Source organism: Trichogramma pretiosum, unplaced genomic scaffold (assembly GCF_000599845.2).
Source record: "Trichogramma pretiosum strain Unisexual culture from Peru unplaced genomic scaffold, Tpre_2.0 scaffold6, whole genome shotgun sequence".
Classification (NCBI taxonomy): Eukaryota; Metazoa; Arthropoda; class Insecta; order Hymenoptera; family Trichogrammatidae; genus Trichogramma; species Trichogramma pretiosum.
The window spans coordinates 1,473,169-1,541,575 of NW_019641678.1; the positions used below are offsets into that span (position 1 = coordinate 1,473,169).

The window sequence follows — 68,407 nt, forward strand, 5'->3', positions numbered from 1 at the left end:
TTAAAATCTGGGTACAGAAGGTACACGGCTGCTTGACGTAAAATCGTCTGCTTATGTGTTTATAAACTGATGCTTACGTTGACACACTTATCCCTAGTGTTTACGTTGAAATACATCTGAGCAGAGCTAAATTGTTCATAAATGTTTATAACATTGAACGATATATACACTTGGGCTGGTAGTAATGAAGCCCAGAATAAGTTTCAAATGGGGGAAAGTGTTTTAGCCTCTAAAAATTTAATTTTGTGTGGTTATACAAGATTGAATAACGCGTTTGGCCGATCCATTCGACTAAAAATATTTTCTATGTAATTTAAGTCGGACGATTTTGGGGGGTGGGGCAATCTTTGCAACCTCGGATGGGCCGCGTACCACTCTCTAACGGGACGACTGCTATGGATCGCACTATTGTCCTCTATAATGTAAATTACTTCTTCGTCAGAGTAGCGTTCTATAACCCCTGGGAGAAGTAAATTTTCCAACAGAAACACATAATCTGGGCCTCTCAGTCTTCGATCAATGTTGCAAATTTGCCCAGGTCCATCGCCAGACACCCAGCACCAGTACGATAAAGTTATCCTGCCACTATACCGCATAGGAAGAACATATCTCTTGTTGTACTTAGCGCGTGGAGGTCGCCAAACATGACGTCTCCCTAAAAAGAATAAAAAAAATATATCAATAATTTTTTAGTTTGAGATCTTAAGGGGACACATACACCTTAAACTCGAAAAATATTTTATTGCATTATTGAGTAGGATTTTTCCGTCCCTTTCCATTGCATTTTTCGAAATTCCAAAATTTTGATTTTGCCCTGAGATAACGCTGTTTCCATAAACCCTTTTCCTATACTTTACGTGTTAAATTTTTTCTTCTTTTGCGTTTTCTGGCGAGTAGTGTTTTTGGTCATCTATAGTAACTTTCATAGGGTACTGATTGAGTTTCAGCACCAGGGTCGCGTACACTTCTTCAGAACATCAATGGTTATTGATGGATGAGACGATCGAACGGGCAGATTGCTCTGCATGAACAGTTAAGCACACATTTTTTTCCATTTTTCGTTTTTACTGAAATTTAAGTCATAAAAGTACTGTTTGAGAGTGACCTATTGGTTCGACCGTCTCATGCGAGGTAGCGACCGTAACCATTGATGTTCTGAAGAAGTGTACGCGACCCAGGTGCTGAAGCTCAATCAGTACCCTCTGAAAGTTACTATAGATGACCAAAAACCCTGAACGCCAGAAAACGCAAAAGAAGAAAAAATTTAACACGTAAAGTATTGGAAAAGGGTTCACGGAAACAGCTGTATCTCATGTAATGCCGGAACTGGCATTATCTGTGGGCTGCCCTGACGAACCATCGTCGACTTGCTGAGTGTATAGTTAGTTATAAGAATCGTTATTAATAATTGTATTTTGAATATGATTTCATGTGAGCGCCAAGTGTGAAAGAATAGAACGTAAACACGCGTATACGTTGAGATACGAGAGCGTACATATGAAAAGAAGAGAGAGTCGAAGATTTACTTTGAGAGCGAACGGAGCTCGAGTGTGAGAGTTGAGCGCGATATCCTGGGGGATGTCTACGTCGGATTGACGAGTACCGCGCGGGCTAGTAAGATCCTACGTCGCCCGAGTAAAGAGTGCGAGTGTCGGTACGAGTCGATCCGAGTGCGCGAGAGAGAACCAGCGGATCCAACGGCCGAGCAGACCACAAGGACAACCAAGGGTGGATCTGGACCAGGAGAAGATCTCGACATCGTGTGGTGAGTCGGGCGGCCCAGCTCTCAGTCGTTGTATTTGTGAGTCGTACGCGCCGACGCGCCCACCAGGGCTACGATCGTCGCGTCTGCCGTCGACCGGGTATTCGGGTACTCTCTGAGGCCTTGTATATTGTTTGTTTAATACGAATAAACCTGGTAGTTGTTATTGTTATATGGAGTGTTTGATTCTTGATGGATGTGTGAGTGTAAAGAGCTTTCCTTTCCCGTATAGCATGAATCTTACAGGTAGACCCCGGACGTGTAGAACGGATCCACAGAGCCAAGGGACACACGTAACCGACAAGGTACGTCGGGGGTAAGATACGAGGTTACACTCAGGGCAAAATCAAAATTTTGGAATTTCGAAAAATGCAATGGAAAGGGACGGAAAAATCCTACTCAATAATGCAATAAAAATTTTTTTGAGTTTAAGGTGTCTATAAGGATGTATGAGTGTATGTTTATTATTCCTTAGCGGTGACGGGCTAAAAAAATCGAAAAATTGATTTTTTGCACAAATTTTTTATGTTTTTTTTTATTCAAGTAGCTATAACATCGAGGACCGCGCTCGCGCTCGCTCTGGCAAGTATGGCAGAAAGAGCTGCGGCGTACACGTTCCTCATATACATCGCACTGGCGTTTTTTGCTGCCCGCGAAAACTCTTTTTCACTCTCATTTTAATTTGATAACAGATATCTTAATTCTATAAAGTGCTATGGAATCCTGGATAAAAATGTAATTCAACGATGTATATAACATACCGAAAAAAGTTTATTTTCAACGAAATATGAGCAATTGAAAGAAAAATCCACTTCGCAAAAAACGTTCTTACCAAAAAGTGGTCAGACCAAAATGAGTTTCAGACCATTTGATGTGTTCACGTCATGCGCTTATACGTTGTTATTACGCCGTCGATGTATATGATGTTGTATATATACACATACACATCAGGTTTTTTTTCTCGTGGAGTATTATCGACTCGATCGATTATCTCCGGTATACCCCGGTAGCTCACGCGAAGCTCTTGGTATGAATACCGACCCGGCAACGACTTTCTTCGAGGAAGTCGAACTGTTATTGCTACTTCGCCCACGCGGGTGGCTGACTCAGTGCACCTATTTATTACTTAAAAAATCAAAATTTAGAGCTCAGCTTCTGAAAGGGCATACAAATTTTACTTCGTTATAGGTCCGTGCGAAATTTTATTAAGGCTTAAAACTGCAAAAAAAATAGCTGCGAAAACCAACAAAAAAATCAAGCATTTGTGTCGTTAATGGGTTAAATGAGTTATGAAATTCATTTCCAAATGAAATGAAAATAAGAATTTTGTGATACTTATATCATTTCATTGGTTAAAGGTGCCAATAACCACTGGAGGGGCACACCAATGTCAATCTACGTTTTCAACATAAAATTGACATCTTTGAGCCCTAAATCATTTGAAAAAAGTTGCAAAAGACTATTATTTAAGCCCTCAAAAAAATAACTTACCGCCCGTACTCATTGAAAAAACCTTCTCATCCACGGCAATAGTCCTTCACCACTGCTCGGCTGTCCAGCCTTGAAACCGCATGGCATATTGCAGCCTGGCAAATTCGTGATAAACGTTGATTTCAGCCTTGACTGATGGATTGCAGCATTTAAAACCCGCGCGTCTTCGTAAACGCTCTCTTATTGTGCGTTCATTCGCATTAAATTCATAGACCTGGGGAAGGTTTCGAACTGCTTGAAATGGATTTTCAGTCATTTCCTCAGCAATCTCTAGCAATTGTGGATCACTCAACTTTCATGGATGACTATTATTGACTCGACGATCCGTGTGCACGACATCGCGTTCGAGCTCGTCCATGAATTTCGCACCCCATCTTCTCACTGTTCTTACACTGCAATTCATGCGATTCGCGATTTCCTCATTGCTGAAATTATTATCCCACATGAATAGCATGAGTTCGATATTGATCTTGTTTGGCGTGTAATTAGGCATGATATTATATTAATATAAAATGAATAATCAATTAAAAATCGATAAAACACGAAAAAACTTGTGGACGCACTGGTAAATGACTATTTTTTCACGAGAGCAAGATAGACAATGAGTATATCGAAGTAAACGCAAGTCAAATTTTATAGAAACGGCTAGAATAAGAGTCCGCGTTACGACGCGTCTTAACGAACATGAGCGTCGTAACGTGCATATGGCTAAACAAAAGCATGTAGATTTAACAAAAACGACTAGCCCGGTCGAATACGCAGAACTACTTCGTTTTACGCGACACGATAAGACGACGTCGGCTAGCTATATTGTTGCAGCGCACGATCGGCATTGTCTGCACAGACGCACATCAGTTCAGACGCAGATGTATATCGGACGTACTAACACAAAAAATATATTTTTTAAAAATGAACTGCAAAACAATAGAATTCATCGCTTTGTTTAAGCGAAATCACTTGTTATATTGTTTCCATCACGAGTTTCGGAAAAATCGTGCGGAAGGAGCCAAGGCAATTAAAAAAATAGCTGCCGCAATGAACCTCTGGATGGATAATCAAGATCGACCATACGAGCCCATGACTGGTAAGTACTCAATATAAACATAATTTATTGATACTACTTGTAATTACATCTTATTGAAATTTGTAAATACTAATCGTTTGTTTTTATAATATTAATTGTTTCAGAACATGAGGCAAAAACATTGTGGACCAAACTTCGCCGAAAGTACGTTTCTCTACAGCTTCATCTTGGGCATAGAAGAAAGTCATATGGTCTGCTTTGGCCCAGCACCAAAGAGTTTATTAAAAATATGGATTTTCTTCGCTTTTATTGCCATCACAAATATCAGAAATGACACAACAAATATCAGAAGTTTCGGCGGCTTGTATTCAATCAAGTCAGATGTATTCAATCAAGGCTGTATTGATTTTAATGGATCGATAAAAAGTTTTACCTGTGAGTGTTTTGTGGGCGATTCTTCTCAATGTGAACATGTAATGGCTACATTGTTACATTTATATAGGTTAGAAAAATTAAACAATCAAACTAAACCTAAGTTATCCTTTTACACTAAAATTAATAATTTTTTTCTCAGACAAGACACATTGCCAGAATTGTCCAGCACAGATGTAGAATGCCAGTGGAAATTGAAGCAAAAAAAATTTTCGGAAGAATACAAACCAGCTCCTTTGGTGAAACATGAGTTTTTTGCCAAAATAAGAAGCGAGGACTGTGATGAGCTAGATAATTTCCAAAAAAAAATAACAACACAGATGCTTTGCAGACTCTTACCAAATTCTGGATTGAGCAAGCACAGGTAAGGTTTTTCCACTTTCCTCATAAACACTTTAATATAAAAAATACTTAAATATTATAATAATTTAGTCAGGGCAGGCATGCAGCTTTTAAGCCACCACAGGTAGAACCAGACTCGCCAGAGATTTTACAAGCAATCCAGGTGATTTTTGATAATCAAAATTCTACCTTGATGCAAACTATAAAGGACAGTGAAAAGGAAAAAAATTTCATCTGCTTGACGAGTGCTGCAAAAATATGTTTGAGAAGATGAAGGGAGATTATTTCAACATCTGTGTTGAAATCAAACACTTTTTTGATGCCTGGATTCGACAAAGGCTGCCAAGAATCACTGCTAGCACATGCTACAAGTTGTTCACCTACATGAGCAACAGTAAACCCAACTGAGATAAGAAATTTGAAGACACTTTTTAAGGACTTCAAAAGTGAATATTGTGAATTTGGCAAACAAATGGAGTCAAAAGCAAGAGAACGCTTCATTCAAAGTTTCAATGTTGATGTGATAACCTGTGGACTGGTCATTTCGGCATCGAATCCTTGGCTGGCGTACTCTCCAGATGGTGTTATTTTTGAAAATGGTAGGCCAGCCTCTTCGTTCAAAATGTTTGGTCATTCAAAAGTTATGTTCTACACATAACCATATGCACCAGGTAGGGAAATAAGTTTTTAAATTTTTTTTTTAATTATTATAACTCGTTTTAATGTTAAAAGTCGGGTAATAAATTATTGACTTTTTTTTGTTCTACCACAGGCACCTTAAAATTCAAGTTTAAATGAAGGAGATACGGATAATGAAGAAAGGGAGAGTGAAGAATTAAATTCTACCCATGACGAAACTGAAACCGATCAAGGTAGAGATGCATACAGAGAGGTACGTAGATTTAAGCTCGTAGCCCGAGTTCGCAAAAGTACATGGATTTAAACTTGGTGATACAGCTACCTTAAGTACGTTGAGTTAAGCTTGGTGATACAGCTTTCCAAAGTACGTGGAATTATGCTACGTAATATGTAGATTAAAGCTACGATTTAGCTACATTTAAGCCCGTATCTTGTTATCCCCACCAACGCCGAGACCCCTGCGTGCGTCCCCACACAAACGACATGCACTGCTGCACTCGTCCCCACCTCGCGGCATCAGCCAATCAGCGCGCACTCACTTCCTATATAAGCGAGGCGCCCCGCCACGCAAAGGGAAGTCGTCTCTCGGCAGTCAGCCAGAGCGAATCGACTCTCGTCTTCGTGTTCGCGTCGACGAGCACTCGAGAGTTTTGACCTAGGGCCACTTCTCAATAGTGAACTTGGTTAAATTACAAAATACTCTCCTCATTATTTCAACACTTTTCCCCACCTTTTGACTTTTCAAACTTACGACTCGGCTGCCAGGTGGCGCGTCGCCATTGAAAAGTCATGCCTGCAAGAGATAAGGTCGAGTTCGGGGTACTAGTATAAGTGCCTCTCGACTCAATTCAATCAGCTTTTGACTGTTCGACTTGTTACAAGTGAGAATAGAAAAGCGATTGGACTTTTGTCTATTGACTTTTGACTGTTCAATTTTACAAGTTGGACAGAAAAGTGATCGGCATTTGTGTCACTCCACTCTCACGAGTCATGTGACAACCAAGCAGCCCGAGCCGACAACGACGTCATCGTCCATTCGACCATCACCTCCGTGAAGGTCAACATCGGTCACAGCTGGTCACCGCTGGTCGCAGCCAGTTCTTCTGCACAAATTAACAGCCTGCATCAAAACTAGTCTTTCTCAGGGCTAAACGTAGAGTTTGGAAAAACTGTAAACTAAGAGGCAACGAATAACATCGACCCTCCTCAGGGTCACTTGTCATACATCAGTCTGGTGACTGTCAAGCGTATTTCCGCTCTGACTGAGTAAACGTGTACGATGTCGGTGAAACTCTGCAAAAACTCGCAAACTCGTTCAAATTCGTTCCCTCCACAACCCATTTTACAACAATCTTGAGCTCGCAAAAGTACGTGGATATAAGTCAGCCTCAGCAGTTCGCCGAAGTATGCGGATTTTAGCTTGGATAAATGCCAAGAAAACAATGGATTAGGTTTAAAGAATCATTTTTTTTTTTATAATCTTTTTTATCCGCATACATGCGTACGTTACAACAAAATGTGTGAAAAATTTGTATAAAAATTCTATAGACATTGTTCAAAGGGTCCTCCTTCCATTTCAATACATTTTTCCATGCGTCACACAATTCCTCTTGTAGAGCGCTGAATCAATTCTGGTGGGATCGCGTCGGCATACGCTTCTATACGTCTACCTAGCTCTTCTAAAGAATCCGGTGCTCCATAATGATAGACTCGATCTTTTGACGGACCCCAGTGAGAGTAATCGAGGGGATTCAGGTCTGGGCTTCTCGGAAGCCAAGCTACATGTCCAAAACGGCCAATCCAACGCTGCGTCCAGTGCTGAAAATTATAAAATTTTATGCAACGGGTGTAATATTTTTCGCACAAAAAGAGAAGTTATAATATGAGCCGAAGGTGAACTGTAACGAGTTTTATTGTAAAAGCTTTTTCACAATTTTTCATGTATACAATATTTAATAACACGAGAGCTTAAAACTTAGCGTAAATGTTACGATTTTGACGTTATTGTGACATAAAATGATATTATTACAATTTAATTATTCTCGATTGGTAATTAATAATTCATTATTATGTACCTCGTCTAAATAATCTAATACAGGAGCGGCCCAATGAGCTGGAGCTCCGTCGTGCATCAACACAAGCTCTCCTTGTTGTTCACGTGTAAAATTCTCGTCAAGCATTTCGGTGAAATCAATATGGAGGAATTCGAGGTATGAATCACCGTCGAATGCAGCGTCGCAGAAAACAGGGCCGAGAAGACGATTACCTACTATACCTGCCCATACGTGCTGGTTGAAGCGACGTTGGAATTTATCTGTTAAGATATATAATTAAAGGATTATATTTTCGTTGGTTTCATATTTACGAAGTTTCGATCGGATATTCATGAGTCCCCAGGTCACCGAGCCAAGCATGACTTGAGCATGCGCTGTCAAGGAGGTCTGACCTGGTAAGCCTTTTTTAAGATCCTCGTGTATGCAGCCGCCTGAACTGATACTCTTTCTCGTAAGTCGCGTTTTCTTATCCGTATACACCTTGATCTGAAAGTAGTCGAAAAAATTGAACAGGCGTGTTCTTCGGAAAATATGGGATCGAAAACCTCTTAAGCGTTTTTCTCAAAACCCAATGGTTTCCGAGAAAAACGACGTAGTAAAGTCATTATTTTGATAAATGAAAAGTCCTGTCCGAGTCCTGCGCGTTGGTTGGCATGACAATGACAAAGCATGACTCGATCTCTACTTATAAAAAAGAGATGGACCTCAAAGTGAAGCATCGAAAAACGACGTCTGATTGGCTGACACTGACGACGACACCTGACGTGAGCCGACTCGATACGAGCGCCTGCGTTGCTAACTGTCTTAACTTTGACGCGGGCGAAGCGCGTTTGAAACTTACTATTTCTGAACTATTTCTGAATCTTTAACTAACCTCAAAACACGACTGAAACTTATTACTATTTGTGAATCTTAAATTAACCTCAAAACCCGAATAAAAAGTTGATACGCGCGAAGCGCGTTTAAAACATCTAGTAAAATAAACTTAATGAAATTGAAAAAAAATACAGCCGAGAACTTGCAAACGCTGTCGATTGATGTATAAACTCTGGAGCACATAGCTAGAGATAATGTAGGAATGTAATTTGGCCTCGGCGATAATTAGGCTACTGAGCATCAGGCTAGGTCGACTCGACGACGAGCGAAAACCACAAAAATTCGCAAAAATTAATTCTAATGCTCGCAAAAGCTGTCGATTGATCTAAAAAGTCGGTAGCTCGAGCGAAGTCTTCCAGCGCGCGGTGAACGACTTGCCGTCCAAGGCCGGCCTCGTGGACGTCGAGAATTCTTCCAGCGCTCGGTGAACGACTCGCCGTCCAAGGCCGGCCTCATGGACGTCGAGAATTCTTCCAGCGCTCGGTGAACGACTCGTCGTCCAGAGGCTGGCCTCGTGGACGATGAGAAGCCTTCCAGCAATCGGTGAACTCTCGTCGCTTTCCAGGCAGGCCTTGCCTTTGACAACAGTAATCGTGAAGGCGCTACAGCATCTTGTGTCTTCAAGGAGCTATTATTTTTTATTTTTGCATTTTTTAATTTTTTCAAATATTTTCTATATTTTTAAGAATATTTTTTCTTATACATTTTTATTTAGTTTTTAAACGAAGTTTGTTTGAACATTTTTAAAGTTATTATACATTGTTAATTATTATATTTATTAGGCACGTAGGTTTGGATAAATTGGTTTTCTCCCAGCTTTTCGTAGATGATCCTTTTTAACCCCGGATGTCCCTCATGTTCGTTGTCGATTTTGGCTTTCATCTCCCAGAAAGCTCTGCATACATTTTTTCCTGTAACATAAACAATAAATTTCGCGCTCCCGAAGATGTCAACATTAACATAGATAGTATGTACTTCGATGCATTGTTACTTCATGCGCGATGTGTCAGGCAAGAAGATAAACTGCCGATGTGGAACGAAATAAACCAGATTGTGAATAAATATGCATATCATTCGCAACCAAAAGAAGCAGCAGCCAATATTTTCCTGGATAATTTTTTTCAAGGGGCATTCATACCCAACCCACAATTTTTTACTCCAATAAAACGCGAGCCTGAACCACCGAAAAAAAAGAGAGAAAAGGCCGAGAAGTAAGCCAGATAAGCCAGAGAGTACTAGTGATAGCAGTGGTGAGTTATGAATAATTATTTGTATTTTTGTAATATTTTTGATGAGCTGAGGTTTAATGGATTTGTATTTATTGTTAGATTGTTATATCGTAGAAGATGAGCAAAAAGTTCCTCCACCCCAACCAAAAATCAAAGTGAAAAAAGAAAAAATGAGAAAGCTCCTGCAGTGCCTCTAAACCATCGTCGCCGATAGCGTACGGCCGTGAGTTATGCCTGCGTTGATCGACAGCTTGTCGGCCAGCGCCTTCGGCATCAAATTTTGCTTTCCAACGTCTGACGGTTCTGTTCGAACATCGGAAATATGCAGCTATTACGTTCCGATTTATATCTTGATCAATTGAAAATCGCAATACAGTGAGATTTGCGTCGGTAGGCTCAAACGGCATCGTTAAAATAAAAAAATTTGAACAAATCACGAAACTGAAATCAACACAAATCACTGAACACGAAGCGCAATCGATGCAGACTGTCTTAGTCTTTATCGGCCGTTATACAAGCGAATTTCGAGTTTCTTAAGTCAGCGCCTACCTGCCTGCCACCGATCCTTGGCTGTGGCGGCGGCAGGCGTGCGAAAATGCTGAAAACTATAACTGTGGGCAATAGCCGTGCAAATAGTGCTAAGGAGGGGGGCGCTCATTGCGATGACCAGCGGCTCATTTTCGACGCACGCCGAACGTTATAACTTCGGCAATGGACAATCGCTCTTTTCACTGCGAACCACCGTCGAGCTAACATCTCTTACTGCGATCCCCATGAGGACCCTTCAACGAAAAATTTGCCAAACAATCCAGACATATGTATTGTTATAAGACAGTCGTCAACCTGATTATCGCAACAGTAATCAAAAAGCGAATGCATACATCATCATTGCTAAAAGATTAAATATCTTAAGCCGTAAGTGATTTTTTAATTTTCAATCTTGTCTTTTCTGTCCATCTCTCTCTCTATCTTGTTTGCTTTATATGATATACTATAACGCCTTTTTTTCTCTTTTTTTTTTGTTAAGCCACTGTAAAGTGGATAAAAATATGTGCAGTGCAGGTAAGATTGTTAAATACTCAGTTCTGGTTTATTTTGATATTTGCTTAACTGCTAATGTTCTGCTTCTTCTTTAGCTTCTTCTACTCCTAAACAAGAAAATACGCTCAGCCCGCATGATTTACAAGAGCAAATCAACCTTTTGCAATCACAACTGTTCAAAATACAACGAAATTTCCTAGGGATGCAGTTGGAGCCAGAACCAGATGATTTTTCATTGCTGCAGCCGCTGCAGGAAATAGCTCCACTGCAGATGTATTTAGATGATCAGGATGGAATGCGCGAAACGGATGCGTTGGAATCGAATGAATTTCTGCCGCAACAAATTGCCATGCATCAGCAAACAAAGAAAGTGTAAAAAAAGCTATGGTATTTTTTTGCTCGGTAAGAATGGACTCTACCAAAAAATATAATATATAATATAAACAAAAAGTGCAAAGAATTGATCATGAAACATGCGTGAATTTTTTCAGAAATTTTTGAATGATTTTGGATATTTTTGGATATGGCCATTTTATAAACTGGGAATGTTTCAAAGCATTAATGATTATTTATTGACAATGAGAGATGAAACAATTTTTATATCTAACGTCATTTAAACAAAATCGTGGAAGAATATTGTTCGTGACTGCAATGAAATAATTTTACCGCTATATATTAACTTCGATGAAGTGGAAGATGGTAATCCCCTAGGATCCCACGCTGGAAGTAATGAATACGGATGCGCGTATGCACCGATTGCGTGTCTACCTCCGAGAATAACCTCTAAATTAGATGCAATATTTTTCTCTTTTCTAATTCGTAATGAAGATTTGAAACGATACAGTAATTCTGATAGGAAGTTCTTTAAAGATGATTTTGAATTAAAATTTATCAAAATGAACAAACGAGCCAATTTGTACAAGCTTAGGCTTGATGTTCGGGACAAATACGGCTTGAGCTTGCTGCAAAAGGCCGTTGCGAAAATTAGACCAGACCTAGTCAAAATTCTGCTAGACAATGACGCTGATTTGTCTAGCTTCGTTTTCCCGGAAATCGATTATTTCTGCAATTATTTCGACGAGAAAACTTATGAAGTTTCTAACAATTTGTTATTGTATCAAGTGTCAGGAATTCTAACGATTGTTGATCATCTGGATAAAATAGGATACAAACCGAAGATAGTCGACACTCAAAATATCGTGAAACTTTTTGTAAAATACGGATCGTTGAACAATAGAGAAAAACTTGAAAAATCGTTAAATGATATGATAAGCAAGAAACTGACTTTTTTTGAATAATCCTATATTCAAAAAACTCATCGAAGAGCTGAATGTTTTGAAACATGAAGGTATAATCATCAATGTTGGAAATGGGAAAACAAAAGTTGTGAAATTTCAAGTTGTTCAGATAATAGGGGATAATTTAGGGCTTAATACAATTTTGGGATTTAGGATTTGTAGAAGTAGCTTCTACTAATACCCTGAAGAATTGTTTATCTTTTTCGGGTACAGGTTTTTTATGTCGCTGCGCCACCTAGCCGTCGGATTTGAAGCTTCAGGTGATAGAAGGTGATGAGTTTCACTTGACAAAAGTGATAATCTTAATTCTCTTGTAAAAGTTCAATTACTGCAGTTGCTAAAAATCGCAACGTGAGAACAAGTCGTTCTTCTGGGTATATCGGTCTCGAGTGACAGTTGAAATAATTCTTTTCCAGACGCACATAAATCTTTTTCAAAATATAATGAAACGTTGGGACAGCCATGCGTAAATACTCCTTGAATATTTTTTTATCCCTTTTAATTTTAGGAAAAATCGCCTGTTTTTCCGCGACGATCTTCATTTTTAACAAATTTTCCTATAAAAGATGAAAGTAGATGTTGAAGAACGACCTGTAACAGAAAGAGAAGCGAGTTCATTAAATTGAGGCTTCGCCTGTTCGAAAAAAGGCATGTATCGCGAATTTCTAGCTAGGGTTGCTGCGGCATAACGATTATTATTATATATAACTCCTATAGAGTTTGTGATCGAAAAGGGAATGAATGCCAGGCAATTCGGACGTGCAGCATAATGGGTTTTGCGTTTTGCCGTTTGAAGTTGGGCCTCGCTGCTGTGTAATGATGATAATTAAATTGAAAGAGTTTAGAAGATTAGCTTATTGAAAGTGGCGGAATACGTTTGCACGCGGTTTTTGACGTATTTACAGAAACGCGACGACATTCGGCTCCTATATAAACATGGAACGAGGTGTGTGTGCACACGGGCTGTGGGTGTTTGTGTGCATTAAAATGGGATGCGAATACTACATATGGATGTGCTTACCGATCAAAGTAGCGCCTTCCGTGAAAGGTACCGCCGGAATTGCCAGCTCCTTTCGGCAACTGTACGCCGACGCGCACTTCGTTGCGTCTTGTAATCGCCCGGCGTAGCAAATACGACCTTGCAGTATGCGGCCGTCTGGTGATATCACCTTTACAAGATGGTCCGGTTTGAAATTTATTGATATCTGTGAAACGTAAGAGATTAAACTCTAAAAGTTATTATTATTATATTAAAGTATAAAACTAAATATTTAAAAACAAGCTTACTTACTCTGAAGCGTGAAAATAGCGAGAACGTTTTACCTCGCTCAACACTGATTCAGGGCAGCGACCATGACTGCAATACAAATGATATTCATCTATTTTTTTTTATTTTAACCTTTTATTTTTTATTATTTAATAATTCGATCGATCAGTCATGAAGTTCACGTCTTGAGCGCCTCGAGCCGATACCAGATATCGGTCGAACGAACTCTGCCATTAGACTGATTTCAGGGACCAGCAAATTTTAGACTATTCAAGCTCCTTTTTGTAATAATGATAATTTATCATTACAATGAATGAAGCATTGGTATAAAATTGTTGAAAAATAAATAGAGTAAAGCTCGTTAGTCGAGCCTTCTACGCTCTTGATAGTGCTTTCATAGATAGTATAGATGATAGTTTATGAAATTACAAGATTTTTGGTAAAAAAAAAATTTGCGGTTTCCATGCAAACTTTTTCTAGGCAAATAAAAAGTTAGGATTTTTCGAAAATTGTTACCGGAACCATACTGAGTCACACGACGCAAACAGTATGGCTCTGCAAATAATAGTGCAGACGCTGCTGTCTACAGTGTGCCGCGCAACGAAAGTGTATCTTAAATCGCTGCAGCCTCCTTCACTCGCTTGACTCATTAAATACTCGCTCTACTTGTCCACTTGAAGTTGCGCTTCCGAGTAAAACGAATTCAAATCTAACCTTGTTTTAACATTTGTTGTTTTTCAGCATAAGCTATGTGAGCGTTCAATAAATAATTTGTTGTACGTACTAATTTTACAAATTGTGACTGAACGATGAATAATTTCGACCTAGAGTTAATTCGCGAAGTAAAAAAAAGAACATTTATATACGATAAACGTCATTGGTATTATTTATTTGCAAAAAATAAAAGCCGAGCATGGGAGGAGATAGCTTATCTACTTAATTTACCAAGTAAGTAAATTTACATACATAATTTTGCCTAATTTTATCAACACATAATTTTATAAAAATATATTTCTATCAACGTTTATATTTATTTACGTATTGTATGCACAAGCTAACCAATAAATGTGATTTTTTATTGAATTTTCAGAATCATCTTTGATAAAGAGATGGAAATCCTTGGTGGCTAAATTTTATCGAGAATTTAAAGAAATTCGAGACAACCATGTACATCAAAGCAGCTGGGAACTCTACTATTCTCTATTATTTTTAATAGAGACTATGGCTAATTAATCCATAGCGCGGTACTCTATCAGCAACTACAACTCATAACCGTCTACCACTCGCCCTGACATCGCCCTGGTACCTCTGCTACTCCAACCACATCAATCCATGTTCATCTGAGCGCCACCCAGAAGAATCTAGAACGATTAAATTCTCTTACGCCATTGCATATTGAAAATGAATTAGTGAAAAATATAAATTTTGATTAATAATTTTGTTTCGGTATAATGTAGGCGTAAACATTAGGAGTTAATAATTTTTTTTTTTTTTTATTAATACTGTGTAAAAATAATTATTATATTCTCTTTAAGTTATTTTTTTTTGTACATTTTTCAAAAATGACGGCAATTTTCATCTAGCCGAGGACGGCAAAATTTTTAATCCGCTTCTGGGCTCTAAGAAATAAAAAGGACCTTAAGTCCTTCTTATTTCGTTCAAAATTGTTATTATTTGATTCTAACCAGCAAATGTTTTCTGTGTGTTTCAGATAAATAACGTAATGGAGACTGTTCCCTTCGTCAGACACCTACCAAGGTATCCAGTAGCTCCCACCGGAACTCCCGAGGACCCCTACGTTCGAGACGTATTCGAGACAGAACTTGACCCCGACACACTTCGTAGTCTTAACGAGTGGACACGCGGCATGTACTCAGAGTCGTTGCACTATGAGTCTTTCTTTCATTATAAAAGACCCTTAGCACTAGATGCCCTTCATGGGCTGTGCATTGTCACTTGTGACTTGTGACGATGTCACTGGCGACGATCGCGCGTCGTGTAGTGTGAATGCAGCGTGTATGCACTTGTGAGAGTTGCGACCGACCGACCGTATAGGGTGAAGGAGGAGCTAAGCGCTCCTAACCTCCACGCGCCGCGGCAGAGTAGGGTCGATGTTATTTGTTGCCTCTTAGCTTACAAGTTTTGCAAACTCTACGTTTAGTCCTGAGAAGGACTAGTTTTGATGCAGGCTGTTGATTTGGGCAGAAGGACTGGCTGTGACCAGCGGTGACCAGCTATGACCGATGATGACCGGCTGTGACCGATGTTGACCGTCATGGAGGGGATGGTCGGATGGACGATGACGTCGTTGTCGGCTCGGGCTGCTTGGCTGTCACATGACTCGTGAGAGTGGAGTGACACGAATGCCGATCACTTTTTTGTCCAACTTGCAAAGTGGAACAGTCAAAAGTCAAAAGAAAAAAGTCTAATCACTTTTCTATTCCCACTTATAACAAGTCAAACAGTCAAAAGCTGATTCAATTAATGTCGAAAGGCACTTATACTAGTACTCTGAACTCGACCTTTCCTCTTGCAGGCACGACTTTTCAATGGCGACGCGCCACCTGGCGGCCGAGTCGGAAGTTTGATCGCTTATATAGGAAGCGAGTGCGTGCTGATTGGCTGATTCCGCGAGGTGGAGACGAGTGCAGCAGTGCACGACGTTTGAGTGGGGACGCACGCAGGGGTCTCGGCGTTAGTGGGGATAACAAAGTGCGCGGCACGAGATCGGGATTCGAACCGAGAGCGTATTGTGACTCGACAGTTTCCCCTTGGACTTCGTCACGTGAGTACCCTTACGGTCATTGGACGTCACTTTGCGGCGATTGTTGATATTGTCTTGGCAATTAAACTCGATTGAGTAGTAATTTAAGAATCTTTGCAAATTAATAGAAGAATAATGAACTTGGACATTAATTGAATAAATGAGTGACTTCGATTTAACCTAACTTCCTCTTGTGGTCATTTCGCGAACCTTTCCAACCTTTTCAGCACGGATTCGTCGACGCTCGAGGTGCACTTGGTGGAAGGCTCGACCCCCTTTTGAGGTAAGACGACCTAATAGGCTATCCGGAGCCTCAGTAACAAATAATTAGACTGCAGGGCGAGCACAAGCTACGGCCCAGACCCTCGCACGTCACAATAGTTATAATTATGTAAATGAAGTGTACATAAAGAGTATATGAATTTCGATTCGAGATTTTCGATTTCTGCGATATATTCGATAAGCTTGATTTTCACAGTACATTCGATAACCTCGATGATCGTGGTTATGTTTGTTATTCACGATGTTCACGGTGTTTTTGGGTTCTACGATTCATCAGCCATGCGGGAAATTTTCAATTTCGACGTTAGATAATCATATACCATATACCATAGTATATTTTGCACCTAGGGAGTGAAAAACTGGAAAGTCTCAGAGCACGTGTAATTTATCATCCGAGGCGAAGCCGAGGCTGATAATCACGTGCTCTAAGACTTTCTTTTTTCGCTACATAGGTGCAAATACAATTTTTTGTGAGTCCCCCGGCCTAAAGTAACATTTTCATTTTGCTCAGCGGGAGTAAAATGTTACTTTATGTTGGGGTGGCACAAAAAAGGTATTTGATGAATCTTTGAATTTCAATTACCTACTTTACATTGAGAAAAAAAGCATGTTTGATAAAGATAGCCAAAAACCAGCTCAATTAATTTTTGAAATTTTGGTATCAGGCATCATGGGTGCTCGGAAATAGTAGATTACGCAACGAGTGCGACGTTTGCCGCCCAAGTGCAGCGAGGGTAGCAGGAGCAAAAGTTGGAACACCTACTCCGCACGAGTTGAGTATACTATTTTTTGATACAGCTGTGGAAAGTTCGTTATTCCTCACGTTGTAGGCACAGCACCGGGTTCTTTTACTTCCGAAACATTCTACTGACTGCAAAAAACGAACTTTCCGCACGCTGTATCAAAAAGTTCATTTTACACTCGAAGAAAGAACTTTTTAAAACTTGTCTCCTCAAACACTACTATTTTTATTAGCATTTTTGTGACATTGATTGCTTCAAATTAATACTGATAGTTAGAATAACCAAGTTTCAGGTTTAAAAAAACATATCGATAGGAAAAACCCATCTTCTGTACCGCAGTTGAAGGGTCAATCACCAAAAAATTTAATCTTAAAATTTTGTCAACTCATCCGCCATGTGAAGCTTGTAAACAACATAGTTTTCACTTGATAAAAAAATGATAAGATTTTTAAAGCGTTGTCGAAAATTTCGACTAATCAGTATTTACGAAAAATCAAAATGTGAACAAAGCAAAATAATTGAAAATTAAATTGAAGGTATTTATTACAATATTGATAAATTTTATGCTTTAAAAAATAAATATACTCAAAAAGATTACCGTCGAAGAAAGAACTGAAATTGAAACGATAACTTAAGTTGCTCATTTTGTACAAAAAATCACATTAATCTAAATTTGAAAACCTTTAATTTAATAATATCGAATATACGACATGTATAATGGAGTGAAAGGTATTTGAAAATTTCATAAATAAATATTGATTTGTGCATTTTACTACTCTTATATTAATCATTATATAGGGCATACATCGATGGTGCAATAGCATTTACATACACACATGAAATAATGATATAGCGAGAATCCGAGATATTTTTGATCGAGTTATGAGTACAAGTATGAGTATTTTATACAAATAATAGATGTTCAGTAGGTCTGGTAACAAGAAGCAAATGAAGAAGACAAAAAAAGCGGCGAGACAACGAAATGCCATGTATACTTTGTAAGTTGCGCGCGCCTCAAGTGGCTTGGCTGCTGGCCGGCGAACAAGCGCGTGTCCAAGGCATGACAGAAGCTTGAGAAAAAGCCGCTTCGAGATTGATCTCACGTGATTAGCACGCGTATAGCGCCGTTACATATGTTTCCAACACTAGTCAGCTACTCTCAATATACAGTAAGATATATAGAATCAGAACGAAAATTTATAGCTCTGATATTAACCTTCTGCAAAAGAGATGCTGATTACTTGTATGTGCACTAGCCACACACATACCGATTCTTTTCTTGATCGAGACCTTTTTTATGTTTTACGCCAGATAAATGGGAAGCAACAATTAAAGGCTTATATTGTTCGTCTCAAATTCAGCTTTATTCGACACGCAGTGTATACATTTTCGAATTTGAAGTTATAACACGGCACTGACAAAGTGGCGAAATTCTTAATGTAAATGTACAGTACGCCTGCACTAATATAAACTTGGACGTTGCAGTTGCTGAATTGGACTAAACACTCACACATAGACACGTTTATAGAAAGAGGTAGAGATACCGTAAGCAAGTTGGAAAATGTATAAAGTTTAAGTCGTTGAATAAACTATATGTCGTTAACATACGGAGTTATGGATTACTAACTGGTAAAGGCCACTTTGGTATAAAGTGAGAAAAAAAAGATTAGAGCTACTGTTGGCGTGTCGCAAAGGTTTATTTACTTTTATTATCTTCTGTCAACGTAGACGTTATATTTTCAAGTGTACTATCTTTAATAATTGCAGTTAGCTGGAATTATTTTTTCTCTCCTGGAATAATTTTGCCTCAAAAAAATCGAAAAATTAAAATCTATCAAAATATCGGAAAATATCTTCCACCCCGATGAAAACATTATTTGTGTGTTGAAAAAAAATCACTAACAACAAATGGAAAATATATCTCGATTTTTCATAAGATCATAATTATAATAATTGAAACTAAATTTAAAATTATTCGAAACAACATTTGTAAGGCCTAAATATTTTTCAAGTAGAAAGAAAGTCGGCCGATAATTGAGAGCTCAGGGGCAATCTTGATTGGCCGAACGTTTCAAACTTCACGTACGCAATTAATGTTTACATTGCATGCATTTGCGTTTGAATACTATGCTAGATGAATATTTTTAGAGACGCTTGACTTGAATCTTTAATACAGACGACATTAGAATTAGCAATAATCTAGTTTTTGATTGAGTCCATTATCATCCAGTAATAATAACAACAGCAACAAAAGTTGAAAATATAAAGAGACTGCTACATAACATACGACATCATTACTTTAAAAACAAATTTTCAACGTAAACATGATAAGTATATACTTAAACTTTGTACTTGATATATAACAATGAAAATATGATGCATTAAATTGTACGTATAAAAAACGAATACGCGACACACGGAAAGTCTGCGTGACGAGAGAGAGAGAAAGAGAGAGAGAGAGATAGAAAAAGAGAGAGAAGCGTGTGTTCCTACAATCAATGAGCAAAAAAAATTTGTCGCTTTCCCTCTCTACTCGATTCGTAACAGCTGTTGGGCTATATGTGTGAGTATGCAGCATGCGAGACGTTGACCGTTGATGAAGCAGTCGAGGCAACACAGTCGACACACGCGATGGTCCAGTTAATCGTAGGCACAGATACCGATGATCTCGAGCCCGAAGGTACCCAGTGAAAGTGTGATAAGCAAGAAAACAACGTGAGCTTGCGCTCATGGAGTCTCGATATTAACGGGAAAAAAGGATCTAGAGTACACACGGAGATACGAAACTCCAGCTTATTCCGACTTTGAATTGGACGAAAATCGACCGAAGATGCCTAATTATATTCTGAAAAGCAAGTTCTTTGCATCATTTGTGTTAGTATTTTTAGTGCTGCCAGCCGCGTCCTCTTGGATATCAATCTCACCTTTTAGCAAATGGGTGTTGGGTGGCTTGCCGAAGGTTGTGACCGAACCGCCGACGCCGTCACCGTCGACATCACCGAGCGACTGCGACCATCCTGGCGATGGTTGCGCTCGAGCTAATAGAGAGCTCGAAGCCATTGACGACCTCACGCTTACAGATCTCAGGATTGAGTACGTGAAGCAGCAAATTTTGAAAAAATTACGTTTAGACAAACCACCCGATGTTTCCGTGAATATGTCAACCTTGCCAAAACCTTTATTCAATGGCGACGTTTTGGATCTTCAACCAGGTGAATTAGCAGAGCCTTCATCACCGGCCGAGAGTTTTTATGGCAAAACCAATCAAATCGTTCTTTTTCCTATTGAATGTAAGTACTACTTCCATATATTTGTTAAGAAAATTCCTCAGCTCGAAATAAAAAATTGCGATATTGAAATGAGAGAGTGATATGCAAACTAGCTGATATAATTTTTTTGCGACGTTGCACTTGAATAACCATCAAGTTTTTTAATTTTATGAAAGCGACTTTGTAAACAGCACAAACATTTTCCAATAAAAGTATTTTATGTCCACTGATACATTGAAGAAACAATCCAAATTAAGCAGTTATACCAATCTGTACCGATTATATTTATTTTATTTATCATATTGACAGAAGAATCTCAATGTGCCTTAAAAATGCAGGTCAAGTGAGGAAATATTAATTTAATCGTTATACTTGCTCATTGAAAATGGTACTAAAGTTTACAGTTCATTAGATCGTACGATTTTCCGATAGTAGAATTATTGATATCAATTGCTGAGTATTAATTCATGTGAAATTACATTAGTCAAGCTTTAAAAGCAAACTTCGTGCTTATAAATCTGTACAAAAATTGTTCCTTATTAAATTTTTTTCAATAAAAATAGTTGTTTATACTACACGAGTAACAAGACGGAAAAACTAATTGCGAGAAACTCAAAAGGTACTCAAAAACAAATTTGAGTGCACATTAATTATAATATTGTTAAAACGATTTTATGTTTGTAATACTTACAACGTGCAATGTTAAAACATGAAGCTTTGAAAATCAAAATAAATGCTTGCTGAGTTAGAAAGTATATCAAGCAGTGTACCACAATCTCGATGTTATTTTGAATTGTAAAGCCATGCTTGAATAATATATATCGATTTACCCCCGCTTATAACTTTTTTACTATAAAAAACCGTAGAAAGGACTCTAATTAAATAAAATTAAAATAAAATCTTTGCTTAAAATGACAAAAGTCTCAATCTTCTACTAATAGAAAAATTGACCGTACTTCACTCCTTTTTAGCTGTGTTGAGTCAAACTAATTCGTTTGCTATCCATTATAAGGCTCAAATTATCATTAAATTATGCGCGAATGACATGATTTGAAGCGTTGAGATTCAAAAAAACTGGATACGATTCATCAGTTTTCAAGTCGAAAAACTGATCAATAATTGCACAAACTTGGTTATGCGTGATCACGAACCTACTGTCATGACGTCCACCATCCAGTGACAGTAAACCTTGTGTGACGCTTTGTTAGTTACGCACTGCAGTTTCAGCTAAGAATTTTAGTACGCCTGGAAATGACATAATTATATCAAATTAAAATATTATGTGTATCATATATGCATAGTGGCTATTGCTAAAAAGTTCTTAAATGATTCATGTTTTATGATCTGAAAATTAACTATCTCTATAAAACTATTTTCATTGACAAGTTTTTTACAGTTTAACGGTATTAAAAATGATAAATTAATAACGTATGGGTAATAATTGCTCATTACGGGAACTGAGTTTCTGACCATTTTGACTAGTCAATTTTTTACCAGGCGAAGCTGTAATAAATATGGAAAGTTACTGTAAGAGTATAGTTCTCAGTAAATAATTTTTAAACAATAGAATATTTCAAACAATATATATTCGAAAAAAATAAAAATCATTCACGAAATCGTCGTGTTTAGCTTTTTTGACGATTTGTTCAGGGTAACGTATCAAAAAGCTGCTTCAAACTATGTCGAGAACCTAAAGTAATGTAATAAATTAAATTAGATAGAATTCATTTTTAGTTATTTTAATTATTTTTTTTAATCTTCATTTTCGTTTACTAGGCAGGACAAAAAACGAATGCGTAACGGTAAAGTTAACTTTACTTTATTTGAAAGTTTTGACTGAATTTATTGTAGCACGAATACGAAAAAATGGGAAAGAAACAGAAATGATAAGCTGGATCGATTTTCTCTTGGACGAACGGAATGTGTTCGTAATATAATTGAAACTCATTTAATCTGAATTTGCCGTTTGCTGCAATAAGAGTCGTTTGATTTTATTTTTGCTTTCGTCGACTGAATCGCTAATATACACATAAGTCGTAGGCATGCTTGCTGCAGCCCGCACACACATATACATATATATATATACGTAGACTGGTTCACGTAGAGCTCGAGATTGCAGTGTTTGGCACGCAAGACTCATTAAAAAAACTGCATACGAGCTTTTTATCGACGCACGAACGACTGCTCAGGGCGGCTGCGGGTGAGCGGGCGCATGCATGCGTACCTCTTTGACGAGCGAAGTTTTCTTATGTCTTTTGCAGCTCTTTTGCAGCTCCCGCCTCCTTCCCTTTAGCTCGGTACATAGTCGCGTAAACACACGCATACACACATAGAGCGCGTGGCAGTTTCCCTCGCGAGTACCGCTGTTGGGAAGTAGTCGAGTGTTTTCGCTGGTTAAATTCTCGATGCTCTCTTGACCCTCTTGACATATATACGCTCGCACGTGCACTCACTGAAAATAACGAGGAATTTCGTTAGCGAGCTCTCTTGCTCCGCGCCAATGTGCTTTTCAACGGCTGTATTAGACGGAATTGATTAATGACTGACGGATCAGTGATGATAGAAATGAGCGCGAAACGACTGGAAAAAGAAATCGAGCTAAAATTCCGTACGTTTCAAGACCGGTAAAAACACGCGGAGAGAAGGAGAAGGAGTTTCGAGCACGCGTATCACGCGCTACTCGTACTCCTCGATACAGGATGTATCATTATCTTGGCTATAATATAGTGCAAGGGAAAGCCCAAAGTCCCTGCGGTTGATACTACAAGTCTTGCTCGCAAAGGTCTCGGTAATAAACACAACGTGTACGCATCGACTCGATCTCTTGCTTGTATATTGCACGTCGACGATGCTCATTAAAATAATGTCTGGAACTGCTCCAAACTTGCCTCGTGCGCCACACTGAACGCGATACACACATAGACTATTTACCGAGTCCGGTTTCAAACTAATATCGCTCACCTTCACCTCGACGCACGAGTATATCTAAATAATACCTTCTCCACTCGCCCGAAGCACAAGATTGATCTATCCTCCTGCAAGAAGAGATTCAATCTAGCGGCTCGTTTGAATTTGCCCAAATAATTTAGCCGCGCGAGGGATAATTCGAATTTGTATGGTTTTATAAAACGCTTGCGCTCGAACGAGAGCACTTGGTTTTTCGTACGCTTCGCTCGTCTGACTCTACACCGATACTTACTACTTGTCGACAGGTGCGCGATCGATACGTACGTACGCCTTATTCATTATTCTTTCTAGATGCCAGTCTCATTGGAAGCGAATTATAGTCGTCGGAAAATCTCTTACGGATCGAGTTTCGCATTTTTCCATTGAAAGATTTATGGCATATAGTTCGTTGCACAAAAGTTCTCCCATTTAATGCATCCACTTTGAGGCTAATCGTGCAATATTATCTTCATCTTCACCTAGGGCATTCATCAATTTTCTTTGCTCACTCGCAATCGAGAGGGTGTAGACGAACATTACGCATCAAAGTCGCTCCATTATCTTGGCAAAAGTTGCGCAGCTTGTGTCGCTTCGCTCTCGACGTAGTCGCAATGAATAGGCAATAAAAGTTTCGGGAAACTCGGAAAAAGAACTGCAGCATGATTCGGCAGAAATTTTTTGTTCGTACTTTTCGTGCGAGTGTGTACAATGCAAAATATGTTTATTTAAATGTAGCGCTGCTATATAGCGGCACGCGCATGACCCTGATGACTAAGAACGCGATCCGATTTCATCAACATTTTCTTATTCAATCGTTCGGACAGATAAATCATTTTCGATTTCTAATAATCACGTACGCCAGCAGCTCGCAAGTGATTAATTGTCACGCTCGCTCTGTTTTTTTTGTTCTCCCGCAGCGAGCATGAAAAAAAGGTGCCGACACAGCACGAATCACATAACGGGATTCAGCCCAGCGGTTTGCGTCTCGTACAATTTGCCCAACGACGTGCACGCCCAGGTGACCGTCAAGTCGGCCGAGCTCTGGTTCTACAAGACGCGCGACAGGAACGGCAACAACAATCATACTTTCGTCATATCCGAGCTCGACCATTGGGACTTGGGCGGCTCCTTCGAGAAGACGACGATTTTGGCGATATTCGATTTCAACGATAACGGTTAGTTATCGTTAATATAGACGCGGCTAGGCTGTGTCGAGCAGATCAGAGGTGTAAACGCTCTTGTTACCGTTCGCAGAAGGCTGGACGAGCATCGACGTTGGCTTCGCCGTGAAAAAGTGGGCCGAGAAAGGACTGCTGACGCACTCGCTGTCGATCGCCTGCAGCACGTGCACGAATCCCGAGCACGGATTGGCTCCGGTCTCGCTGGAGGCGCGCACCAAGCCCTTCATCGTCATACAGACGGAGCCGGCGCCCCAACGGAACAGGCCCAAGCGAGAGTCCAATTGCCAAGCCGACACGAAGGAGTGCTGTCGCGAGGAGCTGTTCATCAGCTTCGAGGACATCGGCTGGAATGACTGGATCCTCTATCCGAGAGGATATCACGCTTACTTCTGCAAGGGATCCTGCAACACGGCCTTTTCCCTCTCCATCAGCGGCTCTCAATACAACGACGTCATACGAGTAAGCACGTTTTTTCTTTCTCTCCTTGTATATATAACACATAAGTACAGTAAGTAGGTACATAGCCAAGTGCAGCCTGTAAAAAGGCAGCAAAGAAAATGCGCTCAGAGCCGGGCCGTGTCAATATTCTAGCTCGCTCGCACGCAACGGCCGACTGCCGAGGGGAAAAAATCACGCCCGCGCGCATATTATTTACGCGCATACGCCGCACACGTAGTCTCTGCCTTGGCGCAGACATAAAAATGCAGAACTACGTCTTGCACTCTGGGGCGCGCGAGCGAACCAAATCTTGAGGGAGTTGGCAGTTGGGACGCGCCCCCGCGCGCAGTAACTGCATGACATAGCTTTAAGGCCAATGCGCCAATGTGTGGCACATGTCTACTACATTCGGTATACATAGCTCGAACCATAAGTATGTATAAATATGCAAAGGGGTATATATGTATGCTGCTGTGCACACATACACAGGCCTATACATGCACGGTACGCGCGTCAGTCGCGTGTATATACGCCGACATCGAGTTTTGGCTTAATATTCGCATGGATGCCGCTGAGTGACGTGTGACGAACAAGCGTTATATATACAAACACGTACACACGTCATGTTTTCGTATGATTAACGAGACACGAGTAAGCGAATGTAGCCTCTGCGTGTGTGTGTATAAACGTAGAGCGCGATATATAGGTAGGCGGGCTGCGTGTGTCGTTGACGGAGAAGAGGAGCGCGCCCGCCTCGTTAGGAACCGCAACGGTAACGATGACGATCCGAGTCCCGGTAATAACTCTGACGAGCAGTCCTCGCACCGACGACGACGCGACATAAGTCAGCCGCGAGCCAATGTTCAAGCCGATCCTTTTACTTGGGCCTTCGAGTCGACCGAGAATAAACTTATTTTTCCATTCTTACAGAGGCTGCTGAGCAAGGTCAAAACATTCCATCGGCGCAACGAGATTGTCCCGTGCTGTTCTCCCACGCAGCTCTCGCCGTTGCAGCTGCTCTATGTCGAGTCCAACAACTCGATAGCGCACAAGACCCTGCCCAACATGGTGGTCGAAGCCTGTGGATGCATGTAACCTTCCACGCGCCAATGGAGAAACGAGCTATTATTCATTCTCATACTTTTATCTTCCATTGCCGACAATTATTAAAATACCCAACTTTACAAACATCTGATTTGTAATTCATTTCTACGTATCAAAGCGTATTAGAATAGCTTTATATATGAGAATTACAATGACCAAATAAATGCTCTTCGAGATTGATTACAAGCGGAAGTTACGAGAGATGTTTCGTACAGATTTCTTAAAATTTGGCCTTCGACCGGCTCGAGTTGAATAATCGGGGCTTTTTAGACGGTCGACTTGCGATAACACGACCATCTTCTCACAACTGCCTGTCGTGCTTTGACTGATGAAATTAAAAAACTTATTACTGTTCTCAAGATTCGTATGTGTACGCTTGATGACACTTATAAAAACCATGTATATAAATTCATATTAGACTGTCCTTTGATTAATTTTAATTTTTTCTACTTTTCTTTCCCTTAAATCGCTTTAATACTTCAAAAAGAGGAAAACCAATACCAGTAAAAAATTTTATTTCAAGTTTAATTAGCCACTCTCATCTAATGTAATTAAAAATAAATCGTTTGTTTTCTTTTCCTTTTTTATTATTTTAAACAAAATATTTTTCGATCTACGAGCGCTTGAAATATTGATAAAATATTTCCTTTAATGTAAACTGTCATTTAATTTCTGAAGCTAACCACAGAATCACGAAAATTTTGTGAGTAAAGCATGATTTAAATTAAAAACATTATGGTTTACTACTTCATTCATATATAACTTTTGATGACTTCGTAATTCTTGCAATAAATTTTGAGAGTACACTCAATGTCATGTTTGGATTCATATAGTTTTAGTATTTTCTAATACTTCTCCACTATATAATAACCTACAGTAGTAAATTAAATTTAAAATAAAAATATTAACAAGTATAACTTGTCCTTTTTCGACTTATTGAAGCGATTTATGGAGAGAGGGAAAAAGCATAAAAAAATTACTGAACAGTCTATAGCATATATTGACTCTGCTTGACATCGATTTGTTCTTTTCAAATTCTTTGCAGTTTATTTTCATTTTTTCGAAGATATTCAGCAGTATATTTAGAATATCTTGTTTTTTAACATTTCATAAATTTTTCTCAAATAATTCTTAACGAGCTTAAGCTACTCTAAGATTTTTTCTTTTGATGATAGATAGAAAATTATCTCATACGCTGACTAAATAAAACTGGAAAAAGAGAAATCTTGTTAATGTGAAAACTATAATTTTCCACTGAACTTTTTGTTTCTTTTACGATGCACATTGTTCATTTTAATTAAGAAATTGTACATATATACAATTATCGTATTTTAATTGCATACTTTGCGGAACGATACGTTAATATTTGAAAAATAATTTTTAAACTTGCGCACACTGAAGAAAATTATTCTTTGTCTTCAACGCGAATGGGAAAAGTATAATTATGTGTACGTTACAGTGACTTTCAACAATGCAATTATTGAAATAATGCCCTTAATTATAATCACATTTATGATACTTATTATAGTTGAAAATTAATTTAAATTTAATATAATAATAATGAATGAAGAGGAGTTGATATAAATTATTGTTAATAAATAAATGTCAACTTGTCAAGTTGACAAAGAAAAGTTGCGTGAAATACTAGTAATAATAATTTTTATTATTAAAGAACTCTGAACTCGTAATCTCAATTAAAGATTGCACATATATGAAGTATATACACATATATTTATGTGTGTTGTATCGACAAAGTAGTGGAATGGTAGGAGCAAATTAATGCATGTTTCGAGCATAAGCGAGCGAGTGAGCGAGAGGAAAACTTGTGTGATGAAACTACCATAAAACGATAAGTCTTTAAAATTTGTTACATAAAAATCGACATGTAAATGCGTACTTAAGTATTGCTTGTTGTTATTGATTTTAATTGCGCGAAAAAAATAGCAACAAAAGATCATTTTTTTGTAAAAAAAATTCAATTAATTTTCGTGTCGATGAAGATTAAACAAAAAAAATTGATAATTTTATTCATTAAAAATTGACTTGTTATTTTGTTGCTCCTCTCCTTATTGGTAAAAATTTTTTATGAATTCCTGCTGACTATAATCGGCAACCCGAGCTTTTATTTCTTGTCTGCACTATCATCATTGAACTGTAGCACATATCTCTTTGTTGCGCATGTATACGTGAGCGTATGTTTGCCCAAGTAAACGCGCAAAATGATTACCTTAATTGAATGCCAGATTAATGTCATGAAGATACGCATTGATTTTACACATGTTTGATAAAATTGAAACGACGAGATAAGTAGCCGTCCGCAAGTTCGGGGTGCACGCGAATGACCTTTCGTATCTCTCTCACTCTCTCTTACTCACTTTCTTTCCCAAGTTTCATGTAATCAATTCTAGGGGCAAATTTTTATCATTATCCGCAAGTGAGCAATGACAGAGCAGAAATTCAATTGGCTCATTTGTGTATTTGTATCATCTACGCCGAATTAAAATTATTACAGAATAATCAGTGCTCGTTGGAATTTCAATGATGCAACGCTATTTATTAAAAGTGATGCGCAAAAGATTGAAGAATTTCATGAGTAAAGGGGGAAACCGAATTGGAACGTGGCTTTGGAATTTGATGATGTAAACATAGTGCACCGTTTTTACTTTTGTTTGGTTTTTTTCAAGTTAACACGAATTGTCAAGGAGATACACTTGGCTGTTATTAAGTTTATCGTTACAAACGGCTCACGACAATCATTTATAATATAAATGAGCAGCGCTGGATGATTTGCGAGACTCGAAATGTTAAATATTAATGTTTTGTTGTGGCGATAACGATGTAAATGCGATTTTATTATCCTGACAATTCGCCTTTTTTCTCAACTTAAATGATCGTGAAACAGCCGAACTAGAAACTCTTGTAACAACATTTCTTTTTTCAACAATCAATTTATAATGGAATTATATCTCTGCTTTTTGCTGCTCAATTAAAAAAACTGCAATTAATCCGAATAATGTCATGCACTCAAGGCGATTGTTGTCGGAAATTTGCGTAACTGTGTAAAGTGATTGCAGCAATAAGACGAGGCGCGTCGAACGGATAAAAATAATTCCCCGAACAATATGAAAATGACTCTGCAACTTGTCCGGGCGCTAAAGCGATATGCATCGAAACGATTTCCTGACCGCAAAGATTGATTTATCACAATTTTTTAGTTGCTCGCATCTTTAGAAGCGTCAAAACACTCGCTGCTCTCTTATCGTTAGAAAAGTCGAAAACTTGGCAACCGGCATAATTAACTTCCACGCGACACATTTATCGCCACGCTTTATGTATATCAATTAATTTTTATATAATTAGATTGTTGGTGAACTATTTTGATCTTTGAGCTCACGCTTTACTTTGAGCTTAAAAATACTGATGCCATTCGCGCTATAATTTGTAGTTGCACATTTTCCAATTCTATTACTAGGTTACTCTATTTTGTGATTTATTGCAATGCTTTATATTATAGTAAACCGTAAGTATGTACTATGTGGGCTGCAATCAACATTTGCGCGCGCACATCGTAGTGTGCGCCGTGCGGGGTTGTATGTTTTTATCGTCTGCTTGAACGCGCTCGGCGGCCTCATTATCATAGAGAGCTGTCAAAATCAGTTGGATATAAACTTTACAGCGCTTCATGCATTTACCCATACGAAACGCAGATTAAATTTTTTGCAATAGAATAGTGAATCACTACCAGTGGCAAGATGCATTAACGAAAAGTTTCAATAACTGAAAAGACGTAAAGGAACAAGTTGAATTTTAGGAGGGGTAATTTCATTCATTAAGTTTTAACCTCGAATTATGCTGTCAGAGGTTGACGTTTTCATTAGTAATTATACTCTTGTTGATCCAGAGATCTATCAACTTTGGGTAGATGGATATTCTTGTAAGTTGATAACTTCAGCTGATAATTTCTCAATAATTTCCTGCCCTGCTAAAAGCAAACAATATGCAAACAAGGTTTTCATGAGATTCATTCTTTTCCTTATAGCCAGCGATGCAGTTAATATTTTACAACAGAGAGGAGTCTGTCAGCAGACAAATGCATCGATCGAACTCCTTGCTTCAGATGTATTGGACCATTATCGTACTTATTCTCTTCTTGAGAAGCTATTGCACAGTCCGTCAAAATTGGCATGTGAACAGCTTGCCTTTCAGATAGAGCCTCAAACTAGTCAAATGTTAATTGAAATGTAAAAAAAATTCCCTAAATATTACCATAATGTCAATATTAAGATATGTTCCTCATAAACTTCTTTCTATTACAATGTTTAGGTATTATGAGTTTAATGATGGGGTTGTAAGAGAAATTATTGGCAAGAAGCTTACTTCCAAAAATCGTAAAGATATGGATGAAGTAGCTGAAAAAACTGGAACTAGTCTTAGAAGTTGTCGAAGGCAGTTCGATAACATAAAAAGAGTATTTAAAACAGTAGAAGATCTTCCTGGTTCTTTAGTCACCAACATTAAACAATATTTTTTATTACCTGAAGAATTGGCTAAGTAAACATTCAATTATTTTAATTTTTATATAAAATTTATGCTATTACATTACAGTAAAAATCCATAACTATTTCTTTTGTAGGAGATACGCTGCTGTAGTGTTCATTGTATGCTTACGTTTTGAAATAAACAAAAGAAAACTACAGTATTTAACATTTCCTGATCTATATCATTGTGCAAGTAGCATAATGTTTTCTTGGACATATCGTATTACTGGGTCAGAATACTTTGATACAGATCTTGACAGAGAATTTCTTTTGGAACTACCAGAATGTAGAGTACTTCTAGAAAATGAGAAACATCATAAACAGTGAGTTTGTGCAAATAATTGAAAATGTAATGTACATAATTTGTATAAAATACATTATCATAAAATTATTATTTTTAATGTTTGTAGTTTGGTTTGTGTTAAACTAAAACCAATGGTACTGGATCGTGTTTATCAGGAGTTAGACGTGAACTTTAAATTTTATTCAAGAGCAATTGTTGGAATAGCTGGAAGTTTACATCGCACAAGAGAACTAAGATCTTTTTTTCTTGACTTAGTTGAGAAATGTATTGAGCCTTGGAAACAAATTAATTGGACTCATACAGATTTACGCAATTTTCTTGCTGCTTTTACTCAATGTGCATTAGATATGGATGTTTTAAAGTATTTGTTTTAAATTTGTTTTTAATTTTTCAAATAACAATTATGAATGAAATTAATAAATTCATTCTTTTTCTTACAGAGATAATGAGTTAAGAGACGCATTTGAACGTTACATGAAAGTAATAACTAGCTGTTTATTACGCATGTATCACACATGACAGTTGGAAAAAAGCGACGTTGAAAAAGAAAGCGTGGATAATTTGGGTTTCTAAAGTTTAAATAATTCTAATTATTTGTTAAACATTAATTGTTAAATATTAATTAATTTTTAAGAAGAATTGCTCTTAACATTGTTTAATTTTTTATACTATAATTCTTCTTTGTTTTTATTTAAAGGATAGAAAGAACGTATTATATACTGATGATATTAATTTAGTTTATTGCATAAAATTAAAATCGAGCCATATACTATAAAATATCTAATAATCTTTACAGTTTGGTACTTTATAAAATCTAAATCAATACTAAACTGTGGTTCATTATCTAAAAAACGTTTAATGTTCTCTACCCTATACATTAGTTTAAATAATTTTTTCATTAAAAATCCTTCTACTTTGTACTTTCTAAATTTCAAAATTTATCCAGTCCATCTAATTTAATAAATACCTGTACGTATACTGCTCCTCTAGTACTCTAATACTAGAATAATTTTGATGAAACATAAAATTTGCAATAGCATGTCATAAAAGTTAGTAAACATTTCTAAAGTAATTCAATGTAATGACTTGCTAAAATTACGATATTAAATAACCAAAGAAGCTTCTAGAGAATTTCAAGAGTTTGAAAAAAAATTATGAAACTGCTCAAATACTGTTATTGACAATCTAGTTTCAGCACCCCTCCATATAAATTATTCTAACCATTAAAACTTGTTTAATAAAATGCACCTAAATAATACATCATTAAAATTGTAAAAATAATTGACACATCACAACTACTGTATGGGCCTCTATATGAATAATTACAAATTTTATGTCTGTGCAACTAATTATACTATTCATTTTCTAGCATAAAAAAAAATTTTACAATTGATGATTAAAAATTCATTTTCTTAGAATGACTAACATGGAATTGAAAGTAAAATAAATAATTTGAATCCAAAAAGTTTGTATATTACAGTTTATTTTCATTTTTATGTAATAAATAATAAACAAATGCAGCTCAAGAACATTATTTTGAGCTCATTATATGCCGATTTCATTCCTATAAATTTACATGATTGCTTAACATCGGCATTTACAATAACCTCGTCTCCAACGAATCGAAAATGGTAACATAATTACTTTTTGGTACTACTGGACCATTATAACAATTTCATTATTCTACATGTCAAATGGCAAAAAAACATATGAATCAAATAATTATCATATTAAAATTTAAAATATTCATAAAAAATCATTAAAATGATTCAAAAATTATTTTGCATAAGATAGACAGATCTAATTCTTACAAACGAATTTACAGCTTTAACAAATGGTGAATTATCATCCGTATAGTTTTCAATTTGTTTAAGCACAAAATTTATAAAATAGATTTCAATTTTTAACGTTTGTAAATTAAAACCGTCAATAATTTAACCAACGAAAATCGTCCAATAGAATTTTCAGATCCCATGAGTATAAATATAATACCGCGTTAAAAGTGGATCAAATTAGTTATTTTTCAAATAGATTCGCAAAATACGATTACAATATCTATAACAGTGTCGTTAGATAATCGACCTCGTAGCTCATTGAGTTCTCTTTTTCGTTTCGTGATTCAAAATATTTTCATAATTGTTTCTAATTTTATAACTAGTTCACAGATTTTCGTGCAAGTTCCTCTTTTTTTCTCTATCGTGTAACCTTTTTCGTCAGTGATTACGTTTGTACAAGAAGCTTTCCATGAGTGGAATAGAAAGCAAAATAAAAACAAAAAGGCAAGACGAGAAAACTCGAATAATTTGAGAGCAAAAATTGGTAGAAAGGAAGCGAAAATTAAACTTGGTGAAGAACAGGAAACTGACACGATTACTGAGAAATAATTTTTCTGCATCTGTTATTGGTGGGTAACTACTTTTCGATTCCTAAAACTTTGTTTGTTGCCGAAACAATATCTTGTGGTGTTGGTAAAGCTAGAGCTTCCAATGACTTTGTATAAGGCATTGGAACATCTGCACCAGTGACTCTGATGACTGGTGCATCCAGTTGGTAGAAAGCATCAGCTGAAATTTTAATTATTTTAATGAAAAAAATTTCTTTCATTTTTACTAATAATTTAATGTATTTTAGAAACTTACATTCCATAATTCTTGCTGCAATTTCAGCACCAATACCACATGTAGGCCAGCCTTGCTCAACTGTTACAATATGGTGAGTCTTGACAAGAGACTTGATAACAGTATCCATATCAAGTGGCCTCAATGATCTTAAATTGATGACCTCAGCTTCAACTCCTTTACCTGCCAGAGTATTAGCTGCTTCTAGGCACAATTCAACTGCCTTGGAATGTGCGACTAGTGTAATATGTTTGCCAGCTCGTTCAATTTTTGCTTTACCAATGGGAAGAACAAAATCTTTTGATAGTGCTTCATCTGATACTGGATACTGAACACCATATAGCAATTCATTTTCTAAAAAGACAACTGGGTCAGGGTCACGAATAGCTGCCTTCATGAGGCCTCTGCAGTCCTCACTATTGTAAGGAGAAATAACCTGAAATATAATTTCTCAATTGATAACCATCTTCTATTATCATGAAAATCATGAAAATTTTTTAATTGTACCTTCAAGCCTGGACAATGAGCATACCATGCCCCAAAACATTGTGAATGTTGGGCTGCTACTCCAGCAGCTGCTCCGTTAGGTCCTCGAAAAACAATTGGAACATTCACTTTACCTGCAGACATGTAAAAAGTCTTGGCAGCTGAGTTGATAATTTGATCAATAGCTTGCATGGCAAAATTGAAAGTCATAAATTCGCAGATAGGTCGAAGGCCAGCCTAGTTAAAAATACAAGACGTAATATTTTTTGTAAAATTCATATCTAAGACCATGTGAAATGAAAATTAGAGTAACAAACTATAATAAACTATACTATATATTAATATTACTGTATGAAAATTCTACTTACAAAAGCTGCACCAACTGTCATACCAGCAAAGCCAGATTCAGTGATTGGAGTATCTATAACTCTCTTTTCACCATATTTTTTTAATAGACCCCTAGAGACTTTGTAAGCTCCATCGTATTGGGCAACTTCTTCACCCATAATAAAAACTCTTTCGTCTCGTTCCATTTCCTCGTCCATTGCTGAATTGAGGGCATCTCTTACAGTCATCTGTGATTAAATATTCCATAAGTTTTTCAATTTATACCATATGGATATTTTTATTTGAAATGTTAGACAATTGGGATGTACAATTATTTTTTTAGTACTCATTTTTTTATGATTAAATAAAAAAGTATGCAGCCATTGTTCAATAAAATTCAACCATAATAAAATTTTATTGATTGTTTTAAAAACATTTTAATTATTGAACTACTAGCTTGTAAAACTAATTATACAAGCTTTCTATTGTGTTCATTCTTTGATAGTATAAGCAATGCTTACTTCAAATGAATAAACTACAAGTACAAGAGTAAATATTTTATTTTGAAAAAATGACATTCTCAGCTCAGCAATTGACCTTTCTACGTCCTTCAATCAAATTTACTTTAAGGTCCAATAATTAATATTTTTTGAACTGATAATCTAAAGGTGAATGTTCTTACGAAAATTTGTAAAAAAAAACATCATCTTGAACATTATCATTGAAAATTGTCGCAACAAGCATGGATGCTTTCATTTCATAAGTTTTCTTTCATGTACTTGCGATGTTTGGTAACACAAACGCTTACGCAGGTTACGTTCGAGTGATCATAATCTTCTGCACGAGCAGAAGCTTTTCAATGTACATGAGAAGAAGGGAGCTACTGCTGAGCGTACGCAGACAAGTTTATTAATAAAAGAATCCAGCAGCAGCCGATTGATCAAACTCACCTGCTGTGCAGCTGCCCATTTCGACGTGGAAAAGGATCGTTTTGCGCAAACACCTCGTGCAATCGTCTGCAACAAACGTAGTAATTATTTATTCAAAAATGCGCAGAAAAAAATGAGCAGTTTCCGCGATACAATCACGCGATGTGGTTTTTTTCGCAGTTCTCGTTTGACGATTCGCTAAACTTACCGCCAGCATCGTGAGCGTGTGTGTGTATTTGATTTTTTTGTTAACGCGTGTGCTCGAGGCTTATATAAACGAAGCGTTCGTCACAACACGACGTTGCTGCTGCTCTGGCTTTTCTAAATGTCTCGCGCTTTGCCCACGCACGCACCAAGTTGGCACAGGATTTTCGCTCCTTTTCGTACAGCGAGAAAGAGAAAGATACACAGATAAAGAGAGAGAGAGAGAGAGAGAGTGAGAGACGTCTCACGTCCACGTAAAAGTTACCGCAGGTCGGGCGCAGGCAGACGAGCTAAAAGACGTACGTCTGTGTGCGTGCGTAAAAAGCGTCGTCTGCGCAACGACGTGCGACTCGCCTACAGTAGGTTCGTTCGCTCGAGCCACGAACGTCATGTTCGGAGCAGATCTAAGCGCTAAATTTTAAATGGCGGCGAAATAACGTCGAGACTCGCTTAGCTTTTTTTCTCCGATACTGTTACATCATTTACTAGTAAAAAATGATACAATGTAAGAAAGCATTGTCAATGCGTCACAAAATCGACAGGCAAATTGGTTCCATTCAGATTTTCTTAGCCGCACCCATCCTGCGCAGTCGAAGCAAAAGCGCGTTATTATAGGAAATGTAAAATTGCCGGCGAGCACGAAGCCGTCGAAGCGGTCGCTTACCTCTTGGTCCCGAGCACCTTTTCGACGCAGAGCATGAGGTCGTCGACGCGCGGTATCGAGACCGCCTCCAGGCTCGCGGCATAGGGCATCGGAACGTCGACGCCCGTCAGCCTGATGACCGGCGCGTCGAGCTCGTAAAAGTGCGCCGACTCCATGAGCCGGGCGGCTATCTCGGCCCCGATGCCGCAGCTCGGCCAGCCCATCTCCACGGTGATGAGGTGGTGAGTCTTGCCGATGGACTCGTAGATCGCCTCCATGTCCATGGGCCTGAGCGACCTGAGATTGATGACTTCGGCGTCGATGCCCTTCTCGGCGAGCTCGAGCGCGGCCGCGTTCACCACGTCCATGCCGCGGGAGAACGACACGATGGTGATGTCCTTGCCCGGCCGCTCGATCTTCGCCTTGCCGATCGGCACGAGGAAGTCCTTGGACATGGCCTCGTCCGACAGCTCGAATTCCGTGTTGAGCAGCATTTCGCTCTCGAGGCAGACGACTGGATCGGGATCTCTGATGGCGGACTTCAAGAGGCCCCGGTGATCCTCGCATGTATGCGGCACCACGACCTGCGAATCGGCGACTTGGAGTAACGAGTCAAGAAAGTAGCTTCGCAGTTGGGGTATGCGCACTTTGAGGCCGGGGCAGTGAGTGTACCAAGCGGCGAAGCATTGAGAGTGCTGGGCGGCGACTCCGGCCGCGGCGCCGTTATTGCCCCGGAAGACGATCGGCACGTTGACCATGCCGGCCGACATGTACTTGGTCTTGGCTGCCGAGTTGATGACTTGATCGATGGCTTGCATGGAGAAGTTGAAAGTCATGAACTCGCAGATGGGTCGCAGGCCAGCCTTCAAGTATTTGCCAGTTTTCAAGCATTCGCTCGAATGGAGCAATGTCCTAACGGAATTACCATAGCAGCGCCGACCGCCATGCCGCAGAAGCCCTGCTCGGTTATGGGTGTGTCGACGATTCGCTTGTCGCCCCACTTCTTCCACAGACCTTTTGACACTTTGTAGGCTCCGTCGTACTGAGCCACCTCTTCGCCTATCAAAAATACCCGATCGTCTCGTTCTATTTCCTCGTCCATTGCCGAGTTTATGGCATCTCTTACGGTCATCTGAACGTATGTTCAATATTTTCATCAGGTTTTACATTAATTTTATTTCATACCTATACCTATACCTTTGTCGCACGGAAGCTTTGCGTAGTTGAAAAAAATCGATTCCAAGACGAACCTTTTTCGATGCCCAGCTGCAGTAACTGTTTAATTGAGTTCAATTTTTGTAAGGTTATCAAAACGTAAATATTAAGCAAAAGTATCGGTTTGCTCTGCAAGTTCATCGTTTATTAGGAAAACTGACGATTACCTTGTACACTCTGATGTGGAACGACATCATTTACGAGTTGATTTTATTGCAATTTTATCCAAGCAGCGATGAGAGTCCCGTTTATCAAATAGATATGACGTTACGAATACTGACTTTACTATTGTTGATCAATTGTGGAACTAACGCGATAAAACAAAATTATTGCGCAGCCATATTTTTTTATCTTCAACTTCTAAAATAAAAACTTTTTGCAAGTTGTAGAGTCACAAACCAAGAATATTCATTTTCAGTTGCTCATTAGAAACGTAAACGAAATTCGGATAATACTATAGCGTAGAGTAGATGATCCATTAAAGTAGCTCAGGTGAAAGATGTGATGAATTATTGGTTAAAGAAAAATTATTGATTGACCAAAAGAAAAAAGTGCTATAATCCAACTTGAATTGATATTTTGAAAGTATTTTATTTACACAACGTAATTGTTGATTAAATTTCACAATAAAAATGAATCAACGTGTACGTTAAAATAATCAAACCCTTAACATCGTCGGCTTTACTCATTTTTTGTTTGTTAGTTACCTTCGCGTTACATTTATTATTTATATATTTAAGGTTCTGTATATATTTTTTTTTCTTTCGGATATATGACTAAACTTTTAACGTCGTACTTGTGTTTCATTATATGTTTGTATTTCGTTTCCGATTTATATTATTATACGGCTCGCCTCTTTCGCATTTACAACAAAGTGAGTTATAAATTACTTAATAATTCTTGGATACATAACTCTTGCACACATTCACTCTCTCCGCGTGACAACACATCGTTTTCACGTAAGACTCGTGGTGCATACGCAAGAAAAATGGCTCCTAATTTGAGTGCCGCAAAGCTAATGTGACCGAGTAAAAAACAGATCTTAGTTAAAAAAATAATTCAATTTCCCAGTTGCTGTTCCACTTTTTTAAGACAAAGAAAAGCTGATAAACAGTTTATTGTAAGATAAAGTAAAGACAAGAGAGATGCATTACAATTCATAGTTTAGAAAATACACACCCTTCAAAGTGGTGATTATTCATTAGTATAGTAGTAGAATCGTTACGCTTCATAATATAGACGAGATTACTTCCTATAAAAATTGAGTGAATGTTATTCATATATTTTTGTGAAAAAAATACAAATGATTGTTTCCTTTTACATACTTACGCCCATTTCATGTGAAAAAAAAACATTAAATCATGCAAGACTTTGTATTTAACAATAAGTTTATCAAATGAGGAAAATAATGTGATGGGAATTCACTTGTGCTTTACTGACAAGGAAAAAATTCATATGATTTCGAAATCATTTCGAACAGTTTATAAAAATATTGCGGGAAGGTGAATATGTATATATGTGTCTGAATTTGAGTTGAGGTCCTTGGTTTCAAAGAGTTCATCTTTTTTATTTCTTGATTTATGACATGTTAATATGTAGCATTGAGTGATATGTATAACATTACAATCTACATTTCAAAACACAATTGTCTGTCGCGATATGATTTACAGTTACACGGTACACTGGTCGAAGAAAGACGTTGAACATAGTTAATTTTTTTCTTTTAATCGCGCAGCGCCGATTCTACCACTGTAATACAAATGCTTGATTCAAAATGTGGCACATAATTTTCATCTTTCTTAAAATATTAATTTATTAATAAACAACACTTGAAACGTAATGCAATGTCTGACTGACCTCAAATGAAATTGTGGTGCGTATCGATGTTTATGATGAAACATTTCTGCAGCAAGTGGAAGATGAATTATTGATAAAATTGATTCATTTTTTGGTATAATTTAAAATCTTTAATTTCCCAACACATTTATTTATCATCTTTTCTTTCGACTGTCACCACACGTACAATAAAAGTTTTATCTATACCGATAACATTATCCTGCACTCTTTCATCGAAATAACTGTAATAATATAAATATATAATTTTTTTTATTTATATAGTCTGTAATAAATATATGCTTATAGTAATGCACGTGCGAAAATATAATGCATAGTTCAATAGTTCGTATAATAAGTTAGGAAAAGCTCATTCATAACGAGGACCGCATTACTTTTTTCCTTTCTCACGAATCACATATTTAATATAGATTTTTAACATGATTCGTAAACTGCAGTTTGACTGTTTTTTGTTTTTATTTTACTTTGTCTATTTATGGAAAGATTGGTATCAACAAATCGATTTTACTGAAAGAGAACGCGAATGAAATAGAAATAGATTAAATCGTCAACATGAAAACTCCGTTGATTCGACGCTATATTTTGTAACATGTAGTACTTATGTGGCATTAGCAAGGAAAATGTCTTACAATATATTAAAATATTTGTACACGAAGAAAATATATGTATAATCCATGGAAAACTTTCCAAGTACTTACACTTTTTGTTATTCTTTTAGTTCAACATTTCATAAAATATATTTTACAATTTTATTGATATCTTTAGAATATGATATGTTAGTTCTTTGTATTAACGATGGCGTCATATTTTTCTTTACAAAAAATTTAACGTTATTATAAACATTAAATATCTAGTAATATAAAATAAATTAATTTCAACGATCAATTAATCGTCAAATCAACGGAGTTTATATAATATCACCACTGAGGGATACAGTTTTAAACTTTTCTTAGAAGAGAGCAAAAGTTGCGACGAAAGTTTTTTAACGCAGAAAATCGCTTTCTTTTAGCATTTTATTTAGTTAAACTTGAGTAAAGATCTTTATAATGCAACAAATTTACGATTTCATTACGAATCGAGTCAAGGGGCTCGAGAAATTAGTTTAACTATTGTTACGAGCAGATAATTTTCACCGAATTATGCAATATTGATTAAGTTAGTTCATAAAGAAAGGAGATTTTTTGTGTTTCTTCAGCTAGGCCAATCACTATTTAGACTCCCTAAAGTTCTATATCTCTCTATTTATTTATAGATACGTATAGAAATTCACAAGAGGCTATAAATTTTTCTGGATTATAGTTTTAGTAGTTGACCGCTTAACATCGAAAATTTGAAAACGTCCCGTAAAAGTTTAAAGGAGAAAATTTCAATACTGATCGTCAGGAATGTTATGCTTTTAAAAAAGTGAACGCCACATAAATCATATGCTTTGTCTCAAAAGCGCTTCTCTCGTCGTTTTTTACTTCTGTCAAAAGAAAAAAGTAGGTATTTTCCATTAATAAACTATATCGAGTCGTATTACAAGTTGTTCATCAATTAGCAAAGCGATTGAAATAATACGTTTGCTGGGTACCTTTTTTCTTTCTCATTAATAACACAGCACGGCTGATTGAGTGTTACGCTTTGAAGTGATGGGTGTCGCTGTACGTTTTAAAAGTGCAACAACCGCAGATCTAGCTAGTTGGAAGTCGCGGTGCGCAACGGCGAGCGTGGAATATTGTCTTTTTCGCACGTGGATGCGACAGATCGAAAATCACGCTAGCCGCGCACAAAGTCCTACTTTGACGCACTCGTAATATTGAATTTTGGGCTTTTTCAAACCTTACAAAGTAGATCTAGCCTGAAAAGGGTAACGAAAACTTTGCAAGTATCAAGCAGTCGGATAATGCTCACACAATGAATGAACACTTATAGAATATAGATTATAGGTAAAAAGCGGTTGCAAACTCTGGTCCACGCACAGTACACTCACCTTCGCAACTTTATACTGTCTTGAATACTTTTACAACGTCATTATACAAAAGTGCGTCCTTAAACAAGTTTCTGAATAAGCAATATTTTTCTCTCTAATTTTATTATTTTGTATTATATTTACACTTGTTGTTTACACCTGATACTTTGTATATAATATATTACTTTGCTCAACCCTATTTGATACATTCGTCATATTACACATTTACATATAGGCAATATGATTTAATTGTTCTCGTGATAATTAACCATTAAGCGTTGACATGTCCAGTTTGGAAATTGGAATTGTATCAATCAAACCGGTCGTTCGTTGAACAAAACATTAAAATTCGATGAAAAGTGTGTGATAGTAGTTCACAAAATATTGAGATATATTGCATTTTTGTTATAGTCGATAGAATAGCTTAGTAGTTTGCTTAATAGCGAATGATGTTTCGTTTGTTTCATCGTCATTGATTTCTTTTTTACCGTGCGGATGGTGCAAGGACATATATCTAAATGTATTTTTTGTTTTGTTTGATCGAGCGTGCCTTAATTTTCGGAAGACCGTAAAAGCGAAATTATTTCAGTGCCTAGAGCGAAGAAAATTAAATAATTTTAAAGTAACTGTAAACACGCAAATATACCGTCTGAATCTTGTACATACAGAACATCTCTACCGTACCCCATCATTTTTACAAACTTGCTTCGTTTTTTACCTCATAATTAATTTTAATCAAGTGTGCAGATCTTAAAGCTGATTTTAAATGAACGTTAAAATAGCTAATTATCTATTTTCACAATTTTATCATTTATCATTGATACGAAAAACAGTAGTAATATAAGTTCATTCAAATTTATAAAGGCACCGACCGTTTTTTCGTTTTATAGTCTTCAATCGTCATATGTCCCTCTGTTACATACTTCTTGTCATCCCAATCATAATTTTCTTAAACTATGACGGCGCTTCGATCGTTTCTGCTATGTCTTTATTTATTATTTTACTTCTAAAAAAATTAAACTGTAATATTTATTGCAGCTCTTACCCAAGGTGCCACGGTTCAAATATCTCATTTATTATTATATAACATGGACCGGATTCTGAACGACGTTTTCGCTTTCCTCGAGACACCACTTTTTTCATGACTTCCTCAACCAAAACTGCGTAGCTATCGTATATTACAACTATACCATTATTATTATTTAATATTATTATCATTATAATTTAATTATTGCGTAAAAAACTACGATGGCTATCGTGAAAAATTCTGTTTTCGTTCGTTTTTCATCGTTTTTTCTGTATCTTGAATTCAAAATGAAAAAGGCCGCCATACACGTTTGATGAGCGCAAATTTATTATAACTTAATTTTTATTTGATGAGAAAAATAGCTTGGAACGTTAAAGTCTCAAACTTTTTACGTCGATTTTGACCGTCGAATTGGTCTACATTATTAATAATTATTGTTATTATTATAAGATAATTATTGTATTTCATCGTATAGAGATAAAGAAGTACATTCTACTATCACTCTGAGTCTACAAACTCACGTTTATATTGGCCGGCATGTGCGCGCAGGCGCGCGTTATTATTTCGCCTCAATTTTTTTTTGTTAACCGTCGTCGCGAGAAATCGCATTAGAGAGAGATTCATAGAAAAACGAAGTTGCTCTTTTATGAAAAAAAAATCAATCGCTGTACTAGTAAAGAAGCATAGCAGAAACTTACGAGCGCAATAAACTACACCGCTCGTGTATTAAACGCGTTTGAATCTTTTTTAACGTGATTTTTTTGTTTGGATTTTTATCAATCCGCGATATTGTTATTGGTATTTTTTGCTCATATTTGGTTAATTCATCACAATTATCGTACAATACAATACTGCAACAGACAATTTGCAGCACTTTAGTTTTCTAAATATTTATATTTTTTTCATATTTTGAAAGGATAACGATCAAATTTACTGTTAATCAAAATGTTATCATTTATTGAAACAACGTAAGCATTAAAAATCGTTTCATTTAAAAATCACGAATCTATAAATTAATAAATCGATATACTTTCTAAATAGGAAAATGTTCACTTTATATCATTAGGCGTTAGTCGAATGAGACAACGCGTCACGTCGTGTTGGTTTCCCATTTTTTACGTTACAGATGTAATGTGTGTTTATATACACTATATAATATTATCATTTGTTTATACTTTTAGTCTAGACTTGACCCATTTTTTCATACCCTTAGCCCTTAACCGGTAATTCCTCTTTTATCCTTAACATCAGTGCATACATGTATATTTAATTTCCTCACATAAAACATACGGTGAGCACATAAATTTATTTCATTTTATATCCTGCCGTTAATTATAACTACATACCTATCCACGTTTCTTACGCAATCGCAATTGATATTACTTGAGCAACATCTTGGCAAATTCTGTCTAAACATTTACACGTCACAGGCGCATTCGAGCGGCATCCAATGATGCATTTACATTATGGATTATCAGAGATAGAGAGTAAGAGAAATACTTTCAAACGTCGCGCTACATCTCTTGTTTTTATTTTTCGACTCTTTAGTCGGCAAACTTGTATCTGTCAAAAGAACGGCAATGACGCAATTCGAGCAATTTTTCACTTAACGAAAGGACACAGGCGTCTAACAAACATCAACGATCGATCGTGCACGATGTATTATTCTTAACGAACATCGAAATTTTGTTTTCGTTATTCGTTTTCCATTGCATTTTAGTAGTTTGACTTGAACTACAGGTAAAGTATCTCAGCGTCCAGTCACTGAAAATTTCATACATCTTTCGAATTTCGTGGAAAAATTCATCGATTTTCAAACATCAGTAATAATAGACTGATGTTCAAAGGAACATTCTTATCAATCACACAGGCTGTAGTCAAATTGTCGATCGAAGCCTCCTTAGAACCAGCTAGTGGCTCCACCGAACTTGGTCGAAAGGCCGCCAATTCCCTTCTCGAACATGCTACCCACGCGGCTGGCTACGTTCGACGTGACGTTGCTGATGCTTATGCCGTCTTCGCCCGTCAGATTCTCGACTATCGTGACCTTAGTCTTGGGCCTTTCTACTTCGTCGTCGTTACCGTTCTCCGACAGTCCCCTGTAACAATATATACAAGTCGTATATTAGCATCGAAATTGTCAGATTCTTCGACGTGGCTGATCATCAATAAGCTACTGTACTTACTCATCATTTTGCGAGTTCATGCTTAAGGCACAAGTTGCTTCCTCGGTCTGCATTCTCTGAGCTATAGTCTGGTACGTTTTCGAATTCAGTTTGTCCTCCATGACTCCCTGAAGCTCAAAGTCGGAGTAGACTTTCTTGACGACGTGAGCGAGGCAGGTGCATTGAAATACGTGCAAACTGTGATCCATGCGTTCAGTCAGCCAATTGCACAACAAGCTCACTTGGGCTGTGTACCATTGCTGTAAATAAAGAGTGTATGGATTTAAAAAATTCAGATTTTTGTCTGTTAGAATTGATCCTGCATCGCTTAGTTTATTTTCTTTACCTCGAAAAAGTTCAATATCCACAATTCATCGATGACCTTACTGCGAATCTGCTCGGTACTGTTTCTCGTAAAACTAACATACGCATGACCCAATTCTTTGCCGCTGCCTGATACTTTCTGCAAAGTCAGATACGTGTGAATATCGGATTACATAGCAGAAGTATATAAAAATGACTGAAATATCGAGTGGTTTAATATTGAAATATTCACCGTAAAACTGAGCAGCGATCCGATCAACGAACCCTCGTCGTAGCGTGATAATTTCGATAGGGTAGCTTCAAGAATACTGACGAGCTTGTTAATCATTCCTTGGGACATGGCGGCCAGTGTCGTTTCAATCATGTTGTCAATTTTCGAGTGGTATTGATGCTACGGCAAAATAGTAATTGAAATATAGAAATCGAGCCAATAAGGATTCTTTACTAAATACGCCTTTAACAGCAACTAGTGTGTCCTAATCAACCAATGATTATAAAATAAAAAATAAATAATAGGCGTAATAATATTCTTTAACTGGATGAATGAACTAAGCGTTTGTTCCAAGACGTATCGACTAGCTAGCCTTATGATGAAAAATTTGTTTTGCGCCGCCAACTACTTTTTTTGGTAATAATCGATAAAGCTGAAATAAGGTAAAAGCAAATTGCATTGCTTTAAAAAATTCTTTCGTAGTCGAAGCACCATATTTTTTTGGGCTCATCTAGGGTCGTAAATATTGCACTATATCTATCGAACAGTTTCATAACTCTAAATCTATTGCAATTAGCAAAAACATAATATTTTAATCATCTTTTTAAAAATTATAGCTAAAAAAATGAGCAAAGCATAATAGAGCTGAAAGTTTTAGAAAACTTAAGATTTTCAAATAATAAACTGCAGCATGATGTTCAATTCTATACAATTTAAAATTTTTTAATTACTTTACTCTGTACCAATCAATTCCTAAAGAAAAGATCAACATATATGTCTAAGGATAAGGAATCATATACAGGTCCTCGGCTGTAAAAAGTTCGGAAGTACCCGTGTAAATTGATGCGTTATAAAGCATGAAAATGCACGGAAGCTCCACAAACTTTTTACAGCCGAGCTTCAACTGAGGAAAGAATAAGAATAATAGACCGTTACTTTACCAAAGTCCTTTACGCAACGGCATATATCATATACACACGCTCAATATTTTCTCACAGACTCCCTAACCAGTGTACTGAATACAGAGTGCAGAGTGAAAGATAAAAGAATCTGAAATAAAGACTCACCACGTCGACGCCATCGATCGTACAGAGCTTAAAACTCTGGTTTTTCGCGTCCAAGATAACGTTAACCATGGCGCACATTTCCGAGGGTATGATGTAATCCGTCGCCGAGCTGAAGGTCATACCTTTCTTGAGCCACTGCTGGAACGCCGTGTCGGTCTTCTGAATGCAAGCCTCCATCATGTCGCAAGCCATCAATTTGAGACGCTGTTCCAAGTGGACCCTGAACTCTTGATCCGGCCAATGAAGACCGCTGATGAAAGATTGAAGGGCGTCGAGTTTCCAGAATAGATCCTCCGAGGTGGCGCAGCCATTGCCTTTGATCTCCCAGCGCTCTTTGTCGAAGCCTTTGTGGATAGATTGGTCGATGGACGTTTCCATGAGATCCACGTAGCGAACCACCAGTGGAGCGAATGTGTCCCTCAGAAGCTGATGGAACCGCCCGTCCCTCAGATTATCTGCGAGTGCAAAGTTATTCACATTATTTGCATGTAGAATAATAATAATTTAGGCGATCGTCTAAATCCTTACCATCCATTCTAAGGTAATCGTTGAGCACTTGGAAGAGCGGAAAGCTATCCCAAGTGTCGGGCGGTTGTTCGGCGAGGACTTGGTTCATGTCGTTAGCAAAGAGCGCCCAGAAGATCTCGGCGTGCTCCACCAGGAGGTCGCTAAACCAGGCGAACGCCTGCGGTGCAGTGTAGTAGGAGCGTAACGTGAAAATATTGGACGACACACACTTACGGAGGGTGACGCTTTGTTCATGCCCAGAGCGGTGGGTTCGCCGGCTCTGGACCGAGGCCCTCGAGAACCCAGAAGACGCTATTCTCAATTACGCTCGCAATCAACTACTCGAATTTTCATTCACGCTATGGATTAATGTAACTTTAACCAAATCTACTTTGCTAATCAAGTTATTTACATCAGGCAATGCAACGCGAGATCGATCGCAACTTACTCGTGTCCAGTCAGCCAATTCCACACCTGCGCATCGTACCTTTTTCATTAACGGGCATCCCTTGGTCTTTCCTTGGGACTTTCCCGGTCTTTCGTCGAGTTTCGTCCATTTTTGGTCCATTTTGATTTGTGTTCTATGGTGTATATTTGTAATGTGCGTAAGCGATCGCAAATTGTCAACCATGTTCATTGTATTTTCATCAAAAAGTAGAGTATCTAATGGGAACTACCATGTCTAGTCCAGGTTAAAAACTCGTTTATATATGGAAGAAAAAAAATGTCAAAATCGAGCATAACTTTTGCAGCAAGCTCTAATGTATCATTTTGTGTACTAGTTCTAAAAATGGTAATGAACCAACTTGAGAACGAAACTTATCAGGCGGCTAAGGCTGGTATAAAAGTATAGAAAATTGTCTAAAATCGCGTCGTCTTCTGGGGAGGTTAATGGGGACCCTTACCTCAAAGTCCTCTTTAACATCAACAGCAACAACAACAACAACAAAGCATGCATATACCCTCTCACTCGAGAGCCCCGTACATCGAACATTCAGTTCTAAAAACCATATCTAATACCTCCGAATAGTGTTCCTCGTTTTGCTGCAACAAATCGACGCATAGCTCGGCTAAATGTATCAAATCCTCCAGCTTTTTGCTGGGAGGAACGTTTACGTCTCCATTGAGATCCTCGCCAATTTTAGCCTCGGTCGAGAGCCTCTCGTAGTTGACGTGGGCCGCGGTCTCCAGGCAAGCCTTGATCATGTTGCGGGTCTCCTCGGGTGGCACTGGAGTGACGATGTCCTTCATTAGAACTCTTTCTAACAAAGACAACGTAGCTTTCAATGTACCCTCGGGCCGACCGAATGGGAAGCTGAACCTGTAAGTCGGTCGCAACAATTAGCTCGTCAACTTTCATCGAAAGCACAAAGCCGTGCAACGACGATGTAATATATTCATCGTGGGTCGAACGTCGTGTATACCTAAAGTTTGTTATTTGCTTCTCGAGCAGTAGCCTCAGGCGTTCCTTGACTTCCTGAAATTTATCCTTTTCCTCGTGCGTTATGGATGCGACGCCGTCGGGTTTATTACCGTAAACGTGACTGGCGCAAAAGGCAAAACTGTAGTGGATCAGGGTTGGATCGATCATTATGCCTCGCTCCGCTCGATCGAGCAAATCGCTGAGGTAGCAAATGTGCCGGTAACAACCGCGCACCCCGTATCTGCAAGTGAATTAACAAACTCGATTGAGGTTTCGGGCTAGACCGTAGGCCACGCCTAATAGAGAAAAAGCGCCCGAGGACTCGAGCCGAAGACTCAAAGACAGTTTCGCATTTATGCTCCTCCTCGAGAGTCGGGGCTGTAGGACGCTACAGCTACGTTGATTTCATCGGAGCACAAACACGCGTAGCGAGGAAAAAGTCGATTTATCAGGGGGGGGTATTTGCATTCACCTGGCGCAATACTCGTCGAGAACGAAGACCTGGCCCGGCGAGAACCAACCGAGCGAGCAGTAAGGATCGTTGAGTCTGTAATCGAGCGTTAAATTCTGCAAAAACTTGAACAAGCTCGCGTGGTCGAATTTGCAGGGATCGGCGCTGATGTAGTCCTCCATGCCGTGCTTCTTGGCGCGATCCGTGTCTCCCTGGATCTTGCTGATGGTGGAATTTTTGTTGGCCACCGAGACGGGTGGCGTTGGCTTGTGCGACTGGCCCGTCGCCCGATACATGGCGGTAACCCACAGGTGGCACTCGTTCTCGTCGTCCGCCGCAAAGACTACATTGTCTCCGTCACGGACGGCGTTGAAAAAGTACCTGCGGTCATTGCCAGTCAGACAAATGCATGTCCAGGATGTAAAATTTGTGCTCAACGACAAGTGCAGGTTATTATGACATATATATTATATATAACTGGGAATCGCCATACCCGTTACATTGGTTGATCGATGTGTGGATGATTTTGCGTTTAAGAATCTTCGATATGTAGTTATGACGTTTTTTTTTGCGTTTACTAGTGTGTCATGAGATAATATGCAAAATGACATAATATGATTGATTATCGAAGTGTTCGCTGCGCAACCGCAATGAATGAAGGTTTGTTGGGGCTGGCTTGGAGACTAAACGATCCCGTCGCTGCGGGCCGGGAGACCTTCCAAGTGGACGTGCCTAGTTAAACGTGCGATGGTCGTGCAGCGTGCCGTCGTAGAGTCCACCGCAAGGTCCCCCCCGCTCCAACGCTCCTCATCGCTGAGTCTCCATTCCAAACATTGGGAATTGAACAAAGCCATTGGCCTGGCAACACTCACTTTCCGTCCTGCAAGTCCTGACCGGCCATTAGATAAGCGGAATGCGATTCTATATGGTCAACTGTAAAGCCATCCAGCTGCATCATTTCCGACGGCTCGCTTTTCTTTTCTTTATACGAGCACATCGCAAAGGTGTACTGTGAGACTTGGACCAATACAAAGTATCGCTTTTTCCACTTTTTCCACACGGACTTGCCGATGGCGTAGAGGTGACCGCAGTGCTTCATGTTGAGCGGCTTGTCCATGCGGCAGGCTATCTTGATTCGCAGGTCCTGATCGGGGGCGCTTCGCGGCACCGTCAGCCGATGCCACTCGGGAGCTCTGCTCGACAGGGGTGTCGGCTTCAGGAACACCTTTCCGAGCTCCTTGTCTTCCAAAGCCAGCATCGACGGGTTCTCCGTGTACAAGCGTACCTTCACGATCGGCAGCGGGTGCATCGTCGTGAAGTCGCCTTGTGTGTCCCACCTGTGGCGCACGAGAAAACAATCAGCATCGAGCGTATTATTTTATATCAAGTTATGCTGCCGAGTGGCGGCGCTCACATGGGCTTGGACGCTTCGGCCTGATCAGTCTGCAGCTTCTCGCCGCCTTCGACTTCCATGGTGCAGTAAACGATCCGGTTAGGCGCGAGACTCTTGATGCCCTTGACCTCCATGACGATGACCTCAAGCGGAAACGAGAGGGCAACGTCCATTTTGGTCAGTATGGGCTCCGAGTCCGCGGAGTCGTTTACCAAGGAGCTTTGGTTACGGGGGCGGGAGCGATCGCCACGGTGATTGTAGCGTTTCAGCTTCTGCAAACCGTATTTGCCGTCTATCGAACCCTTGGAAACCGGTAGGGATTCCAAGTTAGCCATTAGCTGGTTGATGGACGTCTTCAGCTCCTCGATGTAAAGCGACTCCATCTCCTTCAGAAGGAATCGCGGCATGAGCTTGCGATTCTGCAATCAGAACAAAGCCAGCGCCAAAGCACCCGATGAATAAGCTTTCTCGCGCTTGCATATTCTATCAATCCTAGAGAAATAATATCTTGTCCATTTGAACTTGTGCAATAATAGAGAGAAAGATTGGAGGCGCAACCGGTCGCCGCGCATACTTCGCAATAGCAATTATGTATGCGAGCTTTTCCAGCCGACCTGTTGCGCGCTTCCAATTTTTTCTATACTACACAGCTGGTGTTGTTGTATCGTATATTCGCGCGTGCACCTACGATATGCGATTATAATAAAGCCATATATTAAACGGCTAAATGTGTAAATGCAATTTAAATCTTTTCTTTTTCGTTTCTTTCGACCAGCCGATAAAACTGAACGAGACTCGAAACGATCTGAACGTTCAATTCTCTCGTCGGGCCGTCCTTCACATTCTAGCAATGTGTCAAATACTCTCGATTCTTTGCTGCGGAAAAAAGCTTGCACTAATCATCTAATGCCGACTCTAGAGTCGCTATGAAGCCTTGAAAATCACTATAATAATAAGCTCGAGTATTGTCAATATCATTTCGTTTTACTGAAATGGCCAAGTCTAACACCGATTAACATCTACTTGGTGTTGTATAATGCATATATAAAAGTTGTGTTATAATCAAGCACTTTGAATAATCAGAATAACATAATTGTAATAGTTAGTAGTAGTTACACGCAATATATGTTTTAATAATAATAACATGAAATTATTGAGAGGAGTAAGAGTTCTGTGATAAATTTGAATATATAATTCTCAATGTATTGCACTGATGATTATATGAATCTAATGTAGCATTAGTAAAGTTAGGCCATGATTAAAAGCTTCCATTTTATGAGTTTTAGAGTGCACAATTGTACATATATGGTGTAGAGAATATATAAGATAATACATATGTATGTTAAAGAGTTCCACTGAGAAAGAACACGTATAGTAGAGTATATAATATCAATAAGAGTCCACTGAGACAAGATTCCATATTTAGAACACCATATAACGACAAGAAATATGTAGAGCACATTAACCAGTATGTTAGATAATTATTTATTTGTATATAAACCTGATGCAATCATCGCAACGCGTAGTCATCTTTTTAAATATAATCAATATTGATTAAGTCATGTGTTAAAAGTCAATTGTTTGTTCTTTGGCTAAATCGAAGGGCGGGGGTGCGGGGTGTAAAAATGCAATGAAAAAGTGAACTCACACTAGCAGCAAGCAACGTACGATCATGCCGTACCTTCTCCATCTCGTTGACCTTCTGGACGCGGCCGTCCAATTCTCTCCTGATGGCTGCGGCCTGCTCGTCGGCCGAATCCAACAGGAGGGCATTGAACAATATTTGATGCTCGAACTTCTTCACGCCAAGTATCTGCTGGAACATATCGTAGAGCTGTTCCTTCGACAGTATGAGCTCGGAATTGAGCGACTGCTGCTGCATGCGCGAGGGCCGCTTGTTGTCCTCGTCGCCCGTGCCCTTGAATATACAGTCGAATTTGGCTAGCCACGAGGCGAGCACCGTCTCCTTGCTCAGACCGTCGATTTCCGGGAGGCTCCGAACACGCTTCTCGATGTTATTCCTGAATACCTCGCGGAAGTCGTGCTGCGAGCAAGCACCGCTTTGCACCATGCGCACCACCCGCTCCGACTTGAGGAACACGTCAAAGTAGTTCTGGATGGCGTTGTGGAAGGCCTCGTCGGCGATTATCTGCGTCTCGCCTTTCAGGAAGCTCTGCAAACCCATCGATTCATTACATAATATCCGATCGTCTCGCTCGAATTACTTCCGATGTGTGTGTGTGTGTGTGTGTGTGTATGAATGGACGTGTAGACGTGTGTGTTGCTAAGTATTGACGTCTGTCACGAGCTACTAAATATTTAAACTTTTCAAGGATCCGGCTATATGTCAGCCGGCCCGGGATAAGTAAATCGATCGACAGAAGCGTGAGACAGAGACGCTATTGGATCGCTGCCCGAAGCCTTTGAGACGTATGAGTATTTGTACTAAAATAACTGGAAAAAGAGCAAAGACAACTCGAGTTTAAACGAGTGAGAAAAAGAGTGCACATGGAGAATCAGCGCGGAAGCTCACTCGGAGACTCTCAATAGATATAATTTTTTTTTTTTTTAAATTATCCGACCGAGAGCAATTTTCGCATATTTTTCTCCAAGCAAAAAGTACAATTCTTAAGTTCAAGATTATTTTTAGATTTAACATCAATTAACATTACATCGAAGGTTTCGAATAATAATCATATGTTTAAGGGTCCAAAAATAAGAAATAATTTTTTAAATAAGTAACAATTAATCTACAGTGTATATAAAGAAACTTTTTTACTTGTAATGACAATAAAATTAACTGCATCACGAATTTTTTCGCCTTAGTTCATGAAAACATGTATTTCATGAATAAAGTGAAGCATTCTGTGTGATATAGTGTTTGTTTAGTGTAGTTTTTTTATACTGTTCTGATGATAAAATTATTAACTAATTCGAGACAAATAATTATAAATATGTATTTTGCCAATTGAAAATACAATTTAAGAAAACAACGAATTATTGAATAATAGACCTTTTTTTTATTATTAGGACTCATCCATTTGTGGAGTAAATTGTCAAAATATATTCATTGGAAAATAAAAGTTTATTAAAAGGTTTTTTTTAAGCTACCGCAAACTTTATACTAAAGAAACACACTTCATTTACATTAGTAAAAAATGTACCCGCATTGAAACGAGATAATCTTTCATGTTTGCGTTGAAGGGTACATGTACTTTTTTGTGTGCATGTATAGTTATGTGATGTACCTGAAAGCGAGAGCAGAGGGTCTCCAGCTGCTGTTTCGTGATCTTCATCTGTCGCCTCGTCATGTCCGTTGGCTGTTTGGCATTGAATGGATACGCGATACACCTCGAAATGAACACATAGAGCTGTAGGCGTGTTTTGCGCTCTTCTTCTTCTCGTTCCTGTTTTTCCTGAAAGCCAAAGCAACCAAAAAATCAACCCTTTGTCTCAAATGTGAGAGAAAAAAATCGATTGCCGTTGTGTTGTACGAAAATAGACGTCGGCTATAAGCTTCTTATAAGATGTAAGGGCAATGTGAAGGTAGATAAGCTAATCAATAAATTATCTTGATGCTATTTTTTCTGCTAACGTAGACTTTTATGTCGCGACTACTGACTCTATTCGCCAAGAGTGACGTAAGTCCCGACTACTTCGTTCCGCTACACATTCGGTAGATTAATTCTCCGTGCATTATTACAATTTTTTCTTTTTACGAAGCTACGAGTCAACTTCATCAGATTATTCATCTAGAACTTTTCTTTTTTGTAGCCGCAGAAATTGTAATGATATGCAAAACGAGAAAGTAAACAACATTTTTATAAAATTTTTTAATAAAATTTATACCTTCCGGACTGGAAAATTCAATGTAAACTTTTGAACGTATTGAAAAATGTTGATGCCAAGAAAGCTTCAAACGAAGCTCCAGTTTGAAAAAAGGCTTAACCATCCGATAGAAAAAAAAGCAATTGATAAACTCACCGCAAGCTCTTGCTCGGTCTGGGGCTCGTCTGCCACGGACGGCGAGGGGCTACCCGGCCTCTCTCGCTTGGACGAGTACGACGAGACGTCCTGGTGGGCGCTGCTAGCCGGCGAGAGCGAGCTCCTGCCGGGATGTCTGCGGTTCGGCACATCGAGACCGGCCCCAGCCTGATCGTCGTAATCGACGCCAGACGCCGAGGCTCCGGTCTTGGCGCCAGCGCTGAGGCCGAGGGCCCTGGTGCCGGGTACGAAGGCCCCGCCTGGGGAGCCTCCCGCCCCCGGGCCGCTAAAACTGCCTCCGGGCCCGACCCTGTGACCCCCGGCCCCGGCGCCACCGGCTATACCCCCGGCAGGACCTGCACCCCCGCCTATCGGCTGGTAGCGAGCCGCCGCCGGTCCCGGGGCTGCGACCGCCGGCCTACCTCGACCACGACCTCCTCGTCCTCGTGTTCCCTGATCGTCGTCGCTCTCCTCTTCCGACGAGCTTGGATCGATCATGTTGTTTCGATGCTAGCTTTTAAAAGCTTAACTCTTGACTTTCAAGAGATGATCCCTTTCCTGCCGTTCTATCGCTAAATATCACCTGATTAGGCGTTAAGCTGCGTGTGCTGTGGTCCTTGTCTTGTTTAACCACTCGCAAGACCCCGAGGCAACGGGGTTAATCAATATCACCGTTGCAACTGTAGAGCCGTCGTTTTGGCTGCCGTTGGACCGTCCGAGCACTGATGCTCGGGATCGGCTCAATTCTTTATTAACTTGTTTGTTTCGATCCTTTTTCGAATGTCAAACGGTTATAGTTTTGGACCTAAAAAAATATTGATTATTGTGTTTTTGACCTATAGTATGATGTTCATTTTAGAAAAATGTTATCTATCTATAATTTCCGTGTGAAATATTAAATTTTCAAGCTCACTCTTATTAATATTAAATAGACTTTTACATGCAATGGATACATAAACCAGTAATAAAAGCCCCTACAAGTCTTATCTTTGATGTGCTGTTTTTTTAAAATATGATGGTTTGCTTCAGATTTATCACAAGATCGATTGTGCAAACAAGCAAAATGAATTTTTTATCAAATCTTTTTTCATATTTTTTCGATACGAAAAATTCAAAATAGCTTAATTGACAAATTTAGATGTATAAATAGAAAAGTAATCTGTCGACTCTTAAATCTAGTATTGAGTTTTTTTTCATGTTTGTTGATTTTGTCGTCGATATAACGTCACATTATTGGAACGTGCACTTTTATAGTCTACCATTGGAAGAGATTTGGGCTATTGTAACTCGACCGAAAAAATGTTATAGGTCAAATCAAGTATAAGATCCAATACACAGTTCTAAGGCTAATCTTTCTTTTCTGAAAAGATCATTGAAATCTCGAATTGCTTCTGTTACATAGTTTCGCTTGTAGGTCGTAATTTTTTAGCCAATAATTCACGGCTGTGGTTATCAGAAATTCGAAATACAGTTTTAATTAAAGATTGAAGACAGTAATTTTTCAAGCAATAACTCAGAGATATCTACAGATTTTCCATTCAATATTGGTTTAAATTGTATTCATTTTTAATTACTATTTTCTTGTGACATTCGGGAAAGAGAAAACAAATTTGTAGATATTCAATTTTTAATTTGTAAAACAAAACATCGTATTTTTTCTTTTATTTTACACTTGTACAAAAATTGAAGTGAAATTTACAAAATAAAGGCGAAACATTTTCTTTGCTAATCAAGCACTTGTGCACATAACACCAAGGAGTTTTGAGAGCTTACACAATTATCGAATTCTTCGATGATAATGTTTGCTCGATGTTTGAGATTAGCCGCAGCGATTGTATAAGCAATGAAAATTTCAATCTATCGCAGGGGTGCGGTAAACATCTCATCGTAGCGTTAATCTTTGCTGCCGTGATCATAATCATATACGCGTACTGTCGACGAATTTAATTTAAATTATAAAGTACATTTTTGCATCTTTCATCAGAGAATCTATGTATTTAAGTCTGGATTGATGTAACAAAAAACTACATATCGTATATTTTTTCAAGTTTCACAAATGTTGGAAAATTTTACAGAATGCACACACGAAGGCTGAATGTAGAAACTCGACGGTTCATTTGTATTTTATCGTAATCTCCTTGGCTCGCACGCCACAAATACGTGTGTGTGTATGTGTGTGTAATGTGTATGTATGAGCTTACGTGTAGGTGCGTGACGAGGCAAATTAATCGATATAAATACTATGCACGCACACTTTGTAACCCGCCTCTAGTACACACCAAGAGTTAATTAGCCACTGCGCGTTATAATGTCAGGCCTATGGCCTTTTTTCGGGTCACTATATCTATTTTCCTATTGTGTATAAGTGGACGAGTCTAGTTTGCCTTAAACTCAAAAAGTCACTCGAGTCATTTTTATTTTGTCTGAATGTCCATACAATGAATGTAAATGTTTGAATCCACAGTTGGCGAGCGAAACATTATCAAAAGCTCATTTTCATCTAGCTGCACGTAGGATTGAAAATATGTATAGAGGCTCACTTTTTTGTTGCTCAGCTGCAGTACGTGTATTATAGTAATAAATATGCATTAAGGTTACTCGCTACACCTAACTTGAGTGAGTTTCAAAGGGCCTGTCGAGATATCAAACTGCACTACACGAGTTCCAACGTTAGAGCGTTGATGTTTCCCTAAGCTCGCGCATGTACTGTTTACTGTACTTAATATCGTTTTCCACGTTATGTATCGTTTTGCACTGTTCGATCAATTGGATTTACAAAATCTCTGGCACAATTACAGCTTGAATGTATTACACTTTGCAAACTAAACATGTCCGTTGAGAAGCAATTCCATTCCTAATTACATATTATTTAGGTAAAATAGCTGTCACTCGTACACTCATGTCGCACATGTATTGCCTCTACGAGGCGATCTGTAAATCAATCAAGGCTCAAATGACAATGTACAGTGTTTTTCTAGGGGGGACAGAAATTTTGCTAAACAGCGCACTTACTGATTAAAAACTTTGAAAAGCCCCACTGCTTTTCTTATAGGGCACAATGTAGGGTCGAGCTGCCTCCGCCAGTACCCCCACTTGTACTCGCAATTCTGTATCGAGGAACCTCACACGCGACGACAACTCTATTTTCAATGCAAAGGATGTATCAATGCGTATACAAGCCCTCGTTAAAACTTTATCGTGCAATTTCGAGAAAATTAGTTTACTCGTCCCGCGCCACTTGCATATGCAAGTTATATTATACTATATGCGATGAATTGCTTTATGCCATACCGATGCTTACGCTCCGTAGCGATACACGCCGCTAGTGAATTATTACAACTGATGAAGTTTATGGATTTTATTTTTTAGAACAATTTGTACATATTATTTACTCCAGCGATTATTAATTATTGTTCAACGATTATACATCAGTGAATATGATACTTGCGAATAGAAAAAGATGAATGAACCAAACAAGAGCTATATAACTTATCCAGACGAAAGCGTTAGTTACATCAGATGATGCAATGCGCTATCGTCCTGAAATTTGTTAACAGTTGATTCATAAGACTTTTACGAGTGACCAGCTAAGCAAGAGAAAATATCGAAACTACAACTAATGGCCGATGACTATACGAATTCATACAAGGCAGCGAGGTTTTAAAAAATATATAAATCGTATGCGCTGTTCTTGTGATGCATATCTCGAAAAATTGTACTCTCCCAAACAGTTTATTGGAATCCCTACTTGCAGATTATAGTTTGAGGCCGCACACATTATTTTTGCTATATAATGTAGTCTTTGTCACAATAACTTGGCAGCACCTTGAGTATCGTAGCACCAATGCGTGAATATAGATTTTTAATGAAAAAAATAACGCTTCCACACACACACGCACGCACGCACGCGCGTCATTGGGAAAAAAATTTTTTGAGAAAACTAGAGCGGATGCTGTGTGTCGCGACCTGCAACAGCAGCAGGCAGTGCATTCAAAGGTCGCCGCGTAGCGAGAGAGAAAGTGCTGATGTGTCTCTGTGTGTTTTTTATTCGAGTTTTTATACTTCTGACGCGAGAACAAGAAGAGATGACAATTCAACGACTAGCGCGTAGTAATGATGTGTGAGCTACATATATATTCATACACGCATTGGAGAGTTTCGAGATGCTAGATGAAGATGTGCTACTTTTTTTAATTTCAAAAATTTTCGATTGGTCGATGTCGTGGCATGTGCATATTAAAGCGCTCGTGCATTATAATACGCTGCACATCATTGAGTGAAAATGACAGTTTTTTAATTTCGAGTATCCGCTGGATTTAAATTTATCACTGAATTATTCACGCGTTAATTTAAAGGTGACGTCAAAAGACTCGAGAAAGACTGGTACTCTTTGAATTTTCTTCAACCTACGAGCTCTTTTAAAATTCACAAACTAAAGGACGGCGTATTTTAATAAAATAGATAGCAATAAAAGAAAAAAGGAAAGAGCAACATGACTTTTAACATGAACTCGGATGGAAAATGAACTAGTGAAAGCGAAGCATTTAGCAGTACGCGTTAGCAATGTACGATTGGTTTATCAAAAGCACATTGTCGTCGCGTCGTCGCGTGTTACTGAGCCACAGACGCGCATTATATATACCTAAATATACGTGTTAAAAGGATTAAGCTATCGGCGCAATGCGTCTGAGTGCGTGCGCGCTCGCTTACGGTATAATGCGCGCGAATAACATTCCTTTTATCGAGCGTTCATTACTGATAGGAAATCTAGGCCAAGTCCTAAAACGTCGAAAAAGAAAAAATTAACTCCGACCCAAGGTTGCGGATGCGTTAATACATACACGCGTGCACATACACACACACACATCCAAGTACAATTTCATAATGGCTTTCGTCGTGAAAATTTGCCGTCGCGCGTATGTACATTGAACATGTCGAGAAGATAAATCGCTCGTAAACGAAAGTAATTACACCCTTGAGAATACGATTCATGTTTTGTGTTGTTTCTTCAAAAAAATGACAAAAAAGTAGGGAGTAAAAGATATAGCATACGCATTGATTGCTTTCCGCATCCGACTATGCTATGCTAGAGAACAAAGCATGACGACACACAAAAGTAGCGATCACGAAAAATTAAATAAAAAAGTTACGTTCTACGAAATGTGAATAGCATCAGCAACGGTGACGTAATAAATGGCTTTATCAAAAAAAAATGAAAGAGTCCGAGTTGACTCGAGCTCGATTTAAATCTTTAACGGGTCAAGTTGGTTTCTTCTCCATTGCAGCTCGTGCGATGCATTAAATGCTTTTTTTAGCTTTTCCAACACTGTGCGATGTGTTGGAATAGCTGGTGGAGCTTTAAGGGGGGAAAGGCACCTAAAATATAAAAAAAAAAAATTTTTTTTCATTGACTTTTTTGATAGGATTTTTCCTCGGCTTTCCAGTGCCGTGATCGGAATTTTAAAATGTTAACTGTACCGTGATGTACAGGTTATTTAGTACCGATACTTTTACGATTATTTAGAAAAAATGAATGAAACGACTCAAAGATATATCGTGGCCAATCTGTCATGAATCTCGAGACTTTCATAAGTCCGTAGCGCCATCTATTGATACTCGTTTTATTCTTTGGTTAGAGTACATCCAGCAGAAATTTGTTTGTTTACACAGCTATAGGTGTACAGTAACGCCACCACTCGCAGCACGTGGGTTTCGGCATATCTTCTGTCTCTCTCTGTTTCGTGCACGAGCCCTGATCAAATGTCAACAACAGTCTGCTGACTGCTTCTTGATTTTCCAATGGCTAAAAATTACATTTTTTTTAAAGTGAAAAAAGTATATGTAGAGTGCAATTATATCTTTGCAACTCAACATAGTGTTTCATAATAAAGCTATGAAGAAGTTTCAATAGCTTGTTATAAAAATGTGACATTTTTAGCAGTTCTAATTCAAGAAATACAGAAGTACATATGTAAATTGACATATATACATCAGTGTATATGTATGTCACTGTACTTTATGTATGTGTATATGACTGTATCATATATATTATTGTATGTTGCATGTGATGAACAAGATTAGTGATAATTGATCAACTTGTAGTGATTTATTTCCAAGTATCTAGTGATAAATGTTTTATGAATGTTAGTGAATAGGTAGAAGACTGGGTTCAAGTTCTAATGTGAGATTGTGTATATTTGTGTGAAAAGTTGATTTGGACATAATCAACTTAGTTACCAGTTTCCACATAAAACCCATATTAGCGTATACTAATATTTTAGTACAACTTATAAAATGTAGTAATGAAATTGGCGCATTTGGCTTTGTGTGGCTGTCTGGGATAATTAAACATTGTCCTTGTGGGTCCAATATGTTGAAAATTCAAATTGAATTACTGTTCTTTATCGTCCAAAAAGTTTTAAGCAGCCTCAGTGACATGAGAGTATCATTATGACATATATTGATGTATTTTGGTTTTTTTCAACTCTTGGGCAGTTACGTTTAATCTCAAAATTGCTTGCATGCCGTAACTTTTAATGAGAACCGTTTGAGCAATTGAGCTGAAACTTTCAGGGGTTGTTCTACATGTGAATGGCTACAAACGCAAGCACTTTCAAAGGTATTGGACAAAATTTGCACTTTTTTCAGGCTACATCCCTAGCATAATTGTATTTTATTATATAGTATTAATGAATAAATGTGCATATGTGGCTGGCAAATTGTGTATAACTAATTAAAAAATCTGAAAGTGCTTGCGTTTGTAACCACACATCTAATGATCAAAATGAGACCCCAAGGACCATGATTGAATCATCGGTTCTAGCTGGATCCTACGGCACAGGGGTACCTGTCAGGACTGTGGGCTTGCTTCATCGAGGAGGGTTCTATGGTGACTGGGACCTCAATTTTCATATTCCACAGAGAAAAACTTTGAAAAAAGAGTGAAGAAAACAGAGTTTTCTCTGTGTATTCCAAAAAAAATTTTTTTCTTCATAATTAATAAATTTTTCATAAATGTAGGTTTAAGGTACCTTTCCCCCCTTAATCAGGCACGCGCGGCAAGCTCGTTTATTCGTATTGTTTTTGCATCCTCAGCAGTTGTGGGTTTATTAGAACTCGAGCGCTGAGGCCATTTGTAATGGTTTCCGTTTCAATTTATCAAGCTCCACGAAAATACGATGAAAATTTATGTACTTGTAATTTAAAGTAAAAAAACTGTCTGTAAAAATAAGCGGAAAATGTAATACTGCAAGACAGGAAGGAGAAAAAAAGCGCAAACCCTTACAGAATCGAGGCTATTACGAAGGAGTCGAGGAACAAGCAGAGCACAAGGAGAAGCGCGCGTCCTCTTGACGTAAATCGGCTAGAATAAATTGATAATGTCATAGGCGCGCGCCTCGAGTCTCGGTTTGCACAGAGCAGTTGTCGTCGGCGTAGATGATACCTCGACAATACTCGGGCGAGGCCTACAACTCGGCCTAATGGAAAAAAATGGCCGTCAGAGACCTCAGTGAGTCGCGTTTCAATTTATCGCGCACAAAGCTCGCGACTCGAGCGAGCTATAAATGTATTCACAATGTCGAAGCTTATGCGAATTCGGACGTCGCAAAGCGAAGCACACGGTGTTTATTGTACCAGCCGCAGCAGCTAACTGTCTTTCCCCGATCGATATTTTACAATGCTGCGAGTGAAAAGCTCGAGATATACCGTAATATATTTACGCCAAGCAGACACGTACGCGTCAACGTCTATCGTTCGGTAAATACGCTGCAGCCTATAATATATTATATGCTACGTCGACGAGCTCTCGATGCAAAATGCTAATGCGCTTTTATTATAATTATAATAATGGTTTTTCGCTTGGCCGACTCTACGCGGGTCAGCTATTAATCGTGATTATTTCGATGACGAAAAAAGCCACCACATCGAATGTCGTATGTACGTCAAATTGTACGTAATTTATTTTTCGAGGCTCGCGAGGCACGTCATGGTGTAAACGTGTCTATTGGGTCCCGCAATCATCGCGCTAAATCTTACCTCGCGATTACGTGTAAGGCATTAATATTCCATCGACGTACAGTTATAAGGCTAAAGTACGCCCTGCGATGAAATAATCTCCTGGGAGTGTAGTGTGCATAATTATGGCTTTTATACAGTTTTATATCTATAACAGGGGCACAATTCGCTTACGACAACGTATCTGTTGTAGGAGGCGTAAGCGAGTCGCGAAACAAAATACCTCAAATTAAAAGTGCGTGCCGTAAGTCAGCAGGTAATAGCAAAGGACGCACGGAAAAGTTCGATGAATCATTTGGTGTTTAAAAACGATCGCAATCACATGCGTGGCTACACAATATAACCTTTTATTTCAAGTTCTACTAGTGCCGTGCACGTATAATATAGTCAAGAAGCAGTGAGAATTTTAAAGGCGAGTCGCGCGAATTATCTACGCGATCTCGCGTAGCGATTTTATGTACGTACATATAATATATATACGAACTTTAATTATCCATACGAAACGAGTCGAAATTTCTAACGTTGGCTTTAGATTCGAGCTCGCGATATGTATCTTGGAGATTACGCGAACCGTATACACTTATACATAGACCGGCGGGCTGTGCTACTGCTGTTCCTGCGAACGAAATGTTTACTCGCTGAATTAAATTCACGACGCTAATTCGGCAAAGCGCTTATAAATACGACGTCGCCGTGGCGCGCGTCCTCTGCATCCAGCATGTTTGCCCGATATTATATATTAAAAGCTAAATTAACACGTTATGCATAGTACTAGCTCGCTCCGGAGTATTTCATTAATTTTTTACTCTCATCGTTTTATCATGTTATAACGTCACGCTCGAACGATTGCAAAACAAACCCCTTGCCAGCCAGTATAACCGCGCCACTGTAGCACAGAGCATTAAATTTTAAGAGCTGAAGAAGTGCTCCGCCTATTGGGCACACCGCAAAACCCCGAACGCTTATTATTCGCTATTTTTATCGACTACGATAATAAAGTAAATCCTGTATCGTCGTTGCATCGTATATTTTTCGAAACGCACCATAGAGAATCAGCACATTCCGTGGCCTAGGTGTATTTCTGGCGAACAATAATATTATTACTGCACATTTGGTCGCGGAGAAAATCAATTTCTATTCTAGAGTTCGGAGCATCTAGTTCTGTGCAGCAAGTGCAATTTACACACGGCACACCAACTACGTATACTTGTATAGTTTGTACTTGCTGCGCAGTGGACAACGCGAGGGACCCGTAGATTTGTAAAATAAATGGGTACTGCATCGAGTCGATGCCACTTGATTACTCTGGGAATAGGCAAAGCCTCGTACTGTATAGTCGCACGGCGCATCCTCGAAACTAAATCATTCATTTTCAATAATTCCTACCCAACGATTAATTATAAACGAATCCTCCGCATGCATTCTAGTGAATATCAAAGCCCTCGAACAATCGTATTTTAATGAACATCACATGTTCCCAACCTTTTCTACCATTCCTTTCTCTCTTTCTCTCTCGAGATGTACTGACATTCTCATTCACACCTGTATTATCCCAACATTTTCATTTGTACTCAATTATGCTCGATGTCTAGCACATTTCTTACGACTCTCTGCTATTTATATTTTGCTTTTCTCGCCAAGTGTAATGCAACTGGCGCATCGTTGTCGTTATCGTTGCCGACGCCGCCACTACTTTGGCTCTGCTTTTGAAGCGTGAACGGGAAATTTATTCATCGATTCCGGAGCCCACTCGACCGGCTGACTCACATGCACCCACACACACACACACACACACACACACACACACACACACACACACCCACACTTACAAGAGACTTGCTTTGCATCGTTTTTACTTTGTGCTATCTCGTTCTCGTAAGGTTGACAATGCAATTTGCGTCGTGGAAAATTAAAAGTCACCACTGAGAGATGCACGCTATTGCATTAGTGTGACATTTTTTGACACACATGAGTTACGGATCAATATTTACATCAAAGCTTGTTCCTACGAAGTAATGCTAGAAATTAAATTGAAGTTATGCCCTTTTCTCTGTAATTTCTACCGAAATATGAATAATTAATATTAATTAATTATTTGTTATTCTATCAAACAAATATTTCAGTACATTCTCGTCAGCAGTATACGTTTATTTTTCTTTCATACGTGCACGCTCTTGGCTTTTTTTTAAAAAAATTGTTTGCCCATGCAACTATCAATTGAGTAAAACGCGCTCAGCAAATCAAGTACTTTTGTATTTTATCTTTCGTTAAAAAAATATCTGCTTTTCAGACAATGAGCATGGTATACTCAATTTCGAAATTCAATTTTGAAATGCAAAGCTTAGTTCAAGTCGAGATGTAACGTAATTTTAGAGTGCATATCAATATTCATGGCCGACTGGCGTAGTGTACGGCTATGATACTAAAGCATATAACCAGTGCTGTAATCATGACGCCATCGTACGTCACTAAAGCGCTTAAACGCAGGTGAGTTTGCAAGTAATAGATATTTACTCGACTAAAGTACACGCATGCAACCCACACACAAATATATATACATCGGATGTGAGCACGCTTGAAATTACGATTGTAGAGCAGTTATAATGAGATGCCCTTGAATAAATCAATCCGATGAAAATTGATAACAATAGCTTCCCCTGCGATTTCTCTAAATTGACCCTCGTAAAGTCGCAACAAATTCTGTTTTGATTGTTTTTAAACAAAAGCAAAGGCTGTCTTACGGATAAATCATTTATGGCAACCAAATGAGCAGCGAAAAATTATGAACTACTACTGCAAAAGACTACACTGAATTCACGCTGAAGGGCACAGCAATTCGAAAATTGCTTGGAAACTTCAGCATTTGTTATTTACCTTTGCATTGGCAGATATTAATACAGCAAAAAAAATCATTAATAAAATGTACATACACAATATAAAAATGTTAAAGTTTACTTAATCGACAGCTTATACACACACATAAACACACTCTTTGTATTATAAGAATATTTCCAGGTTGCAGAGCTCCTATGAGGAAATATTATAAAACAAGAAGAATACAAAAAAACGTTTCATTCCCTCTCTGTGTTTGCATTCACGCAGTTACTACACAATATCTGCTCGTCATAAGTAAAAAATCATAATTTTCCCTGCTTTGGCAGCTCATGATGTGTACATGTATACGCTTCGTTTCATTGAATATGCGCACAGCGGCGAAAATGTGAACAAAAGGAGAAAAATAAGAATTATAGGTCAACTCTTGAGAAGAGCGAGAGTTCGTTCAAAACACATGCCTGCACACATTTATAAACGAAATATTTCGAGCCGAAAAGTGCGCTAAAAACTTACTCTCGTTGACTTTTTTCCATATGCTATCATGTGGATAAGTATTATATACGTGCATAACGAGCGAGTGTTTAATCAATCTCAAATTTTCGTGGGCATGGGTGTGTTACTCTTTTTCTCTCTGTCATTTTTATCAAGTTTAATCTCGCCGGGGAATTATTCGATTATTCTTGAATACATGGAAAGATCATTTAATACATTGTTTCATGCTTCTACCAGCTGAGTGAGAAATGACTGGCTAACGTAGAGAAAGGGAGAAGAAGAAAGCAAGTCCCGGGTTATCAATTATTCAGTGGTGCGCCCATTTCGCGCGCTTGTTTACGACTTTATTTGCACGAACAAGTTTTTTATATTTCACTTGCTTGGCCCTACTATGTGTGTGTTCGACTACGTTTTTGTTTCGTATTTTTTTTTGTTCGCTTCTGTTGCTCTTCTTTAGTTTTCTCCAGGCAAACTGACTTATGTATATCAGCGTAGCAAGACAAATCGTTGACGATTGAAATTGCTTCGACGTGCTACGAACGTGCTCGCATTTAGTGTCTTATGAAAATAATTATGCTGTATTTTGCGCCACGTTTTATCGATTAAATCTAAAAAAAATCCGCTAGCCTTTCTTTCCAAGAAAAAGCCACAATGTCTTTTTTATTTGAGACACTTTGCTCGGGCTTACATTTATGACTCGTACGTGTATCGATAAAACATTTGAGTTCATCGTACATATAGCAGGATTTAACAAATCTTCGACTAAGATTATTATATACACGTTGAAATTATCGCGTCTGACCATGCATTGACATTCTCTACTTAAATTCGTACCATTAAATTTCCATATAAAACACCAAATGTAAGAATTTGCATTTTCCTCCCTGAAATAGCTGTTATAAAGCCATTAAAACCGAGTTGCCCGTGAGCGCCAATCTTTTTCAGCTTTTTTTCCGTACACTAACACATTTAAACGGTACTAAACAGCCGAGGTAGTCTGATGACGACGCGCAGGTACGAGGGCGCGTGCACATAATAAATACACCGAAAAATAAAATTTGCCGTTCTAATTATAACCAAGGTCCCTCTCTCTCTCTCTCTCTCCCTCTCTTGCACCTCTGTCTTTTTCTACACGGCTCGCGCTAATTGGGAGACACATTGAGCGAGAAAACAGGTGTATAAGTACTCGTATGTGTGTCTGTGTGTCAAAGTCGCAAATGGGCCGACACGAGTGTGCAGCACACATCGTCCTCTCACTTGCGCGTGTGTATGAATAATTGATTGTGCGCAATGCATTATACACAATGGCGCAAATTTCTCGTGTCAATGATATTCGCGCCGTTGCATACACGTATAGCAACGAGAAGGAATTTTGTAATTGCGCACGATTCAAAGGTTGAATATTTTTGCATACTGTATCGTTCGTCCAGTTAAACGTGCGAACGACGTGTCTGCAAAACGAGATGCATTTCAATGACTAGTAATGCCGGAAAATAGAAAAATGTAGAGTATTATGCAGTGATGTACTATAAAGTGTACTGTGGGTGCTTTAGAAGCGTCAGTAAGATTATACATTTTGCGTACAACTTAATGGAGCAAAAGTAATTGATGCTGTGTAATTTAAGTCGAGGTAGCTGCTTGTACTTTTTGCAATCTTTTATTTTTATTTTTATTTTTTTATTTTTTTTGCTAACATCTGTTCATTCCATTACTCTCAGATTTTTCGTGCAAAAAAAGCACACCACGCGTATGACCTACTCTCGCAAGCTTATATTTTCTAATTTGCACCGTATATTGTATATCTGAAGCTACAAATATAGTCAAATGTATGTATAGAAAAAAAAATTACGCACGCAGGCATAATATATAATCCTCTTAGGTATATATTATCGAGCTATATAAACGATCGTGCGGCCAGCAGCTAACGTTTCGTTGAACCCGCCGAAATCAATTGAATTTTACTTGAGCATAACCCTCATTTCTCTTCTTATAAAGAAAAGAAAAAAGTCATTTATTTATGATCGTAACTTCTTGCGATCTTAGCAGTTCTGCCGAATATGCCAGGAAGCATTATAATCGATGTATTTTCGCATGTCCAGGTACAAGTGGAGAATACGAAATTTGACGTCGGTGACTCGGGAAAAGTGACATGAAACTATTTTTACACATCGCCAAACCTTGGCAAGACAAAAGAGGGTGAGAGACGAAGGGTTTACTTTACATGTACATTGTACATAATCGTGGAAGCCAAGCAAAGCATGCCGTAACTAGAGAATCTTCTCTTGTTTTTTAAACGGTCCTTGTCCAGGTAAAAAAGTACTCGAAATAAACGTACGACATTAACTTTCTCTCTGGACTTTTTCTCATTACACTCGTTCACGTTTGCACGGCTGCGTACCCTTAAATAAAGCAAACTTTAATGGAAATTACAAGACGTAACTGTACTCTTTCGGGTTAAATAAATAGCCGGAAAAATTAAGATCCATGTATATACGTAGCAAGTGTACGTGTGGGTGCGTCACATCACTTGCAAATGAAAAAAGTTAGGAAAAATCTTTACAGCGAATAACAGGTTTATTTTTGCAAGGGTCTCAGAGTCGCGTGTATTTAACCAACTTTTGTGACAAAAAAAGTTATCTTATTAACCGGGCACAACTTTTTCTATCAAAAATCTTGATGAATAGTTAATCGAATGTGTTTGTGAAATTCTCACCAAGCCAGAAAGCGTGACGGTAGAAATCTTCGTGAATTTAAAAAGGGTTATAAAATCAAAATCGAGTTGCGGCAGTAAAAAATTGAACAAATATCATTTAATCATAAACACCGAGGCTCGAACAAGCTTGAGTTTTCTCTTCCAGACAATTCATCATCGCTCGCGTGCAACTGTTGATGTTCATAACAAAGAGATCAGCTTCATTTGGACCCTCCAAGAGGGAAAATTTGCCATGTCAATACCAAGTCAAGCAGACAGTATAAATTACTGAGTATCTAGCTCGTATTTTATAGAGATTGGCAAGACTTGCAAAAAAAGTCGCATAAGTTGATCATATAGAATTATTAGCACTGCTATATACGCACCTTGGAATTTCCCTCTTCCCCAGACCCAAACAATAACTCTGTCGTTTCGGCCTCGAAAAATATGAAAGGCAGAGAACATTTTTTCATCTCCCATTCATCAAATGCGTGGCATAATAATCGTCCGACAATGATTTCATCTGCCAACGTATAAAAAGCATAGTAACATAGCACAGTGAGAGGAGG

The 68,407-nt window shown here is 38.4% G+C and overlaps 6 protein-coding genes across 6 annotated transcripts; 2 read left to right on the top strand and 4 right to left on the bottom strand.

Moving 5' to 3' along the window:
* The first annotated feature begins 19,841 nt into the window (after window positions 1–19,841).
* LOC106657866 (growth/differentiation factor 8-like) lies at window positions 19,842–26,759 on the top strand. The gene is made up of 4 exons (XM_014379557.2): window positions 19,842–20,534; window positions 24,377–24,634; window positions 24,714–25,099; window positions 26,009–26,759. The coding sequence occupies exons 1-4, from the start codon at window positions 20,075–20,077 to the stop codon at window positions 26,171–26,173; spliced, it is 1,269 nt and encodes a 422-aa protein (XP_014235043.1). The 5' UTR covers window positions 19,842–20,074; the 3' UTR covers window positions 26,174–26,759.
* Window positions 26,760–29,796: 3,037 nt separating this feature from the next.
* Window positions 29,797–31,650, top strand: LOC106657919 (acidic fibroblast growth factor intracellular-binding protein). The gene is made up of 6 exons (XM_014379631.2): window positions 29,797–30,116; window positions 30,222–30,423; window positions 30,506–30,733; window positions 30,816–31,043; window positions 31,131–31,385; window positions 31,465–31,650. Exons 1-6 carry the CDS (start codon window positions 30,032–30,034, stop codon window positions 31,541–31,543), a joined length of 1,077 nt encoding a protein of 358 aa, XP_014235117.1. The 5' UTR covers window positions 29,797–30,031; the 3' UTR covers window positions 31,544–31,650.
* An 839-nt stretch (window positions 31,651–32,489) lies between these two features.
* Window positions 32,490–35,911, bottom strand: LOC106657862 (pyruvate dehydrogenase E1 component subunit beta, mitochondrial-like). Its single transcript, XM_014379553.2, has 6 exons — window positions 35,593–35,911; window positions 35,406–35,471; window positions 34,497–34,703; window positions 34,150–34,365; window positions 33,664–34,078; window positions 32,490–33,588 (listed from the first exon to the last, which is right to left on the bottom strand). Exons 1-6 carry the CDS (start codon window positions 35,599–35,601, stop codon window positions 33,437–33,439), a joined length of 1,065 nt encoding a protein of 354 aa, XP_014235039.1. The 5' UTR covers window positions 35,602–35,911; the 3' UTR covers window positions 32,490–33,436.
* A 189-nt stretch (window positions 35,912–36,100) lies between these two features.
* On the bottom strand, window positions 36,101–38,141 carry LOC106657951 (pyruvate dehydrogenase E1 component subunit beta, mitochondrial-like). Its single transcript, XM_014379672.1, has 6 exons — window positions 37,614–38,141; window positions 37,429–37,506; window positions 37,157–37,363; window positions 36,879–37,094; window positions 36,253–36,815; window positions 36,101–36,170 (listed from the first exon to the last, which is right to left on the bottom strand). Exons 1-6 carry the CDS (start codon window positions 37,641–37,643, stop codon window positions 36,146–36,148), a joined length of 1,119 nt encoding a protein of 372 aa, XP_014235158.1. The 5' UTR covers window positions 37,644–38,141; the 3' UTR covers window positions 36,101–36,145.
* An 851-nt stretch (window positions 38,142–38,992) lies between these two features.
* On the bottom strand, window positions 38,993–53,217 carry LOC106657950 (calcium-dependent secretion activator). Its single transcript, XM_023460848.1, has 13 exons — window positions 53,068–53,217; window positions 51,501–51,992; window positions 49,841–50,238; window positions 49,299–49,763; window positions 48,448–48,807; window positions 47,977–48,216; window positions 47,570–47,873; window positions 46,574–46,730; window positions 46,046–46,500; window positions 45,000–45,158; window positions 44,790–44,906; window positions 44,465–44,703; window positions 38,993–44,377 (listed from the first exon to the last, which is right to left on the bottom strand). The coding sequence occupies exons 1-13, from the start codon at window positions 53,128–53,130 to the stop codon at window positions 44,179–44,181; spliced, it is 3,648 nt and encodes a 1,215-aa protein (XP_023316616.1). The 5' UTR covers window positions 53,131–53,217; the 3' UTR covers window positions 38,993–44,178.
* Window positions 53,218–53,734: 517 nt separating this feature from the next.
* Window positions 53,735–54,121, bottom strand: LOC106657766 (the record flags this gene model as incomplete). The annotated part of the gene is made up of 1 exon (XM_014379441.2): window positions 53,735–54,121. A coding segment is annotated over one exon (387 nt), but the record flags the coding sequence as incomplete, so codon positions are not given.
* Between the last annotated feature and the right edge of the window lie 14,286 nt (window positions 54,122–68,407).

Coding starts and splice junctions, on each gene's coding strand:
- LOC106657866 (XM_014379557.2), top strand. CDS start 20,075: ATGCCTAATTATATTCTGAAAAGCAAGTTCTTTGCATCATTTGTGTTA. Junction 20,535..24,376: donor CGTTCTTTTTCCTATTGAAT/GTAAGTACTACT, acceptor GTTCTCCCGCAG/CGAGCATGAAAAAAAGGTGC. Junction 24,635..24,713: donor ATTCGATTTCAACGATAACG/GTTAGTTATCGT, acceptor TACCGTTCGCAG/AAGGCTGGACGAGCATCGAC.
- LOC106657919 (XM_014379631.2), top strand. CDS start 30,032: ATGCTGTCAGAGGTTGACGTTTTCATTAGTAATTATACTCTTGTTGAT. Junction 30,424..30,505: donor AGTCAAATGTTAATTGAAAT/GTAAAAAAAATT, acceptor TACAATGTTTAG/GTATTATGAGTTTAATGATG. Junction 31,044..31,130: donor AATGAGAAACATCATAAACA/GTGAGTTTGTGC, acceptor TAATGTTTGTAG/TTTGGTTTGTGTTAAACTAA.
- LOC106657862 (XM_014379553.2), bottom strand. Junction 34,704..35,405: donor AATGGGCAGCTGCACAGCAG/GTGAGTTTGATC, acceptor ATTTAATCACAG/ATGACTGTAAGAGATGCCCT. Junction 34,366..34,496: donor TGACAGTTGGTGCAGCTTTT/GTAAGTAGAATT, acceptor ATTTTTAACTAG/GCTGGCCTTCGACCTATCTG.
- LOC106657951 (XM_014379672.1), bottom strand. CDS start 37,643: ATGATGTCGTTCCACATCAGAGTGTACAAG. Junction 37,507..37,613: donor TCCACATCAGAGTGTACAAG/GTAATCGTCAGT, acceptor TCAATTAAACAG/TTACTGCAGCTGGGCATCGA. Junction 37,364..37,428: donor AAAGCTTCCGTGCGACAAAG/GTATAGGTATAG, acceptor ACATACGTTCAG/ATGACCGTAAGAGATGCCAT.
- LOC106657950 (XM_023460848.1), bottom strand. CDS start 53,130: ATGACGAGGCGACAGATGAAGATCACGAAACAGCAGCTGGAGACCCTC. Junction 51,993..53,067: donor CCCTCTGCTCTCGCTTTCAG/GTACATCACATA, acceptor ATGGGTTTGCAG/AGCTTCCTGAAAGGCGAGAC. Junction 47,874..47,976: donor AAGCAAATAACAAACTTTAG/GTATACACGACG, acceptor ACCGACTTACAG/GTTCAGCTTCCCATTCGGTC.